The sequence below is a fragment of the Bos mutus genome, chromosome 14 (genome assembly GCF_027580195.1).
Source record: "Bos mutus isolate GX-2022 chromosome 14, NWIPB_WYAK_1.1, whole genome shotgun sequence".
Classification (NCBI taxonomy): domain Eukaryota; kingdom Metazoa; phylum Chordata; class Mammalia; order Artiodactyla; family Bovidae; genus Bos; species Bos mutus.
The window spans coordinates 18,615,804-18,687,892 of NC_091630.1; the positions used below are offsets into that span (position 1 = coordinate 18,615,804).

The 72,089-nt window shown below is 40.6% G+C and overlaps 1 protein-coding gene across 3 annotated transcripts; it reads right to left on the reverse strand.

Annotated features, from left to right (window-relative positions):
- Positions 1-1,028: 1,028 nt before the first annotated feature.
- On the reverse strand, positions 1,029-35,815 carry YWHAZ (tyrosine 3-monooxygenase/tryptophan 5-monooxygenase activation protein zeta). Of its 3 annotated transcripts, none has more exons than XM_005887010.3 (6): positions 35,590-35,815; positions 32,323-32,627; positions 8,529-8,652; positions 7,625-7,788; positions 7,448-7,543; positions 1,029-3,192 (listed from the first exon to the last, which is right to left on the reverse strand). In XM_005887010.3, the coding sequence occupies exons 2-6, from the start codon at positions 32,614-32,616 to the stop codon at positions 3,133-3,135; spliced, it is 738 nt and encodes a 245-aa protein (XP_005887072.1). In that variant the 5' UTR covers positions 32,617-32,627; positions 35,590-35,815; the 3' UTR covers positions 1,029-3,132. The 3 variants fall into 3 exon arrangements, with proteins under 3 accessions (XP_005887072.1, XP_070239158.1, XP_070239159.1); XM_070383057.1 differs by lacking the exon at positions 35,590-35,815 and adding an exon at positions 35,083-35,230; XM_070383058.1 differs by lacking the exon at positions 35,590-35,815 and adding an exon at positions 34,888-35,004.
- Positions 35,816-72,089: the final 36,274 nt, after the last annotated feature.

Here is a 72,089-nt window from a genome sequence, read left to right on the forward strand (position 1 = left end):
AAGACTTTCAAACATCTCACCATCAATCAATAAAGTCAAGTCACTCAGTCGTGTCCAACTCTTTGTGACCCCATGGACTGTAGCCTACCAGTCTTCTCAGTCCATGCAATTCTCCAGGAACAGTACTGGAGCAGGCTGCCATTCTCCAGAGGATCTTCCCAACCCAGGGACGGAACCCGGGTCTCCCACATTGCAGGCAGACGCTTTACCATCTGAGCCACCAGGGAAGCCCAATAAAGTTAAGACCTGACACAAATAAATCTTTGGCTGCAGATTACAAACTGGCTTTAACTAGTTTTAAAAATATGCTCTGGGCCATGGCAAGATTGTTGACTATTTTTAGAGAAGACAAGAAAACTCCTATAGTTACTAAGTCCCTTGACATTACCTTTTAATCCTCTTTGACCCCCACCCCAACTGGAAAAGCTAGGACCACAGGCCAAAGTGGCAGCAAAATTCAGACTTCAACTGATCACACTGCTACCCACTCACGAGGCACAGCTCTCAAGTGGATATATACATTTAACAACTCCAATACTACACATACACCAAATACAAAAAACGTTGAGGTCTCCAAATTCCTGGGAATGTTGACAGAAACAGACATGAAGCCTGAATTGGGGGCAATTTAAGAAATGTTATAAAAATTTATTATTCGGATCTCAAGGCAAAAAAAAAAAATCTCAGGTTGAAATCTTCATCTACTGGGCACTACTATGCAAAAACATTAACAGCTAATATTAATGACATTTTATCACAATTTCAGAATCAAACTAGCTTAGCAGATGACTGAGGCACATAAGTAGGCAAATGAGACAAGCTTTAGATTTTATTTATAATTTACGTGAATAAGATCCATCTCCTCAGTCTAGCTTCATTCCCTGTAGCTATAAAAAGATTTCATGTCCTTGGCCTGGCGGTCAGCAGAAATTAACAGAAAAAGAAAAGAGCTGTGAGTGAAGATGCATTATTGAGTTGTCCCAAATGCATAAGAGATCTCTTACTCCTTGAAAGAAAGACCCCAAGGCCTCCATTGCACTTTTATTTGAATGTAAGATTTGGGATAGTTGTCCCAGAGGGCTAATTCCCAATTTAATCTGAGGTCATAATAAAACAAACAACAAAACAGTATTTGGGATTTCAGTTTCTCACCCTTATCATCAAGACTCACTGCCTCCCATCATCAGTATTTATTGAGCATTTACAGTGTACTAGGCACAATAGAACATACAGAAAACATTGTCCCTGCTCTTGAGGAGCTTACATTCTAGAAGAAAAAAAAAAAAAATACACCTCTTTTAAAATGGTTATTTTTGTTTGGTGTTTTCTGCAAGGTACTGAGGAAATAGTTGGTAGGGTGAGCTTTGGGTATTACTTAGCCCCATCATTATTTAAAGAGAGGAAGGGGAAGGAATTTAAAGGCAAAGACAATGACAGACCATTCAGGATAGGGTAGGGTGTATAGGGAGATAACACAATCTCATCAACTCAGGAGAGATTAGCTGCAGTGAATAGGAAGAGGGAAATAGTCTGTGGGATGCAAGCAAAGGAAGCAGGGTGTCCTTAGACATTGAGTGGAGCCAGAAAGATCATGCGGCCTTTTCCCCAAGTACATGGCCACCAAGTAGGAATGGTTGGTGACAAGACAGAGGCTAAAAAAGGTAATCCTGTGCACCTGACAAATAGAAAGAAGAAAGGATCAAAATTGAAGACAGGCTAAAGAATACCAAGAAATTCTTAAAAACAAAAGTGATTTGGAAGCACAAAACTTACAGTTAATGCTACCCAATGTCATGATGGGCCAAGAACACTGTGGCTTCCTAAGTTAGAAAATGCCATATACCAAAATTTTAAATGGAATAACATTACTTTTTTCAATCAACTCCCCGTCTCTGAAAAAAATTTTCAGGGGGAGGAGGGAGTATAGGACATGGTTGGGAACAGTAGTAGTTATCTTAGTAGTATTTTACCGTTATGATAAACTTCGTATTCAAACTTGGTAAAAGCCCATTAGCTGCCAAGAGGGAATAAGGAATAAATTTCCAAAAATGTACAATTTTCTTTAGAGAAGTTTCAGAACCAAAAGACTAATTTACATGAAAAGCTGTAGAGAAAGTAGTTGAAAAGTCCATTCATAAAACTTTTATTCCACTTACATGAACTTAATACACGTGTTCTTAACAATTATGCTTGGATTGTTCATGAAAATCTCATAAGACATTAAACAAAGCTAGCCATCATCTCAAGTTATTTCCCTGTTAACTATTTTTTACAGCACATGCATGTTAGGCAAGTATCAAAAAAAAAAAATCACAAAAGCAAAAAAAAAAAAAAAAAACTAAAAAAAGTTAAATACATGGGTTTTTGTTTTACTGCTGTGCTTGATATACATGAAGTAATGAATATCAAGCAATTCATTTTTACTGCATCTTTACTTGTACATTTGTTCTTAGGTTGCCTAAAACATTTAAATACAAATAAAATGAGTGTAGCAAAAATAATGAAAGCAAACAGCAGGTAACTTTACAAATAATGGAATGTGAACCGTTTCTGCCCTTATCCAGAGTAAATTGGGTCACAACTAAAGGAACACTTCTATAGCTGCAGTCAACAGTGTGCACACTGAGTCTGAGTATTCCACAGATAACACATGGTTTAACATGCAATATCCATGGGATATCCATTTCTACTACAGCTTTGTAAATGCTCCAAACCTAAAAAGTACCCACAACTACACCTGTGATTGGAACCAATTATCCCTTTTATTCCCCACCAGGACATACCAATATGCAGGCAGTTTTCTTTGCTTAGACATGGAAGCAGTTTTAACACTGGCCCTTGTGAAGCCACAATGTACCAAAAGTACTATGCCAAACATTTATAACTTGTATAAAAATTCCACATCCCCATATTGGCCACCTCAAGATGAAAACAGATAACTCCCTAAATGTTAACTGGCTCTACTCCCCTAATATTAAACATAAAAACCACATGGGAAATATAGAAATTCAAATAGAAGTAACATAAACCTGTCATAAATCGTAAACAAAAAACTATTTGTGGGACAGCATGGATGACAAATGGTCTACTGTGTAAATTTTAGAATGAGGCAGACAAAAGTTGGAAGGCAGGTTAATTTTCCCCTCCTTCTCCTGCTTCAGCTTCGTCTCCTTGGGTATCCGATGTCCACAACTAGTTAAAAAAGAAAGAAAGAATTTTTAGTATATTTCAGCTTGAAAATTTTTTATCATATACTCCAAGGTACCAGAATGTAAGCACAATTATTGGAAGGCTTAAAAAATAGCAGCACTGAAAATAGCCTTAAGATATAAAACACCTCCAGGAAACTATCCAATACCCTGTGATTAAACCATAATAGAAAGTAATAAGAAAAAAATGTGTATATGTGTAATTGAATCACTTTGCTATACAGTAGAAATTAATACATTGTAAATGAACTATACTTTAATAAATTTTAAAAAACACCTGAATATAACACATTTATTTCCTACCTAATCATTCTTCCAGCACAGTAAATACATACCAGAGTTGTCTTTAAATAACAAAATCAGATTAAGGAAATGCTTGGCTATTCATAGAAGGTAAAGAAAAAGTAGATGAAATCATAGAAATGCCAATTCTAAACATCAATAGCTATCAGATTATAGACTGTCTTCAAAGGCTGCAGTGTGTAAGTTCAGTGCAACTAAACCATAACCCTCAACTCGGCCCATGCTCAAGGAGCTCAGGCTGACTTGACTACGTCCCCCTCGTAGCTTTAGACTTCCACTCTAAAGAGAGTCCCACACTCTATGACATTCAAGAGTCAGGAGCAAGTCTGGACTAAAATACAATTTAACTTTACTAACATTTTGTTTAGGAAAACATACCTTTTGTGAATCTGTCTGATTCAAAATATATAGTTAAACACAAAACAGTATGGTCAGAACCAAATCTTACAAGAGGTAAAAACTGAACTGTCTCAAACTGGTAGGACTATGAAGCCTATTGATTTTTAGATTATTACAGCTTTTCATCAGGTTAAAAAGATGATTTTTAAAATTATCTCAGCTGCTTCAAATATCAACAGTTTTTCTAAGTCTTACCACCCTACAATGATTTTTAGAGGTAATTATAGAACGACTACTTCAAGATGACCTTGAAATTCTATACTGCTTCATACTGGAAAACAAAGCAAGGGGAACCTTAATGTTTTTCTGTCCCCCAAATTACCCATTAGTTTTATTAATCAAATATATTTCTGGCCTGGAAAGGAGACTCTTTGAACAATCATACAGTTAGCTGAATGATCTCTAGAAGTCTGTACTGCTTTTATTAAACTGGGAGTCTTGTAAGACAAAATTATCCTTCAACATTATCTTTCCACTTCTAACTTTCAAGGATCCTTGTATTTTTCACAGAAACATGAAAAATTAGATAAAAGGTGTTTCTCTTCCCAGGGTTATGTGTTGACAGTATTTGTCAACTGGATTCAGACTCAAATACTAGTTTCAACAAATATGTCTTTGCTTGACATGTGAGTGAGTGGACAATCAACCCTATAATGGTAACAGGCGATACGACCAGGGCTCAGAGAAGGCACATAATAGTGACTAAGTCAGAATCTGAACCTTGGGTTTTCTTCTTACTCAGCTGTTGTATGCTCTTCAAGCTATACCAATATCAAAATTCAGCTGCAAGTATATATTTCAGATCAGGCCTTCTCAAAAAGTGCTGACAATACAATTCACTAGTGATTGGGTCTCAAATTCTACCAAATTCTACCTTTTAGAAGTACCTCATCATTTCAAACCAGAAAAATATGAAAAATTAGCTAACAAACTGCAGTACTTCTTTCATTTAATGTACATAAAATTATTCGCTCTTTAAAATGGACTATAGCATACCCTCTTGAAAATAATAACCTTCCAAGTGTATAGGAAGCCCTAAAGTATACTTTCTAAAATAACTTTCAGTGTTTAATAACAACTATACAATATTGTTCAAAAAACTGCTGAGAACATTCAACACTAGAATATATAAATTGGTTCAGAAAATTCGCAATGGACTAGATAAAATAAAGCTGATGATGTATATAATGATGTACAGTCCCCAAAAGAAAAGGACCTAAAGCTAATAAAAAACCAGTAGCACTAAACTATAATCTTCACTCCTAGCTCTTTATCTGGCACATGACAGATCCTTAACACTTTTCACTCAAGCCTCATAACTTCAAATTTAGTATCTATGTGAAGAAACATGAAAACCCATGGGCCCAAAGAGACACATCAACTAACTGCAATATGTAGACTATTTGGATCTCAATGCAAGTAAAAAAAACTATTGGGGGGGAGGAGACAATATACAACAAAGACAATACAAAAAAAACAAGTGATAACTGAATGCAAGAAATTTACTATTAAGGAATTAACTGTGTACTTTCTCAGTGTGATATTGGCATTGTGGTTTTAATGTTTTTCAGTCTAGAGCAGCAGGCCTCAACCTTTGGCACCAAGGATCAATTTAGTAGAAGACAATTTTTCCATGGACCAGGGGCAAGAGATGTTTTGGGGAAGATTTAAATGTATTACATTTATTGTGCTCCTATGAGAATCTAGACAGCATATTAAAAACCAGAGACATTACTTTGTCAACAAAGGTTCATCTAGTCAAGGCTATGGTTTATCCAGTAGTCATGTATGGATGTGAGAGTTGGACTATAAAGAAAGCTGAGTGCAGAAGAATGATGCTTTTGAACTGTGGTGTTGGAGAAGACTCTTGAGAGTCCCTTGGACTGCAAGAGATCCAACCAGGCCATCCTAAAGGAAGTCAGTCCTGGGTGTTCATTGGAAGGACTGATGTTGAAGCTGAAGATCCAATACTTTGGTCACATGATGCAAAGAACTGACTCATTTGAAAAGACCCTAATGCTGGGAAAGATTGAAGGTGGGAGAAGGGGACGACAGAGGATAAGATGGTTGGATGGCATCACCAACCTCATGGACATGGGTTTGGGTAAACTCCAGGAGTTGGTGACGGACAGGTAGGCCTGGCGTGCTGCGGTTCATGGGGTGGCAAAGAGTCGGACATGACTGAGTGACTGAACTGAACTGAATGAGAATCTAAGTCACTGCTGATCTGACAGTAAGTGGAGCTCAGGCTGTAGAAACAGATGAAGCTTCACTCACTTGCCCACACCACTCACCTCCTGCTGTGCAGCCCAGTTCTTAACAGGCCACGGACCAGTACCAGTCTATGGACCAGGGGTTGGGGACCTTGGTCTACAGTATACCAAAAAGGGTTATCATGACCTGCCACAGTAAGTCATTTTTTTTTCCCTAAGAGACTAGACAAAACAGATGTCAGTCTATGCAGAGTATCTGAAATTGTATCTGAAATTTTATAACTAAAGTTATTAATGCCCTACCCCTAGCTACATAAATACTGTTGCTGTTTAGTTGCTAAGTCATGTCCAACTCTTTTATACTCCCATTGACTGCAGCCCGCCAGGCTCCTCTGTCCATGTTATTTCCCATGCAAGAATAATGGAGTGGGTTGCTATTTCCTTCTCCAGGAATCGAACCTGTATGTCTCCTGCACTGGCAGGTGGATTCTTTACCTCTGATCCACACCAGAGAAGCCCTACATGAATACAGAGGCAACTTTAGGGTCATCATTTTTAATGGACTTCAAAGATAACTTAAGCACACTTTTGAAACTAAAAGCAAAATTCTCCTGTGACTAAAAATGGAAGGAACAGAATTATTTGCATTGAAATGAAAAATAAAATGGCCTTATAGCTGAAAGTCCAAAACCATGAATTACAAAATTATTTTAAAAACCTGAATTTTAATAAATATGTAACTAGTAAAGGGCACATTTTTAGTCCTTGGTCTAATATTTCAGCTTCTGTTAGATGGTTTTCTTCAGTTTTTAAAGCAGATAGGATCTTACATTAAAAACAACAAAAAAAAAAGGACTAGAAATATTCCTGTCGTAGTCTATAAAACATATATAAGCACACTTCAGAGATATTAAGAGTTCAATTTTATATCACCACAGTAAAGCAGAAATCAAAATGAGTCACATAAATTTGTTTCCAGTACATATAAAAGTTATATTGACACCATACTACAGTCTATTAAGCATGTATTATGTGTTTAAAAAATCCAATGTACATACCTTCTTAAAAAATACTTTATTGCTAAAAAAAAGTTCATCATCAATTGAGCCTTTAGCCACTGAAATCTTTTTGGAAGGTCTGAATCACTGAAAATTACCAAAATGTGACCCAGAGACATGAGATGAGCAGAGAACCCTGCTCAACAGAGTTTCAACAAGCCTTCAATTTGTAAAAACCACAATATCTGGAAGTACAATAAAACAGAAATGCACCTATAATCTCTTCATTATTAATTAACCATTCACAGTGCTGTTAGGTACTTACTGTCAAGTTATCTCTCAGTAACTGCATTATTAGCGTGCTGTCTTTGTATGACTCTTCACTTAATGTATCAAGTTCAGCAATGGCTTCATCAAATGCCTGTGACCAAAAAAAAACACATTTCAGTGCTCAAATAATGACAACTACTGAATTTCCACATAACAGGTAAAAAATACATACTGTCTTTGCAAGAGAGCAGGCTTTCTCAGGGGAGTTCAGAATCTCATAATAGAACACAGAGAAGTTAAGGGCCAGACCCAGTCTGATAGGATGTGTTGGTTGCATTTCCTTTTTGCTGATTTCAAAAGCTTCTTGGTATGCTTGCTGTGACTGATCCACAATCCCTGGATAATAAAAGGCACCAAAATGTATCAATGAAAAGTACTTTGTTTTCATCCCTCAAACCAAATCTTTACTCATCCAGTAATAAATTCTGAAATACTAAGCTGCTGCAACTTAAAACTGGCTCCTAAATTTTAAAAAATAAGCTTCTCCTAGAAACCTACTCTAGTCACTGATCAACGTCAAGACAAAATAACTCTGTAACCATCTCAGTATAATTTTTAATTAGTCTGTACTGCTCTACAGTTATGCTGTAATTACTATGTCTTAAAATTGTGAGGAAACATTCCTATACATAAAATTGACTTGTGAGCAATCATACATTTTACGAAAGCAATTACTAGGCAGTAGGTATACAGCTGACCCTTGAACAACACGGGGCTCAGGGATGGATACCAACTGTTCACGCAGCTGAAAATCTGAGTATAATTTTATAGCTGGCCCATCACGTCCAACCTTGTACAATGTAGTACTATAATATTTACAGAAAAAAAATCCCTGTGTAAATGGATCTGTGCAGCTCAATCTGTGTTCTTCAAGAGTCAAGTGTACAGTCTCAGGAAAAAGGAAAAAAAGAAGGGAAGGGACAGGGACTGGGGGAAGAGAGAGAAACAGAGAGGAAAGGGGAGAAAGAGCAAGGAACAGTGAGCAGAGTCCATTTGCTGCTCTTCAAACAACAGAAGAGACCACCTCTGGCCTCTGTTACTTTGTAACATCCAGCAGACAGGCTGAGGCAGTGTACCTTTCTTGTCATCACCAGCTGCAACCTCAGCCAAGTAGCGGTAGTAGTCTCCTTTCATTTTCAAATAGAAGACTTTGCTCTCTGCTTGTGAAGCGTTGGGGATCAAGAACTTTTCCAAAAGAGACTTGGGGAGAAAAGAAACAGTCATAATAAGACTAAAATAAAATTGAAAGAATATGCATTTCCAAAACACACACTACAACTTAAGTGATAAAATTTTAATACCCAGTCATTGCCAATAATACTACTTTTGAAAGTAGAAGGGTCATAAATTTGTGACAGCAATACTTAAAATTTGAAATTAGTGTTCAGCTTACTATTTAAGGCTAATTTGAATACTGGCCTTTCCCTCATAGTGCTTATTACTTTACATGCTGATAAAGACTGAATGTTTCAGTGAATGTGAAAGCATGAAAGTTGGTAAGACTTTATTATTATGTTATTATGTTTTATTAATACATATTTAACAAACTGGCAAACTTTTCAGTTTCAAGGTAGTCATGACACTAAAATGGAAAGAAGACAGAAATTAACCTTTTGAGACTATGAAGCTATATGACTTAAGCAGAAACTGTTAATATAATAGACACTACCAGACTCCATGACAGAGGAAGCAGAACAGAACTTCATTTATAAGATTACAATTAAAGTAATACCTTCTAAGGTAAAAAGCTGTTCGAAGTAAAAGTTCTATTTTTCCTATCTAAATTAAGAAACTGGTAGGAGTATGAGAATTTAAGATCTGAAGAGTAAACCTTTAGTTCATTAATGTGATTCTCAGCTAATAAGAAATACATTTACCAATCACCTCAAACAAGTAAAACTTCACCCTACATAATTCTGTTCAAAACTATAACAATCTAATTAAATCCAAACATGCTAATAATTACATTCTACAAATGATTTCAGAAAAACATGACTTCACTGTATTAGGGGGATTAAGGCACAATAAACTAGTGATTTTTTTTTAAGGAGGAGAAAGATAATATTCCAGTAGTAGAATTAGGCAAAATGTTTACTATTTTTAAAAATTCTCCACTTCCTATTAAATATACTCTACAAATCAATTTTCAACTGGGCTTAGCCCCAAACAAGTCTCAATCTTTACAAGGAATAAGGGTATTTAATTCTTGGTTTCTATTATTATAGTTGCCCAGTGGTTTAGTCTATACAGCACTTCCTTATATGCCAAACAGTTTGAAAAATGCTTTAAAACAGTAACTCTAACTTTTTATGTTTATCCCATTATCATGTTCCAAACGGTGAGTGGGTGAGTAAGCTTTAATCTAGCTTCTCTCCCCTTCCTACAACTTAAAACTACATATACTCAAATGAATTGGGTAGGTTTCAAGTTGGCAGTAGGACCAGGTTGCAATGCATTACAGGAAAAGGTTGGAGGTGACAGAATTCAACCTGAAACAATGTTTCCTGTGATTATTAGTTAGCCTGAAATCAGAAGAGCACTTTGGTTAGGTAACACAATTCTTACTACAGGACACCCAAGCTGTCATCCCTCAGCTGCAGAAGTGTTCTGTCATTCATTCCTTCATTCAGTTAAGTCTTAAGGCTTCCTAGGTGGTGCTAACGGTAAAGAATGCACCTGCCGATAAATGCAGGAGACGTGGGTTTGATCCTCGGGTGGAGAAGATCCCCTGGAGTAAGGAAACAGCAACCCACTCCAGTATTCTTCCCTGGAAACTCTCAAGGATAGAGAAGCCTGGCGGACTACAGTCCATGAAGCCACAAAGAGTTCGACACAACTGAGGGTACACACACAGTGTGAAACCTCAACCAGACTAGAAATAAAGGAACCCTCTGGGTTTGGAGCACCACTGCCTTCTCTGAAGGAGGAATGCCTACGAAGACTCAGCAGAATTCAAACTTCTGCCGTTTTGTCTCTTAGACACCATCATTCTCTTTTGAGGCATGAACACTGTGAACATTAGGGCTGGTCTTTGAGGATCTGCCTCAACAGCATAAGAACATTCCATTTAATATAGTGGTTTTAAAATTAAATGCCCAGGCCTTTTCAAGTTTTATATCTTAATACAAAATGCATTCATTCAACTATGGGAGACCATATAGCATAATGGCTTTGGAGTCAGTCTAGGTTTAGACCATGGCACTCCACAGCTGGAAGGATCAATTCCACTTCTGACTGGCTAAGCTAAAGGTTATGCTATGAAGTCTAACTAAAGAAAACATGTATTGCGATTAACCAGAATTCACAAATAACTTTAAATTAAACAGCAGAAAAAAAACACACACATATATATACACACATATAAATTTAAAGAAGGCTCTGTATATTATTCAATTGTGAACTGCTCTTTAGCTCATTTATGTAAATTTAAGATTATACAAAGAATATCTCCAAATTAAAGAAGTGACAAGTAAAGGCCTAACCATGAAATCAGCTCTCTATCTAGGTATTTCTAATTCACATTTTACTGCTTCAAAAAAATTTTTTTAAACATTACTTATTCTCCAAAACTTAAATATCACTGTGTGAGGCACTGAAAACAGTGAGCAAGACAGAACAAGGATAAAATGTCAAGCAGGGAAGGCCCTATAGAAACTAAGGATTAACACAGCCTGGACGTGTCCTACTTTTCAGTGACTTTTATCTAACCCACTGTGTATCTGTAAAGATGAAGGACACAAACATGTGCAGTTAGTTAAGGGTAAATCATTTAAAATAAGTATACAAACTTAGAGAAGTTACTTAGGCAAGGTGTCAATAAATGTCCTAAGAATTTGTAACCCATCTTTTATGGGTGGTAGCTTCTCTCTCTCTAAAAACTACTGTTTTACATTAGGGTAACTCACACTGAGAATTTTTCAATTAGCAATTAAGTACCTCTTTCTCCAAGGTGAACACTGAATTTATCCATAACATCTGATTAAAACAATCACAACAAAAACTACTTTTTAAAGCTATTAACCGGATGCACTCATCTCACACGCTAATAAAGTAATGCTCAAAATTCTCCAAGCCAGAGGAACCAGAGATCAAATTGCCAACATCTGCTGGATCATCGAAAAAGCAAGAGTTCCAGAAAAACATCTATTTCTGCTTTACTGACTATGCCAAAGCCTTTGACTGTGTGGATCATAATAAACTGTGGAAAATTCTGAAAGAGATGGGAATACCAGACCATCTGACCTGCCTCTTGAGAAATCTTTATGCAGGTCAGGAAGCAACACTTAGAACTGGACATGGAACAACAGACTGGTTCCAAATAGGAAAAGAAGACGTCAAGGCTGTATATTGTCACCCTGCTTATTTAACTTACATGCAGAGTACATCATGAGAAACGCTGGGCTGGATGAAGCACAAGCCGGAATCAAGATTGCTGGGAGAAATATCAATAACCTCAGATATGCAGATGACACCACCCTTATGGCAGAAAGCAAAGAAGAACTAAAGAGCCTCTTGATGCAAGTGAAAGTAGAGAGTGAAAAAGTTGGCTTAAAGCTCAACATACAGAAAACGAAGATCATGGCATCCGGTCCCCTCACTTCATGGGAAATAGATGAGGAAACAGTGGAAACAGTGTCAGACTATTTTGGGGAGCTCCAAAATCACTGCAGATGGTGACTGCAGCCATGAAATTAAAAGACGCTTACTCCTTGGAAGGAAAGTTATGACCAACCTAGATAGCATATTCAAAAGCAGAGACATTACTTTGCCAACAAATGTTCGTCTAGTCAAGGCTATGGTTTTTCCAGTGGTCATGTATGGATGTGAGAGTTGGACTGTGAAGAAGGCTCAGCGCTGAAGAATTGATGCTTTTGAACTGTGGTGTTGGAGAAGACTCTTGAGAGTCCCTTGGACTGCAAGGAGATCCAACCAGGACATCCTAAAGGAGATCAGTCCTGAGTATTTATTGGAAGGACTGATGTTGAAGCTGAAACTCCAATACTTTGGCCACCTCATGCAAAGAACTGACTCATTTGAAAAGACCCTGATGCTGGGAGGGATTGGGGGCAGGAGGAGAAGGGGATGACAGAGGATGAGATAGTTGGATGGCATCACCAACTCCATGGACACGAGTTTGGGTAAACTCCGGGATTTGGTGATGGACAGGGAGGCCTGGCCTGCTGCAGTCCATGGGGTCACAAAGAGTCGGACTTGACTGAGCGACTGAACTGAACGGAATTGGAACCTACAAGTAACAAAAGGCAAAAGTCAGGCTGCTTACTGGCCTAATGATAGACCAAAAGGACCAAGTGTCAACACAGTGGTGAATGTTTCTGATAAAATGCTGACTACAAAAAGCTGAAAAAGCAAACTCATCACTCTGTATCCATTAAATAAACAGAGTTTTTGTGTCACTTATACCTCAGTAAAGCTGTTAAAAATAAAAGCTGAGACAGGGATGCATGACAAACTTAAAATCTTTTGATGACATAAAGGTAAAAACCATTAGGATTTAAAGAAAAAAGCAAGAAACACTGGATTAAAGATTAAATTTGGTTAAAAAGGCTAACTGTGAAAGAACAGAACGGTGGTAGACTGACTCCAGAGATGGCCTCCACCATGCTCCTGAGTCAGGGTTAACTTTGTTGATTAACTTTAACCAAACAGTGATAAAGATGACTCCTATTCCAGTTCCAGACCTAACCCATATGAGGACTAGCAGCTTCCCCTATTTCTCTCTCTGAGCCCTAAGCTAGTGTTAAAAAAACAAACAACAAACTATCCTGCTAGAGAGCAAGGTCAAGTTAGCTCCAGTCATGAGACATGTTTAGTGAAGCCACACGGGTACTTCAGACCCAGCTCAAGACAGCAATGAACGACTACAGCCAACACCATGTGAAAAACTGTCCAAGAGAATCCGGACAAGCCAGAGTCATGAAAAAGAACTAAAACCACTGTTTCAGTTTTTATTGGTTTGTTATGCAGCAATAGACAATTGAGAAAATAAAAACATCACTTCAGTAATAAATGGCATTTTAACACTTAAATTAAGCACTTTATATGGATTAATTGATCCTTCTATAACCTTACCTCTGAGGCACAAACTACAATTAGCCCCATCTCATAGAAGACAACAAACAGGGCCCAGCAGCGTACGTGCTCAAAACTACAACTAAGTTGTAAAGGTACAACTCCAACGAGGCAATATGACCTGTTCTACATTATTCTGCATTTTCTCTGCCTACTAAGAAGCAGAACATGATTCAGAGATAGTAATTAGAAATCAAAGTTAAGGATGATGTTTTAGCTCTACACCGTGTTGATGAGACCACATCTTAAAAGTATATTGTTCCTTTAAAAACAGAGACTTCACTGCCAGTCCAGTGGTTAAGACTCCACTCTTCCACTGCAGGGGACAAGGATTTGATCCTTGGTGGGGGAACTAAGATGTCAAACGCCCCACCCCAAAATATCTAGACAGGCTTTGACAAACTGGAGGGTATTCAGGAAAGCAAGCAAGAATGTTGATGAAACTAGAAACAGTCACGAAAACTGAAAAAAATATGACATGAATGGCTCCAGAAGACAAAACTAAATTTAGGCAGAGACAGATTTCTGCTCAGTATGAGAAAACTTATGAAACAAATTTGGAATAGGTCATCTCACTAGACAGCAAGTTCTACTCTTCTTACAGAAACTTTAAAGGAGCAAATGACTATTTTTCAGAGATTCATCAATCAGATGTGGTTTCATTCAACTCTGAGATATGGAAGATATAGAATTCACTGCTGCTGCTGCTGCTAAGTCACTTCAGTCGTGTCCAACTCTGTGCGACCCCACAGACAGCAGCCCACCAGGCTCCCCCGTCCCTGGGATTCTCCAGGCAAGAACACTGGGGTGGGCTGCCATTTCCTTCTTCGATGCATGAAAGTGAAAAGTGAAAGTGAAGTCGCTCAGTCGTGTCTGACCCTTAGCCTTCCAGACTCCTCCATCCATGGGATTTTCCAAGCAAGAGTACTGGAGTGGGGTGCCATTGCCTTTTAAGTTAACTAGAGGTGATTTAAGTATGTTAATTTATCAGACTGAACAAAGAGAAATCAATGTTCAATTTTCCAGATTTAAAAGCCAGAGGAAAAAAGCATGATGGAAGGGACAAGACCATGATGGGAATAAAAACAAAAGGAAAAAAAAGGAAGTTGCACTTCTTAGAAAGCAGCAGTGACAAAAATTGGAGAACAGAAAACAAAGAGGAAAGAACTAATAGCTATTTTCAAAACATACATAAACCAGAATACCCTGCACTAGGTATACAATACAACCTCCTATGTTTCATTCACGGGTAGTAGTACAATGAAGGTGATGACACCTGGGACACTGTGACAATCTGAATTTAAAAGGAGACACAGCATTATACAAGGAAAGACGCAAACAAGGTGCCACAGTTTCTACTTATAAAACGAAGGTCAGGCTGACTACTAATGTACCTTTCACTTGTAAAATTCTCCATGTAACACAGTACATTGACCTTCTAATCTAAATGTAATTTACAACAGGAAAGGAGTTTCGTGTCAAACACAAACTTTCACATCCTGCACTCACACACTGGACAGGGTACCATGTGAACACACAAGAGACCTCGCTGAAACAGAATCTGATTCAGATTCACAGTAGTTCCTCAAGCACTTAAAAAAAATCTGTTTTTGATGATAGCTACTGCCTTTTAAAGATAATCATGGTCATTTAAAAAATACCTAAAATCAATTCGCTAAATTAGAGTTAATGCATGTTCTGACTTTATGCAGTAGTCATCTCAATAACGGGATTGGAAGAATAAAACCCACACCTGAAATGTCTCTGTAAATGGTTCATAATCCAAGCTAAATACATGATGTAATTCTGGAGAGGTTGCTGAACCTTAATCTCATCAACAGACAAATTATGTAGGGTTTGAGATTTTAGAGTTAAAAGATTTTTCTTCTTTACAGCATCAAGTACAATTAACTTCTTAGGTTGTAAAAACACAAGATATATGGGGTAAAGTAACGATTTCTGCCTCCAAGTTAAACTACCCAAGGCAGAATATATAAACAATAGTTTCTAATACATGTATTGATCCAAAGAAGGTCAATGCTTTGACTTTGGGAGTGTATTAATACTAAGGAACCTCATAAACTGACAGGTTATCTAGTTCTGACTGCCCTTCTTAAGGTTCAACCTGCCACCACTACAATAAACATTTAATCCTAACTATGGTCAAGTATTTCTAATAAAAGGTTTGTGAAGTAAAAATCCACCTCTATTCTAATGATATACCTCTCTCTCTCACTGTCCTTCAATCTGACTACAGACTGAAATTAAGAGTAAAACATCAACTCTTTAGGAACAATCAAGACTAGAGAATACCCTAAAACACCAAAACTGCAGCTGACCTGGTGGTGGCAAGGCCCTAATTTCTGGGCATCCAAGCATTTCTTGGAGCAACAGTTTGGGGTAATAGAAACAATATAAACTAAAATCAGGCAAACTTACATCCCTGTCTCATCATTAATTTTGAGATCTCAGGCAAGTTAATCTCTCAGAGCCTTAATTTTCTCATCTATAAAAGAATTAAACGAAATTCAATTTTATACAATGATTTATCTTTTAATAAAAAACATACAAATTGATTACAATGAAAATCTACTTCAAAGGGCAGCTGCTGCTGCTGCTACTAAGTCACTTCAGTCATGTCCGACTCTGTACGACCCCATAGGCGGCAGCCCACCAGGCTCTGCCGTCCCTGGGATTCTCCAGTCAAGAACACTGGAGTGGGTTGCCATTTCTCTAAATGAGTATTAATATAAACAGGAAAGCACCCGTCACAGCTCCTGACAAGAGTAGGCATACTCTACTCAGATGTAAATTTAAGGCCTGAGGATCTTGACATTCAAAAATCTGCTTTAGTGTGCTCCCTGGTGACTCAGACGGTAAAGCGTCTGCTTACAACACAGGAGACCCGGGTTCAATCCCTGGGGAGGGAAGATCTCCTGGAGAAGGAAATGGCAACCCACTCCAGTATTCTTGGATGGGTTCCCATGGATGGTGGAACCTGGTAGGCTACAATCCATGGGGTCGCAAAGAGTCGGACACGACTGAGCAACTTCACTCTCAATTTTAGTACTCTACTTTGGGTTCAGTCATCAAAAATTTGTTTATCTAGTAAGAGTGGTGAAATAATGCACAAAAAACCCTTTCATTTAAAACACAGGATTAAATTATATCAATGTACAAAAGATAAAGCAAACATTTTCCATTAGTACTTATTCTTTTTACAGCAAACATGTAAAGGGCACGAGCTATGGAAACACTGCTTACTAGCTATGTCAGCTTGACAAAGTTCTGGAATTTCTCTGGGCCTCAGGTTTCTCATCTGTAAGAGATACTGGAAAATAGGTGCGACTTCATGAATCTCCCCTAACAGGACTCCCAGGGTCCACAGATCACTTTTAAAGAACTGCTGACTGACTTAAAGCAATCTGAACCATCCACCTTTCAATATACCACGCTCTGAGCGACTGAACTGAACTGAAAGGTATGTTCTCCCTCAAGCTAATTCTCAGCAATACACTAATTTCTGCCAATATCAACAATGGACTAACTACATAATGTTACACTCATAAAACACTACACTGACATTAAAAAGAAGTTGTGTGCCAATTGGAATGAAGCATAAAACATAATCAAAGTGTTGTGTGTGTGGATACAACTTACAGAACAGTTTCTATATGATCCTACTTGTATATATTCTTCAAGGACAGAACTGTTTGCACAGGCACTGTTAAGTTCCCAGGATAAAAAAAAAAGAGAGAGAGAGACTGTTAGAGATTACCTCTGAGGAACTGGGATGATGTAGGGAGAGTTTAATTTTTTAACTTTATATCCTATGCTCTACAACATCCGTTATTCAGAACAATATAAAGTAAATTTTAATTATGATTTTGCACCTTCAACTTTTCATATATCTATTCTCAACCTGCTTACAGGCTCCTTAAAGACACACGTTTTGCACATATTAGGCACTCAAACATCAAATCCCAAGGCCAAATTAACATGCTATTTTAACAGCCTCATTTAAATATAACAGAGGAAACTTAGAACAATCTTGACTATCAAAAGCTCATCATCTTCCCAAACTTCTAAATAGTTTAGGTAAAATGTGATGGAAATTACTGAAGATGATATTGAAGGTTAGATAATTAATATTTTGCTCCAAGAAGAAAAACGTTCTGTTTCTTTAAATACCTAAAGTCAATAAAGTCAAGTCACTCAGTCATGTTGGACTCTTTACAACCCCACGGACTGTAGCCTATCAGTCTCCTCAGTCCATGGCATTTTCCAGGCAAGAGTACTGGAGTGGGCTGCCATTTCCTTTTCCATTAAAGACCTAGAATTGTTCAAAAATGACAGGTGTCTGGTTGCTGTTCTAAGCACATATATTCAGAAATAGCAGCCAAAGGGCAAGCTAGGCACATCCTATATGCTTTCAGGACCCTTGGATAAGCTCTAGGTTCTATGTAATGACTCTAGAGCGGGCAACTAAGGAAGACAAAACAACAAAAATTCACCAGAGACAGGGTGGGAGAATAGTCTGAGGCAGTAAGGTGAAGTAAATCTGTTTGGAAGTCAGAACACCTAGATTTTGGTAGTAAAACTCTGCCACCAAGAGCAAATAGGAGTTTCAGATAGAAAACCATGATACACCCCCTCATTCAATCTACTGTATTTTATTAACAGCATTCTTTTCAAAACCTTCTTTCCAAATTTCATCCCAGGAAAGTTTCTCTAATGCACTGAACACTTCCCAACCCAACATTCTTCCTTTCTTTATTAAATGAGAATCAGACATTATATTGACTATAATGGGTATTCACTAATTTTTTTAAGTGTTTACTACAGCTCTGAAGAATGACCATCTGCCATGAAGCACTCATATCACTGGGCTATAGGCTATGATCTGGCTTATCAATTAGAATGAAGTGAAGTGAAGCGAAAGTTGCTCAGTCATGTCTGACTCTTTGTGACCCCATGGACTATACAGTCCATGGAATTCTCCAGGTCAGAATACTGGAGTGGGTAGTCTTTCCCTTCTCCAGGGGAGCTTCCCAACCCAGGGATTGAACCCAGGTCTCCTGCATTGCAGGACTTACCAGCTGAGCCACAAGGGAAGCCTGTAAATTAGAATACATGAAGCCAATTACTGAAAATAAATTTTGAAAGTACAAGTTATAGAGCTGGGATATCTTCCCCTTTCAAAAAAGTAATCCAATTATTATAAAATGACATTAGCACTTTGGCAAACTATATTTAGTTCTATGTGGCTCAGATGGTAAAGAATCTGCCTGCAATGCGGGAGACCCAGGTTCAATCCCTGGGTCAGGAAAATCCCCTGGAGAAGGGAATGGTAACCCACTCCAGTATTCTTGCCTGGAGAATTCCATGGACAGAGGAGCCTGGCGGGCCACAGTCCATGGGGTCACAAAGAATTCGACATGATTGAGGGACTATCAAAAGCATCTGCCTACAATTCGGGAGACCCCGTTCAATCCCTGGGTTGGGAAGATCTCCTGGAGAAGGAAATGGTAACCCACTCCAGTATTCTTGCCTGGAGAATCCCACAGACAGGGGAGCCTGGCAGGCTATATAGTCCATGGGATCCCAGAGTTGGACACAACTGAGCAACTTCACTTTCACTTTTCATTGATTAAAAAAATCATATTTATGGGGCCCATCTATCTTAAAAAATTTTTAATTGGTACTTTTATACTATAGGATATTTTCAGAAGTCTCACTGCTGTTTAAATTTGAAAATATAATGTCCTAAAAATAATGGTTTGGTAACAAGAACAGCACATGTATCCTAATATGATACACCAAGGAAGGCATAGTGTCATTCCCAGGAATTTTTCCCCAAAATGCACAATCTGAATTTACTCATGAGAAAATCACCAGATGAATCCAAACCGAGGATTAGTTTACCAAAAAAAGAAACCGGCCAGAACTCTTGAAAAAAGTGGCAAATACATAAAAAGGCAAAGACTGGAAAACTGATCCAGATTAAAGAAGAGTAAGGAGACAAGACAAACTGTGATTCTGGACTGAATTCCAGACCAGAATTAGGCAATTACGGTGGTACACTCTGTAAGTGCTATGGGTTACATAAATTTATTTTATCCATTATTTTATTAATTTATTGATTTTGATCATTAAGAGAACCAGGTAAAGGATATATGGGAACATTTGAAATTATTTCAAAATAAAAAGTCAAAATTATAACAAGCTAGAAGAGACCGTTTAATTACCGTATGGGAGAAGAGGATACTTTCCCTTTTGGTTATTTAATATTACAATTATTATACACAAGTTTTAAAGAGGAAATCTTCCTACTAGGATTCTTTTTCTGGAAGATTATCATTGAGTTCTGCTCTCCAACCTTATACCGTTTTCATGCTCATCTGGGTTTTTCAAATTTCTTTATTGGGCTGTAAAACTTGTGTTTAGGAGATAATACGAAAACTAGTGATGTATTTGTAAATAAAAATATGAGGGGTGGAGACGAGGTTCCCATTTCGTTTCAGACTATATTCCACCTAATTGGTCACACTTTAATTTCCATTAATGTAAATATACAAAAAAAAAAAAAATCACCAAGCAAATAGTAAATAGTCCCAGAATTTCAAAGCAAAATAATCAACTTCTAAGAGACATTTATGAACCACAATTTGAAAACAGCTGGGGAAGCATCTCCTTTGACTTGACCTCACTACCTATGTGTACACTGAAAAGACCAAGCCTCCACAACCCATTCCTCTCTTTTAGATTGTACTATCACAGCCCTCTTCCATGAACACAACAAAGAAAAAGAGATCAGGATATAGATATTACACATTTATACCAATCAAGCATAAAAAATGTCGATGGTTAAAAGGTGCCAAGAACTTGAAGCACAAGGCGTTCAAGTGTGATTCCTGTTATTTTCAAGTATAAAACTCTAAAAATGCAGTCTAAAACTAAAGCCATCACATTTAATGAAAATGTTCTTCTTCCCAGTTTGCAAGATGGGATTAAACCTTCACTAAAAACACACTTCTAACTTCTCTAATTATCCAACTCATCAAACAATTCAAATACATGAAATTCCAATGAAACAAAAAGTGGTCACTCTCTGCAAAATAAATGCAACTGGATCTCTCCTAGATTAACAAACACACATTCAAGTCAAGCAACTAGACATCTTGTTGTGCTTCAGCATCTTGATCTATGAAAATGAAAAAAACAGGTAGGGCAGATGCTCCTTTAAGCCTAAAATCCACTGATTCAATAAAATTCACCTCCCAATTTATTATTCAATTTAAAAACTCAGAAGCCCCACAAATGTCATTTTAAATATCCTCAATATGAAATTTATTTCAACAGCACAATGTAGAAGGTCAAAATTCTGGTATTGCACAATTCCCTTGTGCACAGAGAATTTCCCCAAACTTTTCACTTTGGGGAAAGAGAGTGAAAAGAAAGCGGCTATTTTCGTTGAGATAAAAGGCCCATCAATTTGGAAATTATTCTCTTACTCCCTCTTGTGGCTGGATTGCTTTCTTTTCAATTACAACTTCATCAGTTGCTTCCAAAAGTGCTCCACCAAAACTGCTAGAGAATTAGGTGGTGTCAAGAACTGATTTGGGGCTCCCCTGGTAGTTTAGCTGGTAAAGAATGGGCCTGCAATGCAGAATACCGAGGTTTGATCTCTGGGTCAGGAAGATTCCCCTGAAGAAGGGAATGGCTACCCACTCCAGTAATCTTGCCTGGAGAATTCCATGGATAGACCATGCAGTTGCAAAGAGTCAGATATGTTGAAGCAACTAACACAGACAGACAGACACACACACACACACACACACTCACGCACGCACACATGAACTGATTACGCTGGTATCTGTACACTTTTTGACTTTCTGTGCAATGTTGGCACAAAGTAAGATTTTAGGTGTTCTATGAATGATAAGGTCACACTGCTATGAATGGGCAGAGTTGCTTAACTTCAAGGATGGAATTATACAGGACTCTGACCAGTCACTTAACTGAATGCATTTTCCATTAGTAAGAACCGGTAAATCTGCACCAGATAAGTTTTAGCATATCAACAAGAAATTTGATAATGCCAGATTCAAAATGTACCTCCTAAAAATTAAGATGGTAAAACATACCAAAAAGAACTTACTGAGTATTGATTGGTAACTGCTAAAACGGACACTAGGGGGTTTTCCTTCTCCCCTTCCCCAGAGCCCTTTTCAGAGCTGGCATTAATGTTGACGTGGGCTGAAGTTTCTCACCAGTCAAAGCTCCATTTCCCAGTATTTCCATCACAAAGGATGTTTTATTTAAAAAAAAAAAAAACTCATTTTTTATAGTGTTTTTAAAACTTGCACATGCATGCTGTATATTATGTACAGCTCCCTAGTGGGACCAGATTTTATCAGCCACTTTTAAAATAGAAGGCTGAAGACCAGTTCTTCTGAATTTGACCAACACAGCACTTTCCCCTCTGGGTTGCTGAGATTTTTTATGAACAGAGGCTTTTTTCCCGGTTAGTATTATTTTTTAATTTTACTTTTTAACGTTTGTTGGTTTCTGCCGTAGGGCAACGTCAATCAGCCATAACCATACATATATCCCCTCCCTGGTGGGCCTCCCTCCCCTCCCCCATCCCACCCCCTAGGTCATCAGAGTGCAGGCTGGGCTCCCCGTGTTAATACAGCAACATCCCACTATCGGATAGTGTTGAGTAGAGACTTTTTATATTTATGTTTTTCTTTATAGCAACAGCTTATAAAATAGCAGGTAATCAATAAATATTAAACTTATTAACTTTCTCTTAAATTTAATATCCAATAAACAAAGCCTCAATGCAGTGATAACAAAGAAGCACAAAAGTGCTATCAGAGAAGGTAAGCAGTATTATTTGCTATTTAATATCAACACAGAGATGTATTAACTCTACATAAAATACCCTACAGGTAGATGCTATTATCATTTCCATTTTGAATATGTGGAAACAAGAGTCACAGATATGAAACACTTGCCCAAAGTCATAAAAAATGAATTAAAGAAAATTCAAACCACCAAGGTCTATGTAGACTGTGCTAGACTATGTCACCCTTTTAAAGTGAAGCAGCAGTTTACATTTTTAGAAATGCTACACAAGATTATTCTTCAAGTCTTATCCTTATGATCCAATTAAGTTTGATGATAATGCTGTCTCATCAGGTGGAAACTATCAAAGAGGAAACTGAAAGGAAAGGTCATTACAAGAGCATGATTCTTCTGATGTCATAAACATCTATTCTAAACACAACAGAAAAATACTCATCAAATTATTGACTTGAGAACTTCCCTGTTCTAAGTAAACTACAACTTACCTACATAAATCAATGTCCTCAACTGTCCATTTCCCAGAATAACATTTTGAAGGTAATGTGTTTTGAGTAGGATATTTACCAAGTGCCCCCGGGTTCAATGTAGTTCAAGTATTCCTTTGAAATTCTGGGCAACGATTTTTAATGTGTGTTTTAAGAAGCAAAAATAATTATGATCTGACAATTCACAAGTCTTGAATCAACAAGAGAAGCAGGTCTATCTCAGAAACACACTTATATTTAATCACCTGGATGAGAAACATTCAACTCACCACTGGGTTCCTTGGTAATACTGTTAATTTGAAAGAACTCCTAGATCCCCCAACTTGTTTGCAAGACAGAAGTTAACTTCCACTAAAACATTTCTAACTTCTCTAATGTTGTCCAACTCGTTAAGCCAATTCAAGTCAGTCAAATCCCTATACTACAAAAATTGGGCATTCCTGGGGCTCCTGGTTTTAAAAGAATGAACATGCATATAAGTCAACCATTCAGACAAAGTCTTAGCTTGACTTATTTAACTCTATAAATTGACATTTGGACTATCTTTATGTTCTTTCTTTGTCATCTGTTATAACCATATTTTTATTTGGAGGAGAACAGAAGAAAGCTCACAAATTCTGTTGCAAGAAACTAAGAAAAAGATTATATGGTAAACTCTTTTACTAATCTATTCCAATAAAAACAAACGTGAACGTGTCATCAACAGAACCACCCTGCTAACATGTCAACTATATTCATCCATGCTCTGCTGTCCCCAAGACCCATACTATAGCAAACGAATGTCAACAGAATAAAATTAGTGAAATCTGCCAAGATATAAAACTATTTTATAGCACACTACTACTTATGTGATATGTTAACAGAAAATGCAAAACTGTCATCAATGACAAACTGCAATTGTATAGCAATTTTTACAGATACAAGTTTTTCGTTATTACAGGGAAATGCTCACTAGAGAATAAAATGGAGAACGACCTGTTGCAAAGAAACGTACTTAGTACAATGGTAACTGATAAGAATGTGGTGGCTAAGCATGCCATTTTTCCCAAGCCAAATTCAAACTTGTGCCATCTAAATATTAAGCATATCATATTCCTGCAGTGTGTTTTACAAATTAAATACAAATGTCAATGGTCCTACTTTTAAGGGGAATAAAGGAATAGAGCCAATCCTAAACTCAAAAACAACTTAGACATCAAGATTAAAGAGTTATTTGGTGCAAAAGTAGTTGCAGCTTTGCATTGTTGGAACTTTGGTACTGAATACATTCTTAAAGTAAATGTGGTTATTTTATACATTATATTCATGTGCATTTCTTGCTTTATGTTTTTTTTTTTTTGCTAATGACATTACTTTCTATTTTAGACTACAGAAATGTTAGACAAAAAGCAAATTACAGCGATTTTTAAATTCAAGTTCAAAATGGGTGGTAAAGGAGCAGAGACAACTGACAACAATGCATTTGGCCCAGAAACTGCTAACAAAGGTACAGTGCACCGGCGGGTCAAGCAATTTTACACAGGAGGTGAGAGCCGTGAAGATGAGGAGGGTAATGGCCAGTCATTGAAGCTGATCCCCTTACAACTGCATAGGAAGTTGCTCAAGAACTCAACATCCACCATCCTACAGTCGTTCGAGATTTGAAGCAAACTGGAAAGGTGAAAAAGCTCAGTAAGTGGGTGCCTCATGAGCTGACCGAAAATCAAAAAGTTGTCGTTTTGAAGTGTTGTCTTCTCTTATTCTAAATGAATCATTTTTTCATCTGATAGTGACGTGCAACAAAAAGTAGATTTTATGACAACCAATGACAACTAGATCAGTGGCTAGACTGAGAAAAAGCTCCAAAGCACCTCCCAAAGACAAATTTGCACCAAAAAAGGTTATGGTCATTGTTTGGTGGTCTGCTGCTGGTGTGATACACTACAGCTCTCTGAATCCCAGCAAGACCATCATATCTGAGAAGTCTGCTCAGGAATCAATGAGATGCATCAAAAACTGCCACGCCTGCAGCCGGCACTGATCAATAGAATGGGCCCAATTCTTCTCCACAGTAACACCCGACCGACCCAATGTCGCACAACCAACACTTTAAAGGTTGAATAAATTGGGCTATGACTACTACGTTTTGCCTCCTCCACCATATTCACCTGAACTCTCACCAACTATCATTTCTTCAAAGCATCTTGACAACTTTTTGCAGGAGAAACATTTCCACAACCAGCAGGAGGCAGAAAAAGCTTTCCAAGAGTTCATCGAATAATGAAGCAGATTTTTAAGCTATAGGAATAAACAAAAACTTTCCTCTGTTGGCAGAAATGTGTTGGTTGTAATGGTTCCTATTTTGATTAATAAAGATGTGTTTGAACCTAGTTATAGTTATCAGGCCACAAAGATGGAAATTGGCAATGGCTTGTATCAGGGACAAGAAGACCAAACAAGAGCCAAAGGCACAGAAGGAATTCTTTTTGTTTTATAAAAAGATAAGAGAAAGAGCTATCTGTATGCAGCACAGAACTGGGAAAAGAACAGTAAAGGTAAGTTCAAGTGAATGACCACCACTAGCAATATAAAGTTTATAACTTAGCTTCTGTCCATTAAAATTAGGTCAAGTTTATTCTTACAACATCACTTTCTTGCCAATATGCATATGAGTGGGAGAGTAAAGGATAGAATTACTAGTAAAATGGGAGTGGCAAATAATCCTGGGTACTACCCACAGGAAATGTATCATACAAATGAGTATCAACATGAATGTAAAGAGTTGAGAACCAACTCTTTACAATGATGCAGCCAGCACAGCAATTAACTTGCAATTAGAAAAAGAACTCAAAGGTGAGTCCAAGATGTCATTGTTAAAAGTCTAGAAAATGTGCTAAAAATTAAGAGGTTAGAAAGAATAGGTAGTTTCAAAAGGAAGAGGAGCTCCTGACTGCAGCACACTGACATTGACAGCAGAGGTTCAGTGCTCAAGAATCTATCTTCCAATGCAGGGCAAGTTGGTTTGATACCTGGTCAGGGAACTAAATGCCCACGTGTCAACAGACAACTAAGCTCCACACTCTAAAGCCCACATACCACTGCTGGAAAGGAGCCCATGTGCCCCAACGACATATCCTGCACACTGCAACAAAGATCCTACATGACACAACTAAGACCTGAGGCAACCCAGTAAATACACACCAAAAAAGAGAAGGAAAAAAGACCTCCCTGAAGAGCAGTGTTTATACTCAATGCAAAACCGCAATAAAGAGAGATGGAAATCAGGATGAAATCACAATAGGGATTATCTCAGGAATTAAAATTCTAAGGCCTATTAGCATTTCAGTGGACTACATTAAGTTTTTCTGAGCTTAACTGACATCAGAACACCCGTAATTTTGACTTCCTCTTGCAATGCAGAAGATACCGGTTCAATCCTTGGGTTGGGAAGATCCACTTGAGGAGGAAATGGCAAACCACTCCAGTATTCTTGCCTGAGAAATCCAACAGACAAAGGAGCCTGGCGGGCTGTACAGTCCATGGGTCGCAAAACAGTCGGACACAACTGAGAGACTAGTCAACAGCAAATTGTATTTATGGGGGGGGTGGGGGGAACCCTATGTCTTTCCAAAGTTAAAGCCCCACTTCCAAAAAACCCAAAGTTAATACTTAAATGATTATAGCTATGATGGAGGGCACTGAAAATCTGCTTCTGATGTTAGTAGGGGAAACTTAGCTCTGATTTTCTTTATAAAAGCACAACTATTTTTGCGTGTCTTGGAAGAGGTAAAATCTGGCATCACTTCCTTTGGGTAAAGTTTTTGCAAGGTCATTAAGTCCCACATTCATTGATTTATAACATAATTGACCCCTTCATGCTTTAACCAGCACCCTCTCTCTCTTCCTAATCTCATCTCTTGCAAAATCACTGCAAAGGCTTTTGAATAAAGCAACTGTTTCCACCTAATGCACTGACAGAATGAACCATCACTTAATTTGCTGGATTAACCAAACCTCACTTAACAGACTGGCTTTATGCCAGGCCTTTTTCATTCCTAGGCAAACACCAATAATGCCCATGTCGTTTTATCTTTGGGCTAAATATTCACATACATTTTTCAGCTACTCTCTGAAACCCCCTTTAGTTTCTATCAGCATTTATACCATTACTGAGCCCTGTATTTGTTCCCCAAGCTACGCCATTATACTTGGATATAATTACTTAAAATGCTATGCTATTTTTGTTATCAAATTTAAGTATGAAAAGAAGCATTTCTAATGCAATTACAATGAATGTTTTGAAATGACTATTTTTAAAGGAGACACACACATGTATCACTTGGGTTATCCAAACAATTGAAAGATTAGAAAAATTCTGATTATTTTCTTTTAGCTTTTAAGTTCTTACTCTACTACGTAAACTCAAATTACATTTTATAAAGGTTGCGTTTCTTTTAGGGGTGGCTAGTAAGTTATTTTCAAACCGTAGGTCTATGCACATTCAAAGAAAAGGTCTTAGCTCCGCACTAGAAATGCGCAAATGAACACACACATTTGTTTTAACTGAAAATGTTTAGAACAAGTAGGAACACATTTGAACTACTTTTCAATTAACCAACTAACTAGGATCTTCTACTGTACCACTACTGACAGATGTTATCGTAAGATTTTTTTACTCATAAAGCTGGGCATTTAATTTTTGGCCACACCCTGCAAAACATGTGGGATCTTAGTTCCCCAACAAGGATGTGAACCTTCACCCCCTGCATTTGAAGTGCGGAGTCTTAACCATTGGACCACCAGAGAAGTCCCCAAATCGGGTGTTTTTAGAAGAAAAACTGAAAAGCAAAATTACTCTTGGTAAACTATAAAGACACTCTAGGTATCTTATTTCCCGACCTCTCTAATTCAAACGCCTCTGCTGGGGCCGAATACCATTTCTTCCTCTTTCTTGGGCAATATCAGAAGAGTCAAAGAGTTCTTAAGTGTACATGTTCTCCTCTACTTTTAAGATTTTTCTTAATTTTCTTTTTGAATTTCAATTTTCAATTCTGTAATCTATTCCTTAGTTCACTTTTAACTATCTTCACAGCTCATCTAATCACTAAACTTCTCCAAGTCATCTGTATCTCTTTCTAGAACAGGCAGGAAAGACTTCATTATTATATTAAGTATTGCTAGGCTGAAAAAGGATAGGTAACCTGTTGCTCTTGACCAAGCTGTTATTCTTCCCCTTCCCACTAAATAGTAAACACCTGTCTTTCCAATGTTTCTTTCCTTTACATTTCATACACCTCAGACTTTCCAAATATACAAACTACCTCACCAGGTACAACAGTTAACTGTTACCAAGAAAACTCTTAAAAAGACTGCTGAATTTTATTACCAAAAGACTGTCCAATGTCCTTCTTCCTGGAAGGGATTGCTGCTATCTCCTATGTCATGTAAGGTCTGTGTACTTTGAAACATACCAAAAACAGTTATTTGACAAAAACATGTAAATATACAGTCAAGAAAATGAATATAACACTGCACAATTCTTTTGAGAAGCCCTTATTCCAGTAAATGAATTGTCTAGTGATTTTCAACTTAAAACACTTATATAGCAGTTTTTAAAGCCCAAGGCACTTCCCAGCTTGCTCCTGCTTAATGGCAGTTCTATGGAGATAAAAACCAGTGCCCAGCAACAACACCTTAAAAATGTAGAGAAGCATAATAAAATGGAACTCAGACAAGTTAACTGAATCACACAACAAATATTGTTGCCAACTGTTATAAATGACAGACTCATGATTTTACTAATTCATGTCCTAATAAGGAAGCCATTCTTTAACTTATTCCAGTGGCTTTCAATTCTTAAAATGAAACCTTTGAAAACTTGCTGGCCAGTATGGGCCTCTGTCCTTGAAAGACAAAGAATTTTTAAGGTTTCTTGGATCTTTTAAACTTCATTCTTAGATTCCCAAGTTAAAGAGACCTCTATTAACTTATAGGCAGGTTTGTACTACTCTCACTGCTTTAATGCAGGAGACCCGGGTTCAATCCCTGGGTCCGGAAGATCCCCTGGAGAAGTAAATGGCAACCCACTCCAGTACTCTTGCCTGGAGAATCCTATGGAGGGAGGAGCCTGGTAGGCTACAGTCCATGGGGTCACAAAGAGTCAGACACGACTGAGCGACTTCACTTTCACTGCTTTAAAGAGAAGCCCCAAACTGAGATAAATGGGGCACTAAGAGCTCTATCTGATTTTCTCCACAGCAGTCCTATGGGGTAGGTATTATTCCCATTTAACTGAGCTCAGTTTTCTCTGATGACTAATATCTTCAGGTCACCCAGCCATTTAAAGGTAACACTAGTTACGACTCAAAACTTGCTCTTTTTAGGCCGTTATATTATTGAGTTTGAATTAGGTACAACCTAGTATGCATATGCTTATTTCATTTTACATTTCATCATCTTCAAAATAAAACTACCTAATTTTTGGCTTCTTGTGACTTTAGGCAGAAGAGGTATCAACCCCTTCCCCCACTGACACAAGAACATTTGGTCTAAGATCTGCTAGAAAAGGCTGACTGCATTAGTTCACATACTGTAATTTCAAATTTAACAACACAAAGAAGAGAACCATAATTTCGCATAAAGAGAAGTTCATGTTGTGAAGAATAAGGCCGGTGACCATGTTCTTCAGTAATGCTCTAAAACTTCTGTACAAAGTAACACAGTCCCTGCTCTTTCACTGCTTAGTAAATAGTATAAATTAAACAAACACTTGATAAGTACATGTAACTAGAATGGCAATAACCTAATAAGAGTAAAGAGCTCTTCAGAGAAACTTTGAACCATGGAGGTTAGTTCCTACTAATAGGAAGACAAAGAATATTTTTTTAGGCAGTATAGAACAATGAAGTCTGGTTCATCAATGATGCTATCAGCCAATAATATCAATTCTGAAAAGCAATTATCTGCTTATTTTTCTCAAATTAAAAGTCAAAGAAAAAACTAGAGCAATAAAAATTACAACTGGTTACGTTTTTATTATATAAGATATTGAGATATAATTGGGCACACGTTCACTAATTATCAAGCAAATCAGGTCAAATCCTTTTTTTCTCTAGGAGAAGTAACAGTTCTGCTAGACTTTATTCTTCCATTTTACTTAAAAGGAGAAAAGGAATTTTATGCAAGATGTTTCCCGAGTCAACAGGACCTGTTTGAAGAAAGATGATCGGGAAAAGAAGCCTGCCTGTAAAGAATCACAGTATCTGTAAATATCCAAGTTTCCCCAAGTTGAAACAGAAAAGGCCTTGGAAAATTAGTCGTACTGCTGACCTAGTTCCACCTCTTTTTCAAAAGAACCCAAAAGCTCATTTACTTAACAAATAATTTGAGTATCTACTATATATTAGGAGGGATGAGCCATGCAAAGATCACTAATGGAGCTTCACTTCTGAAAAGACTAAGGCTGGAAGAAAAGCTTTAGAATTCTCTGAGCCTTTTATATAGTAAAACAATTAAACTTTCATTTATCTATACTTTCAAAGTGGAAATTTCATTTATACTTTCGAACTGGAAATTTCATTTAGACTTGATGCGAAGCCAGTGTGCTATTCTGCAGGAGAACAACATAGTGATCAGCAACCAGTATCAAACTCCCTTAATAATCATTTCAGCAGGAAAAGCTATTCAGAGATTAATTCAGATATTCTCACCCACTGATCCAATGCAGTATTTTTTTTCCTTGATAAGGAAAGTAATGCTAAAACTGCTACAGTCTTTTCCTAGGAAAAGTCTCACAATGACGGGAGCTTTTATACTTTTTGTGTGGAAAACATGCAAATACCTACCTGGAATTGCAAATAAGCTGTTAGTATAGGATGAATGTTACCACATCCCCTTTTATTCCTAAAACTGACTTTTGTCTTAAGGGAAATAATAAAACTCTTAATTATTTAATCTATCAGGTATAATAACTGGGGGAAAAACATTAGAGTGAACAAAATTTAATAACACACTCAGGTTCTTACCAGTAAACAGAGCAAGGAAGGTGGGGAAAAGTCCAATAGTATTTTTTTTATTATAGGGAAACATGGTATTTTCAAATTTTAAATATTCTTATTACATTAGCAAAGCATAAGATAAGCATTTGTCATTGAGTCTCGATAAAAGCATAGAACTCCCTTCTCATTTTAGAAATGAATGATAGCTATCAATGTAAAGATTTCAAGTAAGCAATCAAAAACTACCCACAAAATAGATACCACACGAGAAGACTGTAGCCCACATAAAGATAGAAAACGTTATTCTTCTTTAAAAAGACAGTTTAAAGTAAACTATCATTTGAGAAAAACACTCTTAATTTAGGAACTGAAGCTATTCCATCAGCGTTAGACTACTGTAAAGGAATCATAATACCATTACAATTTTAACAAAAACTCCAAACCCCCATCAGAAATAATTCTATATTGCTTGTTATAGTACTTCTTCCATGAACAAGATTCAAATAGTAAGAAGTACAGCTGCATTTTCAGAGGAAATGGGATTCAGCCTCTGTATACCAGAGCCCTGTCAAACAGAGACCCATGTGTATCTAAGAGTACCCATCTGCAATGTAAGAGTAATCATTTAGTTAAACCCATTTTAAATATTAACTCCCAGTTCATTAAAAAATCAAAGTGTTAGTGTACACAGGTTGTTATATGCTAAACGGTTGCACTATCCACCAACTTATTCTTATATTTCAACTTTTCTGGCACAGAAAGTCGCCATTTGTAAGAAAATTTTAAAATTAACCAAAATGTAATGTTCAAGTCTTTTAAGCTATTTAGAGAAGCAGTGCTTCAATGGAGTAGACACTGAATTCTTAAAATGCTTCTTGACTGAACCTGGAAAATCAAGCTTTGAGTTTTTCATAATCTTTTAATGTGGTTGTCATCATTCAAAGTTGACTTCCAACACTTAAATGCAGAAAGGCAAAAACAACTGTTAAGCCAGTTTTCTGCATGGCTGACATTATATTAACATTTCAGTGGCTAACCAGGGAAGGCTACTAGGTCTACAATGTCTACTACATCTTACATAAAGCAAGATAGGTAACCAATTTCTGCATCTATATACTTTTAAGAAAATCAGTTCTAGAACTACTACAAATATTCTAACCACAACTGAAATGATAATTCGATTACTTTACCTTTTCAATTAGAACAAAATATACTACCAATCTCTCTGAGCTGACTGATAATCACCACAGAATTCATTTAATACAAATCTAACCACAATTGTTCTAACATTTTAGTAATGACACTCTGAAAGACTTGGAAATCTACAATACCCCACTTTTAAAAGGAAAAGAGAAACCAAAGAAAGAAAAAGTTGAGAGTAATGGAACTGATAATCATTACAGAAACCCTGTATTACAATGATACTAGACTGAATGGTTTCTCACCAGTACATCATTGCAGATATCTCTTAGCTCGGTCTCTATTTTCTCTCTGTATTCTCGAGCCATCTGCTGTTTTTTCTCAGCACCTTCCGTCTTTTGCTCAATACTGGAGACGACCCTCCAAGATGACCTACGGGCTCCTACAACATTTTTATAAGCAACTGAGAGAAGATTCCTCTCCTCATTGGATAATTCAGCTCCTTGCTCAGTTACAGACTTCATGCAGGCTGCCATGTCATCATATCGCTCAGCCTGCTCGGCCAGTTTGGCCTTCTGTACCAGCTCGTTTTTATCCATGACTGGATGTTCTGCAGGGGAAAAAAAGTAGCATTTAGATATTTTTTCCAGTAAAACAGACTAAAAATCACAGCCTTTGTAAACATGTTAACACTTCAAACTTAATTACCGATGGAAGATTCTCTACATGTGGAATTCAATGGAACTTCACAAAAGGATGCTCAGGGGGGGAAAAAACGTGGCATACTCAGCGTGCATAGTGTACATTTAAAGCCATTAAAATCGGTTTAGCAAAACTAAAATTACATTATCTCATCTTTGTCCACACGATCCTTAATTTCACATAAAGTTGAAGCACACTTGACTAAAAAGGCTGCCTTAAAAACCAATCCTTACGTTACTTGGTCAAAATCTCAACTCTAGTTTCAAATATCACTGGGTAATCAAAAATTAAGCAGCTTTTTTTTAGTGAAAACACCACCTATGAATACTACTACCATACTTTCAGAATCACGATTCCTGTCAGTTTAATGTAATTCATGTCCTATTACTGTTAGTATCTGCTCTTGTCAAGTGTTTAAATTTTAGCTGATAACACTCCCACCCCAAGTCCACGGATCTTTGCAACAGCTGATCACCATGCCAATTTCCTGGGAGAAATGACCGTATTGCTTATTTTAATACTGTGACTGTAAAACCACCACCAAGGATCAATAACTAACCCTAAGGCTTCATTCATCTGTACCTTGTTATATGCACATGGGCTTAAAAAAAAAAAAATCCGTGAGTCCCGGAACTTCGATTCTTACTATATGTAAGCACTAAAATGTAGATAGTAAATGCTTCCCAGTATGATCAGTGTTTCTGATGTCATTGTTCAGTTTAAATGCAGACTTAATGCGCCTTGTTTCTAGTAGTCAAAAATTAATTACATACATTATCACTCAAGCTGCCCTTATCAAGACTTCCTAATTCTTTCTCATTTTAAAGCTCTGGGCTTTTCAATCTTCCCCTTATGCTGTTCCTTAAGACATCCTTTTGAAAGATCCTAAAGCAGCACATAAAGATACTACCCCCTACAGTGGTCCCAAAGGGTACATGACTTACGATGAACAGAGGAGTCACTGTCACTCACTATGGGAACTGACTCCCTTTCTTTACCTTCCCAGGGAAATCCCACAAAACATTTCTTTGTAAAAAACCAAATCGGAACTAATCCTTTGTATTTAAACAAGTAACTAGCTAGCCTGAATAGGAAGTATACTGTTTTCAATGTCAAACCCCAAATCTATTATCGCATAACCTACCCCTTTCTTGCAATTACCAATTCTCCCCCCTAAAAATTAAAAAATGCTCTCAGGCTAATGCTACTTCTAAAGAAAATTATCTACAACCAGTACAAAGGTTCCTCTCCCAAACCCCTCGGTAACGAGGGGAAGTGGACTAGTTTTCTCAAAGAATAAGCAGTGCTCCCAGGACTCGCCGCACCCATTTAACCCTTCACCGGCGGAAGACTTCGAGGTGGGTGAAACGACAACGGGCCGTCTGTGACTTTAAAGGGCAAACCCTACCGTCGGCGCCAGCCGCAACCCCCCTCCTTGGCTCCGCCCAGGCTGGTGCCTCCGCGCGAGTCCCCGCGTCTCCCTCTTTGTCATGGCGGATCTGTGTCAAGGAGCCCAGCCTACTGCCTAGTGTTAATTCCCCCACCGGGGCCCGGGCTGGGGGTATGCGAGGAGGAGACGCGCGCTCCCGCCTGCGCTGGGAATGGGGAGCCGCCCGCCCGCCCGCCTCGGGGGCACGGACGCCGGGGCCGCCCGCCCGCAGAAGCGGAACCACGAGCGGCCGGCCGCGGACACACCCCACTGTCCCGTCGGCGTCCGTCCGCCACCGGCCGCCGCGGGTGCTCCTTTAGCCTCCGGGGGCCCGACAGCTGCAGCCGGTGGGGGAGGGGGCGAGCCACACCCAGGCGAGCCCGGCCGCCGCCGGCTGTTACGCGCGGGTTCACCCGCCCCGCCGAGCGGGGTCCCGGTCGACACGCGCGCAGGGACCCTCAGGTCTACCAGGCCCCCCCACCCCCGGGAGGACGAGCGAGCCCCGTGGTCCCCCGTCTTCCCCACCCTCATCGTTATCCCCTACCTGGGCTCCGAACACCCTCCCCCCACCTCCTCCACGCGGAGAAAGAAAGCCAGCCCCATCCCCCCCAGCCCGCCGGGAATATTCAAGTTCTCATTCCCCCTCACCCCCGCGGAACCCGGGAAATTCGGCTCGAGGTCTCGGGCGGGCCCCACCCCGGGGCCGGCTCGACCGAAGCACGGCCTTGCCCCGCTCTACCTGGCGGGCGCTTCCGGGCCGCCTTGGCTCGCAGCCCCGTGGCCAGGTCCGACCCTCCCGCCGCCGCGCCGCCGCCGCCCGGGTGCGGGAGGAGGGGTGGGTGCCGCCGCAGCGCGGGGCGCGGAGGCTGCGCCGCCGAGAGGGCGGGAGAGGCGGGGGGAGGGGACGGGGGGCGGCGGGGAGGGGGCGGCTCACCTGCGCCACTGCAATGCCCGCGGCCGCCGAGTCATTCTCTCTCGGACGGAAGCGGGCAGCGGAGCGGCGCGGAGGAGGGGGCTACGGGGGGGTGGGGCGGGCGCGAAAAAGAACGGATCGCGGCCGGCGCTGCCTCGGTCACCCTCGGGAGGCCGGCGACCGGGCGGGTCCCTGGGGGAAACCTGGCGTGCGGGCGCTCTTCCCACCCCCACCCCCCAACCCCCGGGGACCGGATCAGACCGGGCGCCCCTCCGGGCCGAGGCGTCGATCCGGAAGCAAGTAGCCGGAGGCGGCCGCGAGCCGCCCGCCAGAACCCAGCGGAAGAGAAGCCGCCGCCCGTCTCCGCCTGAGGAGACTCCGCCTCAGCCCAGCGCCGCTCCCAACCGCGGCGCGAGCGGGACTTGAGGGGATGCGGAGCAGGGACTGCTCCCGCGCTTTCGGATGCTTGGCCTAGGACAGGAAGAAGCGGCGCGAGGTGGCGGCGGCGGTGGCGGCCGAGTCCCTTACCTGTGTCCGGAGTAGGTGGCGGCGGACGGACGGGGCTCAGCAGTCTCTGGGCGGCAGCGGCGAGGCTGAGACTCTGTCCCTGGATCTCGCTGCTCACAGGCTACAGCCGCTCCGCAGACACGGGGTTTCCTCCAATCACCAGCCCCGGCAGCAGGGGCACCACACGCACGATGACGTCAAACGCTGCTATGGCAACCGTTGATTGGTGCCCACAGCTCTGGGGGCCCAGAGCAACCGCCGCTCCCCAGCGCGCGGCCGTCCTGCCCGCCCGCGCTAGAGGGCGAGCGGAGGAGCGCGCGCGTCCCCTCCGCTCCCAACTCTCCTCCCCAGCCCTCTCGGCTTCCAACTTCTATACTCCTGTCCTGAGGGTGCCCGAACAGAAAGCTCTTTTTTTCTTCTTCTGGTCACCAGTATCCCCACCGTTTCCCTCGCCTTCCCCACGGATCCCCCGCAACCCTTCTCCGGCTCGCTCCCCCAAAACCAGCCGGGAGGCAATTTTCCCCCACCCCCACTTAGGGTTCGTACGACCCTTCTGCGCCTGCGCCAGTTACTCCCTCAAGAAGGGGCGCCCGTTCGGCAACATCCGGGACCTTTCACACTCCCCCCACCCCCTCCCATCCGCCTGGCCCGCCCCGCCCTCCGTGCTTTGCGGCGGCAACTGCCCCCCGGGGCCATCCGGAGGGCTAGATTACGAGAGCGGCTCCTCGGAGCTGGCATTATGATCTGGAGTTGGGGGTGGGGGGCACGGTCAAAGGGTCGGGGAGGGGCGATGTGGCGCGCTAGCCCCCCAGCTTCCCCCAACACACACGCCGGGCGGGGCGATCGGGGCGCGCGGCCCCTCCCTATCTCCTTTCCGCTGCCGCCCCTTTACCTGCAGCCTCAGGGACTGCGCCTGGAGGCCTTTTAAGGCTCGGGATAGAGGGAGGCGTCCGGTCCCAGTACGTGGGCTGAGCCACCAGTTGGTTTTGCCAATCGGGGCTGGGGCATCAGTGCGCAGTGACAGCTGCGAGGGGACAATGGGTGGGCACCAAGTGGGAGTGAGGTGTGGCGGGCGGAGCTGGCGGGAGGTGAGGCCTGGGAAGAGGCCTTCAGCCTCTGAGAGGGAAAGACGGCGTCCTTAGGTGGAGGCTTTGAGGGGGCCCTGGAGGCCATAACATGACAGGAGGCAAAGAGGTTTGAGTGTATTTCCTCGTTTTTTGTAGGTTGAATTTTTCCTGTCCAAAATAAAGCTTTCACTTAGAGACCTCATGCTTCCGTGGTTTAAAACGTGATTACCTGTTTTCTCCTGAGAGGGGAACGTGCTGTTCCCAGGGCCCGGGTTGACCCAGCGGGCGGTGGGCCGCGGGCGGGGCGAAGAACAGGGACCGGGAGCCAGGAAGAGAGGAAAGAGAAGGGCGGAAATTGCAGGTGCCGCGTTAACGTGCCAACCTAAAACGGTAGGGCCTCCACCCAGTCAACTTCAGGAAGTTCAAAGACATGCATTCACTGTGTGAAATGTCTTTGATCCGTCTTCCTTTAGGTAAGTGTTAGAAAAGATTAGTGCCTGGATGACCTACCAAACCAATTGCAAAAGTCATTGAGAGTTTCTAGAACTCAGAACTCTTCCTGCTACCCATGTGTGAGCTCCATCTTGGCCTCGTTGACTTTTCCAACATCACTTTATTGAGCACCTACTGTGGTGGTTTGGTCGCTGAGTCGTGTCCGACTCTTGTGACCCATGAATGTAGCCTGCTAGGCTCCTCTGTCGAGGGGATTCTCCAGGCAAGAATACTGGAGTGGGTTGCCATTTCCTTCTCCAGGGGATCTTCCCGACCCGGGAATCGAACCGGGTCTCCTGCATTGTAGGCAGATTCTTTACCAACTGACCTACAAGGGAAGCCCCTGAGCACATACTAGGACCCTGCTTTAGGCACAGCTGACAAAAGAGCCTTCCAGGAGTTCAGCCTCAAGTTCCCCAGAGAATTGAATTTATCAGTAACCGTCACATAAAATGTTTGCTCACTCTTTCAGCGCCTGGTGCTTCCGAGCGCCTTGTCTGTTCTGTCTGATGGGTACAGTGCGCCACAAGACTGTTCTACAAATGACATTTGGCCTGAAGTTCCAACTGGCGGTTAGATAGTAAAATATAAACGAGAAAGAGGGTTTTCCACTGATCAGTTCAATTTCAGTGGTTTTAATTTTCCCGTCGGAACAGATTAATAGTAGAATGAATGAACAAATTGATCAGAGTTTTGTTTCTGGGATATTAAAGTCTCCTTTCTTTGACTCCCAAGCAAATTCTTTTAGAGAGTGACTCACTTAAAATGACTAATATTTCAAAAGCTTTCTTTAAAAGAAATTCTTGCCTCTAGTTTTATACCAGATTTCAGCACCAGAAAGAAGATACTAAGTTTGAAAAATCTTTCCTAAAGGGAAGTTGATGGGAGTTCCCTGGTGGCCTAATGGCTAGGATTCCAGGCTTTCACTGCCATGACCTGGGTTCTATCCGTGGGATGAAATAGATTTCTCATAAACCGCACCCCATCAAAAACGTGAGGTTGTTTAATATCTCAAGTATATATACAGATAGAATATATGCCCTTTGTTTTAGAGGAAGTTTAGGGATTTTGCTGCATTAAATAAGTTGTGGATTTACCTTAGGAAACAGCTAAATTAGATTTTTGCCTCCTGCTTTAAATAGCAAGGCTTTTTTGGTGAAAGGACAGGAACTATTAGGTTTTACAAACTCAGATCAACGTGTTCATGGAATAAAGTGTAATGAGTTTGCAGGGAAGCAAGAATAGGGAATGTCATGGAAGCCCCAAGTGACAAATACTTTGAGGAATAGGAATAACATATGCCAAGGATAATTGAAAACAAAGAAATAGAACCTATGAACTTGAACTCTAGGACGTTCACTAGAAACTTTCACTAGTAGTCTGACTTGTTTTATTTTCTTCACTGCTCAACCCTGTTGTCTCAGTCAAGTTACTTAACCTTCTGTGTCTTGATATTACTGTCAATAAAGTACTGGTGATAAAAACACAACTCATTAAATGATATTGAAGATTAAATGAAGATATATATATATATATATAGGGCTTCTCAGGTGGCACAAGTGGTAAAGAACCCGCCTGCCAGTGCAGAAGACCTGCCAGTGCAGGTTCAATCCCTGGGTTGGGAAGATCCCCTGAAGGAGGGCATGGTAACCCACTCCAGTATTCTTGCCTGGAGAATCCCTTGGACAGAGGAGCCTGGCGGGCTACAGTCTATAGGGTCACAAAGAGTTGGACACGACTGAGGTGACTTAGCACACATGCATGTGACTGAGCACTAATAGGACATATCCAAAGCCATGTTCTCCACTTGTGGCTTTGGTCTGCAAAAACCTCCTTGTTTTAACCTCTGTTCGATCTGTTCATGGACATCTATTTGCCAGTTGAAATAGGATTCCAAGGCTTTAGAGGAGGGGGACCATAGATAAAAGCAGTCTGAGTCCCTGAAGGCCTTTAAAAGTCAGCCTTGATCCTATAGGACTTTATCGAAGGATACCTTTTCTTTTTTAAGCCAGTGAAATTTAGGTTTTATCTGTTATAACAGCTCTCGTTGTAATGTCTGTAGATATCATTGGCAAATCCAAAGCATGGTAAGGGTTTTTTTTTTTTTTTTAAGAGGAAATGTGAAAGAAAAAAGGCACAGGGAGGGAAAACAAGTGAGAGTAAGGGCCTCTGCTCTTATGATATTTTATGTATTCTCAACTAATCTATTGACTCCTAGAATGACTTTAGGAAAGTTATATTTTCTCAATTCTTAGTCACTCTAATAGTCTCACTACTTTTTAATTTACTATTCACTTGATGCCATCCTTATTCTTTTGTATACTGTTTTAACCTTGTTTTTCTTAAAAAAAAAAAAAAAAAAACACATAAAACTTGTTTTTCAGTCCATACCTTTTAACTCTATCCTGACATCCCAGTCTCTAAACGGTGTTCTGTGATACTTTGGTCGCAGACTGGATTTTTTGCATGCTGATTAAAAAAATTAAAATGTAAACCAATAAGAACCCCAAGTCAACTGTGAGCTCTCATTTCATACCTTCACCAGGCCCTTAACTAGAGCCCACTGGTCAGAGATTATGCTGCTTTGGAGGGATAGAAACGCATGAGTCACACTCCCTCCTTGAAGCAACACATGGTCAAGGGACAGACCCATACACCAAATGCAATTACAGAGAAGCACAGCGAAGTAAGGGCTCATGAGTGTTTTGAGAAATCTGAGCTGTGAACACTGTCCATGGAGAAGTGAGAAAGGTTCCCTGAAAAACAAAACCTCATATTCATCCTACAAATTACTTATTTGACCATCAGCAGAGTCAGTTTTGCTTTTCTACCTCAAACGGCATTTTTAATTCCACAGTGAAATTTTAGTTGCCTTATATTTTTAATTTACTGATGATCAATAAAGACACTATCTCCCCCGCCTTCCATTAAGTACAGAGAGACATTTTCTAAAGTCTTCTTTTCCCATAGTAAAGTCTTCTTTTCCCATCTTCAGTTGTATGCTGTCTTCAGATAGCTCTCTATTTCCTTGCACTATAGAGTTTTTTTTTCAATCTTGTGTTGAGGTGGTGATTGTTTTCCTATTACATATCAACAAGAGAAATTCCTTCCAGTCTTAGAGTTGGCTGGTGAAATTTCCTCTGCTTCTCTTTGCCATCCTCTTGAAAAGATAGATAGATCTAAAGTTGTAGGAGAGTGCAGGAACACACTTACCTACCCAAATGCTGGAATCCAGCAGACATTTACATTCATCATTTGTGGAGCAGCCGCCATGACAGGATCTTCCCCTGACCCATTGTCCAGTTGTCTGCAAGGAGGGGAATTTATGTTGTCAAGAATCAGGGGCTATCTGGGGTTCGTCTTTAATCAGCTGTGATAAATGGAAAAACTGCAGTCTTGAATACTGTGGGCTGTCAGAGTGCTTCCCCACAATGCTTTATCTGCAGCTCCTTATGCCAGGGGTCTATCCATCACATTCTGTAGCCAGCCACCCCTGCCTCGCCGGTTCTCTGCAATTCTCCTGTGCCTTCTCCTGGGATCTGGAGATTCTGATTGAATAACAATGTGAAGGCTTAACTTCTTCCTACCAATTTTGCTCTTCTTTCTTGAGGATAAAGTATTCATGATAAAGTTTCTTGATTTAGTTCCCTCTGTACTGTAGTTAGTGGAAATACCTCTTGCAAATGATTGATTCTTAACTTTCAAAAACTTTTTCATGAAACTTTAATGGGAAAATGGGAAAGATTATAGCAAAGATGGTAATTTGGCACTATTTTACTATCTTAACCTTTAAGTCTCTATTGCAGTCTCCAGTATTATAGGATTTATTTTAGATTCATAACAAAATTGAGAGGAAGGTACAGAGCTTCATATAGTTCTAGCACCCACTTATGCATAGCTTCCCCTATTTTTGACATCTCCCACAGAGTGGGATATTTGTTAAAATTAATAAAATTGAGTGGTATTTTCTTAAAATACATTTATAGTCATTATCACCCAAAATTCAACATTTACCTTTAGGTTCACTCTGAGTATTGTACATTCTACAGGTTTGAACAAATGTGTGATGACATATGGGCTTCTCCACTGGCTCAACAGTAAAGAATCTGCTTGCCAATGCAAGAGACCTGGGTGCGATCCCTGGGTTGGGAATATCCCCTGGAGAAGAAAATAGCAACCCACTCCAGTCTTCTCACCTGGGAAATCCCAAGGACAGAAGAGACTGGCAGGCTACAATTCATGGGTCACAAAAGAGTCAGACATGACTTAGTAACTGAACAACAAAAGCAAATTATAACATGTATCCATCATTATAGTGTCATACAAGGTAATTTCACTGTCCTAAAAATTCTCTTGTCCACCTATTCATCTCTCCCCCTAACCCTTGGTAACCACTGATCATTTTACTGACTCCATAATTTTCTCTTTTCCAGAATGCCATATAGTTGGAATCATAAAATAGCAGCTGTTCACATTGGCTTGTTTCACTTAATAATTTGCATTTAAGATTCCTCCATGATTTGTTGTTTTGTGGTCTTTTTTTAAAGGATTAAGTAATATGCCATTGTCTGGCTGTACCACAAAACTGTGATACACCCATTCACCTACCATAGGACATCTTGGCTGGATCCAAGTTTGGGCAATTATGAGCAATGCCGCTATAAACATCCACATGCAGGTTTTTGTGTGCACGCTAGTTTTCAACTCCTTTGAGCAAACACCAAGGAGTGCCACTGCTGGATCATATGGTCAGAGTATGTTTAGTGTTATGAAAGTGAAGTGAAGTCCCTCAGTCGTGTCCGACTCTTTTCGACCCCATGGACTGTAGCCTACCAGGCTCCTCCATCCATGGGATTTTCCAGGCAAGAATACTGGAGTGGGTTGCCATTTCCTTCTCCAGGAGCTCTTCCCGACCCAGGGATTGAACCCGGGTCTCCCGCCCTATAGGCAGATACTTTACTGTCTGAGCCACCAGGGAAGTCCTGGTGGGAAACCACAAAACTGTCTTTCACAGTGACTGTATCATTTTGCATTCTCACCAGCAGTGAATGATAGTTCCTATTGCTCTACATCCTTGTCAGCATTTGATGTTGTCAATGTTCTGGATTTTGGCCATTTTAATAGGTGAGTAGTGTTATCTCATTGTTGTTTGAACTTGCATTTCACCACTGACAAATGATGTGGAGCATTTTCCATATGCTTATTTGCCATCTGTATAGCTTCTTTGATGAGGTGACTGTTGAGGTCTTTGACCAACTTTTAATCCAGTTGTCTTCTCATTGTTGAGTTTTAAGAGTTCTTTGTGTAATTTAGAAAGCAGTCTTCTGTTAGTCTGTTGCAACTATTTTCTCCCAGTCTGTGGCTTGTCTTCCCATCCTCTTGATTAATTATATTTTTAATATATTTTTATATTTTGTAAGCAAAGGTAAAAACTTTAATTTGGTGTTAAGCATTAAAATAATTTTGGAAGGTACCATCGAGATTAGTAGTGCAGAAATGAAGGTACTGGTTTATGATGCTTACCAGAAATATTTTCTGAATTCAAAAATCATTTTGTATGAGAGATCCTCATACATACAAAGCAAAATGAAAAATGGTACAAGTACTGCCATGTCTGATTATCCCTTGGAGCTTTCCATCATTTGGCAATCGTTTGAGGCAGGTGAAAGGAGCTGGGAATTCACAGTTTCCAAAGTGCATGATTTACAATTCAAAAGTAATCATAAAGTGAAGAGGTTAGAAGAAGAATCTGTCCCTTTCTGGACTGTATTTCAGCCCTGAGGACCCAGGAATAAGTGAAAGGAACATTTGGGATTCATTACGGGTTGAAAATAGAATAATGCATATATATTAGAAGACTTAAAAATCCTCTCCCTCCCCCTCTCCCCCTGCCTGCCCCTGAACCTTTAGGCATCTGGAAAAGGAATCAAAGGCAATGTGAATTTCTGGCAGTTTTCCCAGGACCTGATATAAAGTTTTTCAGGACCTAAGAGCAGAATTTCTGTATTGTAGTTTTCTTGGACTGGGGCAATCTCTCTCAACTTGAAATTATTTTTAGGAGTAGTTGACACACTTTCTTAACCATGAAATCCTAAAGACTCCCTGAAACATTTTAATATTTCAGCAATTTGACAGGAAATTTAAACCAAACCCACTCTATGGGACAGGAGATGGTTGTTTGGGTCAGTCAGATGTATGTTTTTAACATGACTAACTTCTGTACAGTTAATACCTCACTTATTTGTTAAACATTGATTTTTTAAAAAGGCTAATATAGTCAGAAGACTTCAGACTCGGTCAACTAAAAAATGAATAAGCAACAACTATAAGAACATTTAAATTGGTAAGTGACCAGTAAAAGGAAAGGACACATGTGTTGAACTGTTTCTCTAAATCACCATTGGCCAAAAGATGTAGCTAAGCAATGTATAAGATGAGGTCACCTTCCTTTTGTGACTTTCCTATCATAGCAGTGCAGCTAGCAATAGCTTATGCATGCAAGCAGCATAAATAAGTCAAAATATTCTGCTAGGCAGGGCTGTAGATATGAGAGAGTAGGGATTAGAAACAGTACGAAGGTCAAGCTTTAGAAAGAACAATTAACCCTGAGCTGCCGACAAAGACTTGATTATTTTATTAGGGTAAGTTGAGTGTCAGAGGTCAGGGAGAAGTGGGTGTTGGTCTTGACTGAGAATTGAGGGGACTACAGATGCAGGAAAAGCCCCGACGTCTATTGCAGAGAGTCAGAGAATGGAGAGTGAGTTCTAAGACAGGATTTTGTATGGTACTCTACTGTTTTTTGCTGAAACATCTCAGGGCCTTTCTGGAAGGGCAAATTAATATTATCAGGACCAGGGGATTCTGGAATATCAGTGAAACACTCAACATCATCATGGATGGTCTTCATTGTCTTTAGGAAAACAGAACCCCATCAATGGATCTGGGTTCTGGAAAGACCATGTTTATTGTTTCTTTCATTCTTGAACAGATGTTTGTTGAGTAGCTACTTAATAAATACCAGATATAACAGGTGCTGAGAATGGGAAGATGGAAACAAAAAAGACACTGCTGGACCACAGTAGAGTCACATTTTGGTGGGAAAGACAAATATATTAGCCACTCTTTGTAGGTAATTGGTAAAGACTGGTTGAATGGGGGAATAATAACTAAATAAATAAATGGATTTTTTAAAGAGAATAGCATGTTGGAGATTAGTAATATTGCTATGTATGAATAATCACCTGAATAAATGAAATTCACTGATAAACAAATTCTCTTTATTTAAACCTAGAAATAGTAGGAAGTATTTATTTTTTAAGAAAAACTGAGTAAGTTTTCTTTATGTTCATTTCTCTGTAAAGGACCCCAAGAGAGATTTGGTTGGTGACGAAGTGAGATAGGAGAGTCAAAGGAGAAGAGAAACAAGAACTGGATAATCCAGTTATGTATAAATATTGAAAATAAAATGGACATTGTCATTTTTGAAATATTTACTTTATTCAGACCCAAGACACAAGCTTAAAAGAGGCTATTAGAATTAAAATATCACCTGCAGCATGCCAGGCTTCCCTGTCCTTCACTGTCTCCTGGAGTTTGCTCAAACTCATGTCCACTGAGTCAGTGATGCCATCCAACCATCTCATCCTCTGACTGCTTCTTCTCCTTTTGCCGTCAATCTTTCTCAGCATCAGGGTCTTTTCCAAAGAGTTGGCTGTTCACATCAGGTGGTCAAAGTACTGGAGCTTCAGTTTCAGCATCAGTCCTTCCAACGAGTATTCAGGACTGATTTCCTTTAGGACGAACTGGTTGGATCTACTTGCAGTCCAAGGGACTCTCAAGAGTCTTCTCTAGTACCATAATTCGAAAGCATCAATTCTTTGGTGCTCAGCCTTCTTTATGGTCCAACTCTCACATTCACACACGACTACTGGAAAAACCATAGCTTTGAATATATGCACCTTTGTCGGCAAAGTAAGAATTTTTTTTTCTACAGGGATCACAATAAACTGTGGGAAATTCTGAAAGAGATGGGAATACCAGACCACCAGACCACCTGACCTATATGGTTAGACCACCAACCATATAGGTTTCTTGAGAAACCTATATGCAAGTCAGGAAGCAACAGTTAGAACTGGACATGAACAACAGACTGGTTCCAAATAGGAAAAGGAGTATGTCAAGGCTGTATATTGTCACCCTACTTATTTAACTTATATGCAGAGTACATCATGAGAAATGCTAGACTGGAAGAAGCACAAGCTGGAATGAAGATTGCCGGGAGAAATATCAATAACCTCAGATATGCAGATGACACCACCCTTATGGCAGAAAGTGAAGAGGAACTAAAAAGCCTCTTGATGAAAGTGAAAGTGGAGAGTGAAAAAGTTGGCTTAAAGCTCAACATTCAGAAAACTAAGATCATGGCATCCAGTCCCATCACTTCATGGGAAATAGATGGGGAAACAGTGGAAACAGTGTCAGACTTTGTTTTTCTGGGCTCCAAAATCACTGCAGATGGTGACTGCAGCCATGAAATTAAAAGACGCTTACTCCTTGGAAGGAAAGTTCTGACCAACCTAGATAGCGTATTCAAAAGCAGAGACATTACTTTGCCAACAAAGGTCCGTCTAATCAAGGCTATGGTTTTTCTTGTGGTCATGTATGGATGTGAAAGTTGGACTGTGAAGAAGGCTGAGCACCAAAGAATTGATGCTTTTGAACCGTGGTGTTGGAGAAGACTCTTGAGAGTCCCTTGGACTGCAAGGAGATCCAACCAGTCCATTCTGAAGGAGATCAGCCCTGGGATTTCTTTGGAAGGAATGATGCTAAAGCTGAAAGTCCAATACTTTGGCCACCTCATGCGAAAAGTTGACTCATTGGAAAAGACTCTGATGCTGGGAGGGATTGGGGGCAGGAGGAGAAGGGGATGACAGGATGAGATGGCTGGATGGCATCACTGACTCGATGGACGTGAGTCTGAGTGAACTCCGGGAGTTGGTGATGGACAGGGAGGCCTGGCATGCTGAGATTCATGGGGTCACAAAGAGTCAGACACGACTGAGCGACTGAACTGAACTGAACTAATAATTAGGGATGTTTTTCCCCTTGAGTTTCTTGAGAAAGTAGTTATGTTTATTAAATGACTGATGAATCAGTTAGTGAGTACTGGGTGTTTTGTATTTTCATAGAAAAATCATCATATTTTTTGTTCAGACATTTTAAGAATATAAAAGCTTGAGAACCATAGAAGAAATAAATTTAAATGTGGTCTGTGGAAGAGTTTGCAAGTTTGCTCCTATACACCTTCTTCCTTTCTTCTAGAAACATGAAAAGATTTTCTGATAGTCAACTGGGCACAATGCCCCCTGCAGTAAAAGACCACATTTCTTACTGCCCACCCAGTTAAGTGGGCCTTGGAAATAAGTGACACCTGAGAGATATAAGGGATGTTTGATGTGAGACTTCTGGAAAGTGTCCAGAAAGGGAAAGGATGCTCACTGCCAGAATGTGGACACAGTGAGGGCTGGGACAGCCTGGACCAAAGTGGAATATGAAGGAGAGTGGAGCAACCAAGCAGAAGGGGCCTGGGGTTCTCACAGCTTCCTGGAACTGCTGTACTAGTCCTAACCTGCATTTCTGTTGTTTTTGTTAATAAGATTAAGTATGTCTGTCATATGCAGTCAAATGTAATCCTAGCCAGTAGTGGTATGCTGCTGCTGCTGCTAAGTCACTTCAGTCGTGTCCAACTCTGTGCGACCCCATGGACAGCAGCCCACTAGGCTCCTCTGTCCATGGGACTCTCCAGGCAAGAATACTGGAGTGGGTTGCCATTTCCTTCCCCTCTAGTAGTGGCATAAATAGTTCTAAAATTGTTACCTATTTTGTATGCTTGTCATGGATTCTGTGACACTAGTTTGAGATTCATTTCTCTTTTTTGCCTAGCTACGGTTTTTCCAGTAGTCGTGTACAGATCATAAAGAAGGCTGAGCGCCAAAGAATTGATGCTTTTGAATTGTGGTGTTGGAGAAGACTCTTGAGATTCCCTTGGACAGCGAGGAGATCAAACCAGTCCATCCTGAGGGAAATCAGTCCTGAATATTCATTGGAAGGACTGATGCTGAAGCAGAAGCTCCAATTCTTTGGCCACCTGATGCAAAGAGCTGATTCATTGTAAAAGACCCTGATGCTGGGAAAGATTGAGGGCAGGAGGAGAAGAGGGTGACAGAGGATGAGATGATTGGATGGCATCACCAACTCAGTGGACATGAGTTTGAGCAAACTCTGGGAGATAGTGAAGGACAGGGAAGCTTGGCATGCTGCAGTCCATGAGGTTGCAAAGCCAGATACAACTTAGCGACTGAGCAGCAACAACATTGGATGTCCAGTTGCTCTAGCATCATTTTTTTCTTTTTTGGAAAGGTATCCTTCCTCCGTTGAATTGCTTGTGCACCTTTGTCAAAAAACCAGCTGGGCACATTTGTGTGGGCCTCCAATCGGGGGTTTGATCCCTGAGTTGAGAAGATCCTCTGGAGAAGGGAATGGCGACCCACTTCAGCATACTGGCCTGGAGAATCCACAGACAGGAGCCTGACAAGCTACAGTCCATGGGGTTGCAAAGAGTCGGACAGAACTGAGCTACTAACACACACACAGTTTAGTTCATTCCTTGTTATTACTGAATACTATTCCATTGTATGGATAGTCCACAGGCTCTTTATCCATTCACCCATTGTTCGACATCTGGTTGTTTTTTGCTTTTGGCTCCTATGAAGAAAGCTGCTGTGAACGCTGACAGTTTTTGTGTGGACATCTATCTGCTTTCATTTCTTTGGGGCTAATATCTAGGAGTGGGACAGAGGGCTCTTATGGTAGGTATATGTTTAATTTTATAAGAAGCTGCCAAACTGTTTTCATACACAAGCAGTGTATGAAAATCCCAGTTGTTCTGCATCCTTGCAAACAGTATTGTCAGTCTCTTTGATTACAGCGACTCTAGTGGGTGTGTAGTGCTATCTCATAGTTTTAAAATGCATTTCCCTAATGACTAATGAGGCTGGGTATATTTTCATGTTCTTACTTGCCATTTGTATATAATCTTTTCTACATGTTAATGTTTTTTTGTCTTATTAAGTACATAATTAAAAAACTCAAATAAGTATTTTGAGGGAGATTACCTTTAAAGGAATGCTGAAGTGGTCCTTCCCAGCTTCAAAGTGTATTAGGTCTTTAAGAAAACAAAATTTGTTCCTCATTTTTTTTTTTAAAGAGGGAACTACTTTCCTAATTTATTTGGTGTATATATTTGGATTCTTGTATATAATAGTAAGTTATTTAAAGAAGGATATACAATAGAATGGGCTTCCCAGGTGATGCTAGTGGTAAAGGACCTGCTGCCAATGCAGGAGATGCAAGAGACACAGGTTTGATTCTTGGCTTGGGGAGGTACCCTGGAGGAGGGCATGGCAACCCACTCCAGTATTCTTGCCTGGAGAATCACACGGACAGAAGAGCCTGGCGGGCTACCGTCCATAGTGTTGCACAGAGTTGGACACAACTGAAGTGACTGTGCACACACACGGCGTAAGCACATGCAGCAGAATAATTTAAAAATATATGGTGCTTACTGTTCATCCTTTGTTGAATTAAAGTGAAAATGACATTTTGGTGATCATATTGCTAACAGAAGGGGCTTCCCTGCTGATTCATCAGTAAAGAATCCGCCTGCAATGCAGGAGATGCAGGAAACTTGGGTTCAGTCCCTGTGTTGGGAAGATACCCTGGAGAAGAAAATGGCAATCGACTCTAGTGTTCTCGGGAATCCCATGGACAGAGGAGCCTGGTGGGCTACAGTCCACGAAGTTGCAAAAAGTTGGACACAACTGAGTGACGAGGCACACGTTGCTAACAGAATGTGAAGGACTTAAACTCTTCAAGCCTGCGTGTTAGCAAATAACTCTTCTTAGTAATTTTTCTGACCCTTTTCAAAGGTAATCATTTCTTCTAACTTTGAAAAGCTTCTCAGCGTTGCCAAGATGTGCCTCTTGGCATGCCCCTTCTGGGGATGGCAGTAAGTGCCATGATCCAGTGGGGTAGAGACACCGGAGACAGATGGAGGGTAGTGCAATCTTCCGTCTTGCTTTTTGTTTCAATCCAGTGGATTGAAAACCAGCAGTAGATTTGATGCTAGAGTCCACCAAGCACATGGGACAAGAATGACTTGGAAGTCAGCAGTTGGTTACATTGTTAAAAACAAATTAACTTTATTTATACACTTTTTGGTGGCATCCTAACTCAGAGGCAATATGGCAGAGTGAATAGGGATTAGGTTATAGGGTCACTTACACCCTCTCTGACCTGATCCTCAGTTTCTTCATCTATAAATAGAGATAATAATATCAGATATAATGTGAAAATTAGTGATATGTAAATAATGTCTGCCACTCTCCTGGGCTAATAGTAGAGGTTCAATAAATAACAACTCATTCTCATTTTTCAGTGATCCTAGTCTATAAGCTAACCACTTAAAAATCAGAAATGACTATTGTAATAAGACTTTAATTTTAGGTTGTGTTTTATTATATGTTGTTTTCATTAATTGGATAGTTACTGTGTACCAAATTGTGCACCAAGTGCTTTATATATGAATTCTCACAAAACTAATGTGAGGTAGGTTTCCTTATTCTTTTTTTTTTAAACTGGAGAAAAGTATACAAATTTTATTGAATTTTTACATATGTATAGGAGCCTTCACAAGAAAATGGAGACCTGAAGAAATGACCAGAGCAGGATGCTTTTATACCAGAAACATTTTAATAACCTGGTTTTCCTCTTGCTGTAGGTAATCCACTTGTTGTCTGATATGAAAGATGCAGCTCACCCTGGGGATAGAGGCACTGTTTTTAGACACATTGGGGAGCATTTAGCCACATGAGCAGTTCTGGAGGCTGACATCTTGGATCTTCTCCTTATTCTTATTTTATAGCAATTAAATTAAGATCCTTCAATTAAGTAAGGGGCAAAGCTTGAATTCTGACTTTGTGTCAGAATCTGACACAAAGCCAGATTCTGACACTGGTATTTTAACTCCTACAATACCCTGCATCCCATCATTATTTTTATTTGCATTCTATGCTTTCCATAATTTATACCTCATCTTGCCTTAAACCCCTCATCTATGTTTGCAGATATGATTGCAAATATTTTCATCTAAGTTGTTGGAATGGTAGCATGTATAAACTTGAACAAAATGTGATCTGTTTAGCATTTCTAAGTTTTCTCCCTGACAGGCTCTAAAATCTACAAGCTTGATTCTTCCAAGTCATTATTCCATTCAATTAAAAATAAATTCCCAAGGACTAGTATAGAGAATGAATATTGGTATTTGTTGGTATAACTCTGATTTTTAACTAACATATTGAAAATAAATAAATGAGTTTAGGTAGTACTCTTGTAACTTCTTATTTCTTCTTTTCTTTTTCATCTTTAAGCTCTTTAAAATTTTAATTTTCAAAGTATGATCTCAATTACTCTTTTAAAAATTAAAATTCCCTCCACACAACCTCTTAATGGTTGCCTTTTTCCATTTTAATCTGGCTTCTGCCTGGGAATAGATGATTCTTATTCCATGAACTGAAGGCCAAACCTGTAGGAGAGGCAAGGAATTATCAAACCGGAACCTATCTGCCTGATTCTAAGCTGTACATACACATGCCCTGTGTGTGTGTGTGTGTGGCTCAATTCCAGTTTGAAATCAGGCTTTTAAGGCTTTACATACAGGGAAGTTACAGAGACTTGGTATTAAAAATAGTATTGTAAACAGTTTTATGTATACAGAATGACTTTAAATAAGGTCTGCTTGAGATAATGTCCTGCTAATTAGATGGTGAACCGTTAGTGTCAGCTGTTTGTATCACCCACAGCAGCAGGCAGATCAGCCTGACATTCAAAATTTAGAGACATGACAGCTCCTGCTGTGGGAAAAATCACCATAGGAGGTGAGGAGCAAGTTGGATGAGCTCAAGGTTTACGAAAGTTGCCCAAACCCAAACCTAAGGGACAGTTGTTAGAGTTTCAGGGTCAAATCTCATCTTTTCACTCACTCTTTTACAAAGAAGAAATAACTGTCAGCACTGTCATTTTGCAATTCAAAGGACAGACTCTTTAAGGAAGTGACATCCCCAGATCGCCTGTGATGACAGAGTTTCTCACCAGGACACTGGGTAGCCAAGGACATGGTGCCTCTTTAGGCAACAACAGGGTGGACGTCCGCTGCCCTCTGGTCAGCTCCATGCAGCGGGAGAGAAGGAAGAAACACTCAGTGTCCTTCAGGATGAAGCCTGAGCACCTGCTTCAACCCCTCTTCAAAACTAACTATAGTTAGTTTGTCCCCATTCAACATGGGACCGTTTCACATCAAGCCATCCCCGCCCTGCATGTAACCTCCAGGGGCCATGAATCAGTCCCCTGGTGAACCCTGCATGTTGCCGCTAAGGAGCGTGGCTGGTCGCTCAGTATAGAGGGCACAGGCAACTTAGGCAGAAAATAAGTGGGCTACTTTCAGTAGAAGACTGCTGTGGGTCTGGCGAGAAGAGGTTTTATCCCAACCGATCCACGTCTGTTGATGGCCATGCTCTCTTAGGGGTTAGGATTCTCTTTAACCTCTCTCTGTAGATCTGACCAGTCACCAAGAGCTGCCATGACTTTTTGAAGAACGTCTGTCAGATTCTCCCACCCCTTCCCTCCTGAGGTGGACAGACATATGTTGCTCAGAGCCCTCTTCAAGCAATGACTCGCTGACCAGCCATGGGGTGGGTGATTGTCCAACAGCCTGCAGCTGTCAGCTCCTTCAGGACCTGCCTCAGGGCTTCAAGTCAAGGTCACAGTCCTCTTAGGGGGATCCTCAGCCAAGGACTGAGCAAGATGGCAGTGCTAGCCTAGCCGTGTCCCCTCAACTCGAGAGCCTCTAGCAGGCAGTCCCTGTGACTGAGCTCCTCGTGGGGTTGGCAGATATAGTCAAGTCTGATGGCCTTTGGACTGCTCCGCCTGCCCAATTCGGCTTTTTCCCTATTTCCTTTTATAGATTTTGACTGCTGCTAAGTCGCTTCTTTATTTTTTGGGACTCCAAAATCACTGCAGATGGTGACTGCAGCCATGAAATTAAAAGAGACTTGCTCCTTGGAAGAAAAGTTATGACAAACCTACACAGCATATTAAAAAGCAGAAACATTACTTTGCCAACAAAGGTCCGTCTAGTCAAAGCTATGGTTTTTCCAATAGTCATGTATGGATGTGAGAGTTGGACTATAAAGAAAGCTGAGTGCAGAAGATGCTTGTAAACTATGGTGTTGGAGGAGACTCTTGAGAGTTCCTTGAATTGCAAGGAGATCCAACCAGTTCATCCTGAAAGAAATCAGTCCTGAGTGTTCATTGGAAGGACTGATGCTGAAGCTGAAACTCCAATACTTTGGCCACCTGATGTGAAGAGCTGATTCATTGGAAAAGACCCTGATGCTGGGAAAGATTGAAGGCAGGAGGAGAAGGGGATGACAGAGGGTGAGATGGCTGGATGGCATCACTGATTCAATGGACATGAGTTTGAGTAAACTCTGGGAGTTGGTGATGGACAGGGAGGCCTGGCGTGCTGCCATCCATGAAATCACAAAGAGTCGGACACGACTGAATGACTGAACTAAACTGAAGTCACTTCAGTTGTTTCTATCTCTTTGCAGCCCTACCAACTGTAACCTGCCAGGCTTCTCTGTCCATTAGATTCTCCAAGCAAGAACACTGAAGTGGGTTGCCATTTCCTTTTCCAGGGGATCTTCCTGACCCAGGGATCGAACTTGCCTCTCTTCTGTCTCCTGCATTGGTAGGTGGGTTCTTTACCAGTAGTGTCACTTGGGCAGCGCCCCCTGCCCCCCGCCCAAAAGAAATTCATACTGGAATGGGTAGCCAGTCCCTTCCCCAGGGGATCTTCCCAACCCAGGGATTGTAGATCTTACCTCCCAATAAACCTTCTATACCCCCAATTCTTTCCCAGCATCTGCTTCCCAGAAAACATAACCTACAACCATGTCTCCCTTCCCTAACCCTGAGGTGTGGTAGATCTCACCATGAGACCTGCTATGGAGTTCGCAAAAGTCTCCCAAGATCCCTCACCGACCCCAGTGATGCTGCTATTTCACCCTGGGAACAGTGGAAAGTAATGTTGAATTTTTATCCAGAGAAAGAAAGTGAAGTCGCTCAGTCATGTCTGACTGTTTGTGACCCCATGGACTGTAGCCTATCAGGCTGCTCCATCCATGGGTTTTTCCAGGCAAGAATACTGGAGTGGGTTGCCATTTCCTTCTGCAGGAGATCTTCCCAACCCAGGGATTGAACCCGGGTCTCCCGCATTGTAGCCAGACGCTTTACCATCTAAGCCACCAGGGAAGTCCAGGAGATATGTAAAGGAAAACACAGAAGATGCGCTTGACACTTGAATAACCATCAAGTGAAGAAAATGGGAACAAATCACCAGGTTTGGGTTCAGTATTGGAATTTTTTCTTTCTTCTGTTCTTGTATTTATTTTTTGCAGGTTCTTTTTCAGTTTTTCAATAATAATATTCACCATGGGATCATCTTAGAATGTCTGCAGGATGCATTTAAACTCACTGATTTATGAAATTTGAATTTTTACTTCTCTTTTCTCAGAAAGTAGCTATTAAGTTAAGTAGCTATAATATGCTCGAAATAATTGTTCTTCAAGATTGTAGATGACACATAGTAATAGAGTTGCTTTTTATTTTTACTTTTATATGGCTAAAAATACTTGAAAGAACTGAAGAAACACCAAAGCATGACTTGAAAGAAGCCAAGAGGCTCTCAAATAAGGAATGAGAATCCACAACAATCCATCAAGCTTTGTTGTGCAAACAATGACAGCACAGCCAGTTTTGCACTGAGGGTGAATGAGATGTGGGGAACAAACCTTTTGCGTACGACAGTCATGTAAAGTAATGTTGAGACATTGGCGCAAGCTTGATTTATCCCACTTGGTGAAAGAAGGGAACTGGCCACCTTTTTCTTTCACTTTTTGATTGTTTTAAGTAGTTATTATTTTCACATGACTCAAAATGCAAAATGTACAACACAAAATATTTGGGCAGCCCTCCTCCTCACCCAGTCCCATCTCAGGGGAACATTTTGAGTCCTTCTTGGCCTTTGACCCACCACATCCGTTCCTTCCACAAATTTTTATTGAGCACCTACCTGATGTGAGGCACTGCGTGCAGGTATAAGGATACAGGAGAACTGACATTTTACCATGCAGAGGCAGACGACAAAGACAAACAGAATCTACAGTGTGCCTGATGGTGGCCACGGATGAAGAGTGTGGGATTTTGGTGGGTGGGAGGTGTTGTTGAAAAAGATTGGTCTTGAAGGGCTTTTTTTTTTCTGGACACACTTCTTGGCATGTGGAGCTTCCCGCACCCAGATGGAACACACGCCCTGAGCAGTGCAGAGTCTTCACCACTGGACCATGAGGGAAGTCTTTGGAAGGCCTTTCTGATAAGGAGATAGTTAAGCAGATACCTGGAGGAAGTAGGCAGGCAAGCTGCATGGTCTCTTGAGAAAGGTTCCAGGTGAGAGGGAACAGGAAATAAGTGAATCTGAGGAAGACTGGTTCTTGTACTGTACTGCTCTATTTAAGAGTAACTTCTGGACACAGTACCCAATATTTTGTAATAATCTGTAGGGAAAAGCATCTGAATATATATCTGAATCACTTTGCTGTATACTTGAAACTAATATAACATTGTAAGTCAATTATACTTCCAAAACAAAAAACAGAGAGAGAGAGAAAGAGTAACTTCTATTCCTCTTCCAAAGGGAAATTCATGACACAAATCACCTTCTCAGTATTTTATTTAAAGCCAGAGGTAGAACTTGGCTTGGTCATGGTATTGTCTTTTTTTCATACCTAGCAACAGTATGTATTAATGGGCCATTTACTTATGAGGAAGAATTGTTTCATCTATAGATGTACTTTGATTAACTAAGTTCTTATTTATTTTTTGGAAAAAAGTAGCTTATGCGTTGATTAGATTTTTATCAATCAAATATCTTAAAAATATTGTAAAATTTGGTACAGCCCTGAACCCAACCAGTATTCTGAGTACTTCTAACCTCCCTTCAATGATTACTTCAGAGCAATGGTTCCTAAATGGGGGTGATTTTGCATCCCAGGGCACATTTGACATTGTCTGGAGACATTTTTAGTTGTGACATTTGCATTGGAGGGAGGAGTTTCTACTGGGTGGAGACTAGAGATTCATTCTGCTAAAAATCTTACAGCAATGAACAAGATTGCCCCTCACACAAAATTTTTCTGGCTCTAAATAACAAGAGTGCCAAGGTTGAGAAAACTTGCTCTAAGATCATGAGCTTAAACTCAAACTTGAGAGTGGAGAGGCCCATGACACATGCATTCTGACCAGGTAATAACAGATGGCGTGAGGCCACTGATGTGTGGCCTCTCAATGATGTGTGGCTCTTAATCTAATTCACTCACTCAGTTATTCATTCATTTGTTCAACAAATACTTGCTGAGTGCTGCTATTTGTTAAATATTACCGTGTACGAATTACTTCAAAACTTAGCAGCTTTAAAGCCACAACAGTATGAGCATGTTCACAATTTCTGTGGGTCAGGAATTTGGAAGTGGTTTATCTGAGTGTCTCTGATTCAGGTCTCTCATGATATCCACCAAGATGTAGTCACCTGAAGGCTTGACTGGGACCGGAGATGCTGACTCCTAAGTTCTCTCACATGATGCAGGCTGTTGGCAGGAGACAAAGGCTTTTCCAGGCTGCTTGAGTGTCCTCACAATATGACTTCCCTCACAGCTGGTGACCCCAGAGAGCGAGGCAGATGCCACATGTTTGGCTAATCTTGGCTGTTACACATGGTCACTTCTGCAGTATTTTATTGATTGTACAGGTTGTATTGGGCTTCCCTGGTAGCTCACATGGTAAAGACTCCACCTGAAATGCAGCAGACCTGGTTTCAATCCCTGGGTTGGGAAGATCCCCTGGAGGAGGGCATGGCAACTCACTCCAGTATTCTTGCCTGGAGAATTCCATGGACAGAGGAGCCTCGCAGGTTACAGTCCATGGGGTCACAAAGAGTCGCACATAGCTGAGCAACTAATGCTTTTCACTTTCACACTTTCACAGGTTATATTGGTTGTAGTGAACTCTGAGGACTAGACAATACCTAGTCCTCACAGAGCTTTCATTCCTAGTGAGAGGAGATAGACAATAATTAAACTGATGAACAAACAGGGTAAGTGCCAGAAATGAAGCAGAGGGTGAAATAGTGAGTGACCCGTTGGGGAGGCAGAGATGCTCACATGGATGGGGCAGTCAGGCAAGGCCTTACTGGGCAAGCCTTTGGGCTTCAGGCGAAAGTCAAGCGTCCTTTGGGCTACAACCCGAATATGAGGAGGAACCGGCCAGGGAATATGTGGCAGAGTGTTCCAGGCAGAAAGAATGACAGGTACAAACTATTATTAATAGTAACTGGTGGAATCTTGATATGTACATGAAGCTGAGATGCAGAGCAACCAAAGGAACATTTTGTTTCATAACTAACAGTTGCTCTTGCTGTTTAGCCACTAATTTGAGTCCAACTCTTTGTGACCATGGACTGTAGCCTTCCAGGCTCCACTATCCATGGGATTTCCCAAGAAAGAATATTGGAGTAGGTTGCCATTTCTTTCTCCAGAGGATCTTCCCAGGAATTGAACCTGTGTCTCCTGCATTGCAGGTGGACTCTTTACCACTTAGCCACCAGGGAAACCCCAACTAACAGTTACCCCTTATTCAGTTAAGGCAGGAAGTAGTATAGAGTCCTGATGTAAGTATAAAATGGGACAAACACTTTGAAAACTTGTTCAGCAGGATTTCCTGAAAGCTGAATGTGTGTCTTTATCACCCAAGAATCCAAGAGGAATGAGTGCTTAAATCCACCCAAGACGTGTGGACACATGTAGCATCTTTATCCATAGTAATCCCAAACTGGAGACAACCCAAATGCCAACAACTGAGAATAGATACGTTGTGATATGTCACACAACTGGAGCCCTACACAGAAGTGAAAAAGAACAAATTACAACTTGCATGAATCTCACAAACATAGCATTGAGTGAAAGCAGACACTTTCACTCCACATATAGGAGGAAAGGAGTACCTCCTATAAGATTACAGGTTTAAAAGTTCTGGACTTTCCTGGTGGCTCAGTGGTTAAGACTCCATGCTCCCATTGCACGGGCACATGTTTGATTCCTGGATAGGGAAGTTCTACATGCTGTGCAGTGTGGCTAAAAAATAATACACATACACACACACACACATATATATGAAGTTCAAGGAATAGGCAAAACTAACTGATGGTGACAGAAATCAGAATAATGGCTTCGTGGTGTGGTGTGGGGTGTTTTCACTTGAGAGGGGCAAGAAGAGGCTTTCTGGAGAACTGAAAAAATATTCTATACTTCAATCTGGGTGAATTATGGTGTGTCCACCATGTGTAAAAATTCCCCAACCCAAGTAATAAGACACACACGTAATTCTTATTAAAAACAGCAATAACAAGGTTCAGTTTTACATGTGATAACATCATTTCAGATGAAACAGGCACAAAGAATCTAGATTTCCACGGTGCACCTTATGGGTCCAAAATTTCATCCAGTGCCCAACTTGGCCAAGCAGATCCCCTTTTTTTCCATAGGTCGGTCCCCTCACAGACAAAGTCATTCAAGCCCCAGACAAAGTCACTAAACCCTCAGAAACTCACCCCCAGGAAGTCCAACCAGGCCCAGTGAGTCCTGCTGGGCTTCCTGTTTCCCAGGCCTGCCTTTTTTCTCTTTTATCATGTGCTGTTTTATTCCCTTCCTCTGCCTTAGAGATAAGTTGTTTTCTTAAAAATATTAGAAAATATATTGCATTCAGGAAAGAAATGAAATGTTTTAAATTGATGACTATTATAAAATTGTGGATGAAGTTTTTCCTCTAAAAGCTTTTTTCATTGGAAATAATGGGGGTGAGAAAGGGGTGAGTGTGAAGAGGAGGGAGGAACAGGATAATGACTCAGTCACCCAGGTAACCGTAGTCTGAGAGGAGAACATCATCACGGCTCCTCGGTGGCAGGAGAGAAAAGAGTGGAGCGTGGTTGCTTTCTCTTTCCTACTAGGTTTGGGAAGGATTGTGAACAGGAGGGGAGAAGGAAACGGCAACCCACTCCAGTACTCTTGCCTGGAAAATCCCATGGACGGAGGAGCCTGGTGGGCTGCAGTCCATGGGGTCGTGACTGAGCGACCTCACTTTCACTTTTCACTTTCACGCATTGGAGAAGGAAATGGCAACCCACTCCAGTGTTCTTGCCTGGAGAATCCCAGGGACTGGGGAGCCTGGTGGGCTGCCATCTATGGGGTTGCACAGAGTCGGACACGACTGAAGCGACTTAGCAGCAGCAGCAGCAGTGAACAGGAGGGGATGTTCATTTTCATTGGCATCTAGTTTATATTGCATTCAGTGCCACTTCATGTAAAAATAAAGAGCCAGGAGAAAATTGTTTAGACCTTACCTGAAACTACATACAGACCCTTAGCAATGCAGTATCCCCAATCCTTGGCAGTATGGATGCAAGAGGGGAGCAGCTATGTTTTTTTCTCTGTGACTTTACTATAAGAATTATCTAGTCTCTCAGTTCTGTCAGGTTCTTGGCAACCCCATGGTCCACCAGGCTCCTCTGTCCATGGAATTCTCCAGGTAAGAATACTGGAGTGGGTTGCCAGTTCCTTCTTTGGGGGATCTTCCCAACCCAGGAATCGAACCCAGATCTCCCACACTGCAGGCAGATTCTTTACCATCTGAGCCACCAGGGAAGCCCTGCTATGTAACTACTTTTTCTTGTGAATTTAACAGGCAAATGACATGTTAAACACACTATATCCATGTTCTTATTGAGTACTTAGGATACCTCTACAAGGTATTATTAGAGTACCTCTATAAGGTATTATTATATATTCTGAGGAAGTGGAGCTCAGAGAGGTCAGGCAACATGCTCATGGGCACACAGCCAAGACAAGAAAGAAACTGGCCTCACCTGATTTCTTAAACCCCTCCTGCCTGCCTGACTGCTATGACCTAGGTTTCCTTTTGTTTTCTAAGGAAGCACTGAGAATGCTTCCCATTCCCTCCTTCCAAATGAAATGTAAGCATTTCTAATGCAACTCAATAAAGCAACAAGCACTTTAATAAGCTTTTTTTTTTTAATTGGCAGGGGAGAAATGTCACAATTCTTCCTCCTTTGTAACGCTCTAACCCAGCACCAGATGACCAAGCCTCTTCTGAATGTATTGATATCTTACCTGCGTCATTCCAAAAGCATCAAATTTCTCTTTGAATCTGATTTTTATGCACACAAGTGCACACACACACACACACTGACCCTTAGTTCCATGGGGATCCCTGGAATTCTGTAGCTCTTCGTCCTCTTTTCTGATATTGCAAACATCATGTTGTGCTTCATTCATTCAGCATATATGTTTGAGCCCTCTGCATAACGGGCAGTGTTGAAGAACTGGGGATTCAGCCACGCATCCCGACCCCAAATACCTCCCTCTCAAAGCCTGCATTCTAGTTGGAGGGATACTGATAATAAAATGGTAAAGCATAGCGCACATCAGATGGTGGAGAAAAATGATGCAGAGAAGAGGGCAGGGGTCATGGGAGAAGGGGTGGCACTGATGGATCTTTTGTTATTTGTTTACTCCTGTGTCTTCTCAAAAGCAGAAATCAAGCCAGTCTCGGGAGTCTTGAGCCCTCAACTTTTGCAACCCCTGACCCTGTGAGGCTCAAGATATACTTGTTGGTTGAACACGAGAGGCTAGTTTCATGGGGCTTATTTGGCACGCAAACAGTTTGCCTCTCACAGCTTTTGATGCAAGACGTATTGGTTGGACTATGAATGGCCCTTCCAAGAAGGAAGTGACTGTTTATTTTTGGGGTGGGTTCTCCGCTTTCTATGGTTTTATCAGGGCCCAGTGTACACTGGCAGTTTTGAGCAGAGCTTCAGCATAAGCCCACAGAGAACAAAAAATAGACAGACTTGGTCAGCATTGATGGTTATTCCTTTTATGGAAGGGATGAGAAACAAGAAATTAGAAGGCAAGACAGAATGCCAGAAAAGGAGACAAGAAAAAGCAATGAACAGAAACAAGGAAGAAGCAAGAGAGAAAGGTAAAAGAGAACAAATTGGTAGAAAAATCCAAAGCCATGATAAGAGAAACCCACAGGTTAACTCTGATGAGGCCCAGAGATTTGGAAGGAGGAGGGAGCCTGGGGTGGGGGAAAGGCGGGAAGCATCTGGTAGCAAATGCAAGGCAGAGAATCCCAATGTCTTTCTATTCTTGACCCATTGGAGCTCTTTCTGAAAGTCTGGTAAGAGCTTATATCTCCACCCACTACTGCATGTGTGCATGCTAAGTCGCTTCAATCGTATCTGACTCTTTGTGATCGCATAGACTGTAGCCCATCAGGCTCCTCTGTCCATCGGATTCTCCAGGCACGAATACTGGAATGGGTTGCCATGCCCTCCTCCAGGGGCATCTTCCTGACTCAGGGATCAAACCATGTCCCTTGCATCTCCTGCATTAGGAGGTGGGTTCTTTACCACCAGAGCCACCTAGGAAGCCCCCACCCAGTAGTACAACTATTCTAATTCATCTTCACCATCCTTAACATCAGATGGGTGAAGTTTGAAAAGGAGTAGCTCATGGACAAATCTTTCATGTGACAGAAGAATCAGGAAGCACGGTGAACATGGGCTTGTAGAGGGGGTTCTGGGTGGATCGTAGCAAGTCCCGTTTCATGCATGTTAGGGGTAGAAAACCAGCAGTTAACTAATGTGAAGTTTTATTAGGTCTATAAGGAGAGCTTTGCTCATTCTACTTAAAAATACTCTCCAAAATAATCAAAAGCTAGAATGAGGTCTCTTTTAAAGACCATTTCATGATAATTTGAATATATTTCATGTCTGTCTTAAAGGGTTGAGGATTCTTGTCTATTTCTACATGGTGACACCAACTACACGTGGTCTTTAATGACTCGTTATCCTCGGGAGAGGCAGGGGAGAAGAGATGTCCAGTGACTGGAACTCAGGTGGTCCAGAGGAAGCAGTTGGCAGCCAGGGACCTGAAATGAGGGTCGGGGCACTGGTAAGGGTTCCATGTCACCCACCGCAAAATGTCAAGGGCTCCTCCTCATGGCAGTACTGCGTCCTCTCCTTTGATGGTATGTGAACCCTAGACACTTGAAGAAGCTCCTCACATTTCCAGAACCTTCACCATCTTAGAGGATGGGGATTAGGGCTGTCTACTACGAATTTTTTTCCAGTAAATCCATGATTTTTCTGCCTTTGCCTTTTCACAAAAGCTCTAGAAGTAAATGGAGGCATGAAGTGGCGAGGAGCTTACTCTGGGTCTCACCGCTAATAACGCTGGGGTCAGACTGTGAACCTAGCTCTGCCTTTTCTGTCGGTGTGCTTCTGACCACACCTGGCTGCTCTGTGGTGTTCACAGGAGGGCAACTGCAGAGCACTGAGCGGGTGAAGAGTGAGGCCATCACAGGGAGGCAATTGTGATTGTTTGTTCCTTTTTTTTTTTTTTAAGACCTCCTCTCCAAATTAAAAAAAGGAAATGTTTTGTATTGGCATATTTTAAAAATAATAAATAAATTTAAGATGAAACATTCATAAAGCTTTTCAGCTGTATCTTCAACAAAATAAACATTTTAAACGAGATTAAAAGACCTTTACAATGAGTAATACCCTACATTTTGGTTTATCTCTTCCATGTGTACTTGATCTAGAACTCCCACCGCTGCCGCTGCTTTGTTTTTAAAGCATCATTGCAAGAGAGCATCTAATCATTAGCCTCAAAAAATCTGACATGGGAAGCTATCAAATAAAAAACATTCCTGGTTTCATTGCTGACCCAGGGAGTGGGGGAGGTGTAATGACCAGATCAATCTATATTTTTTGAAACACTTACAGTCTACAGCTGAAAATGCATCCTGGCAGGAAGTGCTTTAATTATTAAGATCAGCATAGTGGTTTGTCCAGCAAGCACACTCAGAGAAAGCTCTCAGAGTCGGACCATGATGGGAATGGGAATTTGCTTAAGTAGCAATCAGTGGAGTGTTCTTTCAAAATATTTACAGATGAATAGATAGAGGGGTCACGGCTTATATGAGACCAACACCCTAAGGAGGTTTGGGTTAGCTTGTTTCATGGGGAGTAGAAGAACAAACAAGAGAGTTCACAGGTATCAGTTATCAATGTGGGAGGCCCCACAAAAAGCAGGGAGAAGTGACTCTGGTTTGCTGACTGTGCAGGAAGCAGGGATGCCGTGGGGCAGAGTGGGAAGGGGAGGGAGTTGTAGATTACAATGGGATACTCTTCCGTGGCCCAAACTTGCTTCCTCATGACATCATTGAGTTGGGTGCTTTCCAGAGCTCCAGGAGATCCAAGAAAGGGATAAGCAATATAAAAAGCTATTCATAAGAAAGTTGCTGCCTTCAAAAGAGAAACATGCATGGGATAAAACAGTGTCAATGAAAACCCTAGGAAATTGATAGAAAAGGTGTGGTTCTGTCTTTAGCGTTTTCTAAAAAATAAAGAGGCTACTGAAGAAAACAGGAATGAGTGATCAGTTTTTAGTTTTAGATCCTTAGCTTTAAGGATCACTGTACCTGATGAGGATGTTGCCTAGAAGTAACCATGAAGACTTTAAAGTCAGTTTCATGCCAAAACCCAGAGATGGAACCCAGAGACAGAAGGAGGAGAGCACGGGGCTGGGGCCTCAAATGTTTAAGAGCTTCACCTTTATCTTCAGATGGAGTTAAACCTACGGTCACAGACATGCCTGACGGGATCAAAACACAATGATCTTCATACAACTTTGACTTGGTTCCCACGACATGCCACACCAGTATGAATTAATTGTTAATGATTAATTAACAATTAATAATCGTTAAAGATTAAATGTTAATGAATTCTGTAATTAGCTAGCCTTATTTTATTGCATTATTTTATATTATTATTATTCATTATATTATTATCATTTATTGGATTGCATTTATGTGTTGTGCAAGTTTCAACTTGTTAAAACTAAGTATTTTAAAAAAACACCCCAAATTTTACCCTGGTCTCAATTGTATCCTTTAAAAGAGAAATCAATGAGACCTGAAGCTTCAAAGAATGGAAGTACCTCCAATCTTGTCTCAAGCCAAGTGCCCCTTTGCCAGCTGCCCTTCAGGCAATCACCTTGACTAATGCAATTTTTTCAAGAAAGACTTCAAGTTCATTTCCACCTGGGAGGATGGGAAGAAGCAAATCAAAATGCTTAGTAAGAAGCAAGAAGTAGTCAGAAGGCTGCGAAGTTCTGGGATAAGAAGGGGTGAGGATCCAACACGATGCTCCTGAGTTTGTTGGAATTATTAATACAAAGCACACTTGGCCACTGGTGTTGAGGATATAGTTTTCAATGGAGTAGAACAAAAAAAGATTTTCAGGTGCTTTGTCCAGATATTTGGTTTGAAATTCTGCAAACTACATCCCTCCTTGGGATGAGGGTCCTTTGTGCAGCTCCACCACTAACACTGCTCATGTCTACCCTCTAAAACACAAGCAGGAATCTGTGTCAGTAGATACTAATATTTAAGAGGAAGAACACTACAATTTGGCCATTGGAAAAGTAAAGATATGTGTCCCAGGAGAAATCCTCTGAGATGATTAAAATGAAGCATACATATAAAGACTCTTCCTGGAATAGTTTAGAAAAAAGAGGGATATGAGAAAGTTACTTGTGTGGGGCAAAAAATGTGTTCAGCAAGGCTTTTTCCTCCTTTTTTTGCCTTTTTCTGAAAATAGGTGGGTGATTCTTGTTGTTAATAGACACACAAGTTTTTTTATACTGCTGATGGTTTATCCTTAACTTGGCTCCATTCCTCATAAACTGGCAAACCCTAAAAGATGTTATCAGCAGCTTAGAACTCCATGTGTGTGTGTTAAAAAGTACAAACAATTTAGAACAAAAATCAATCAGCACATTTATAATTAACAGTGATTCATTTTAAAGGGAAAACATATCAAGCACAACAATTTTATGGCAAAACTAAATTGCACCTGTTATCTTTACTATTCTTAAATAGGTTAATTTTGACTTACAGTGTATTAAAATTAAGCATTACTCAATTTAAAAATTTCTCTATCCCCCTCTATGTTAAAGGACTGCTAAAAGTAGATGCAGAAAGAGGAAAATATCATTATTAATGTATATACATGGAATCTAGAAAAGTTATAGTTAGTCACTCAGTCGTATCTGACTCTTTGCAACTCCAAGGGGAATAGCCCACCAGGCTCTTCTGTCCATGGAATTCTCCAGGCAAGAGTACTGGAGTGGGGTGCCATCGCCTTCTCCATATATACACTACTATATATATACACTACTATGTATAAAATAGATAACTAATGAGAAGCTACTGTACAGCATAGGGAACTCTGCCCTATGCTTGGTGGTGACCTAAATGGGAAGGAAATCCAAAAAAGAGGGGATATATGTGAAGGAAAGTTACACGGCTCAAAATAGCTTGGAGTTAAAACTCCCCTCTGGGTCCTCCCCACCATTCTATACAAAACAAAAACCTCTCATCCGAAGGAAAAAATGGACATTAAGGTTGATTATGCCCAGCTCCCAGCCAGTCCCAGCCTGTGGCTCATCTCCAGAATTCCTTGCCCCAGCCATTTAAGAGATAACTAATCCCAATAACCCTGGAGAGGAACAGGCCCCCTTAAGATAGTAGCTTTCCACATATACGCCTCTTCTCTTGGGTTAGTGCAGCAGCTCACTAATCTGACTGCTGCCCCTTCTCGCCTCATTAAAGATGATCTGTTCCTGTAAAGTGCCGGTCTCATTCTTTCTCCGAACCTCACTTTTTCTAATTCCCTTACCCTACAATATGTATCGGAGAAGGCAATGGCACCCCACTCCAGTACTCTTGCCTAGAAAATCCCATGGATGAAGGAGCCTGGTGGGCTGCAGTCCATGCGGTCGCGAAGAGTCGGACACAACTGAGCGACCTCACTTTCACTTTTCACTTTCATGCATTGGAGAAGGAAATGGCAACCCACTCCAGTGTTCTTGCCTGGAGAATCCCAGGAACCGGGGAGCCTGGTGGGCTGCTGTCTATGGGGTGGCACAGAGTCGGACACGACTGAAGTGACTTAGCAGCAGCAGCAACAATATGTATACATATAGCTGATTCACTTTGCTGTCTAGCAGAAACTAACACAACATTGTAAAACAACTACATTCCAATAAATTTTTTTTTTTAAGTAGATGGACTCCCCTTCTCATGAATATCACTCCTCACCATGCCTTTGGTTCTTTACAATCTTATAAGAACTTGGAACCCTCAGGCAGTGGGGACAAGCAGGTGTCTAGATCTCCCCTTTAAGTCTGGGCCTCCACAGGATCCCCAGGGCTGTCTGGTTTGTCTCTCAAAGTGGCCACATCCTGGAGGGATGCTAAGTCAATATGCACTGACCACTGTGTCCAAACGCGTCATTCTTAAGGTTCTCTGGAAGTGTAATTGTTATTTATTAAGTGCCCACAATGGATCACTGAATTTCAGAGCTGGAAGGGATTTTAAAGGTGACCTGGTCCAACCCCTTCATTTTATAAATAAGGAAATTAAGATCCAGAGAGAAGGGCCCTGCCCAAGGTCAGACACCGGGTACGTGACAGAGCCAGCCCAAGATCTTTCTTTCCACTGCAGCTGCTTTATCCCTCATCAGACCTGATCCCTGCTAGATAGAAATGTATCATTTAATTATACCAAATTTTTGTAGCTTAAGATGTTTACATAATCAGAATGATGGAGTTGAGATCTACTTTTAGATTTAGGGAGAAACTGATAAGACAGAGATAAAGAGAAAAACAAATGCCCTTAATATCTATGTTTTCAAAATTGACTTAACTTTACGTTAGGCTCCTTTGTTCCAAAATAGACGTTAAGAAGCTTTAAAAGGGACACATAATATAACAAGATAAAACAAGTAAGAACAGTACTATAAAAACAAGTAAGAAAAAGGACAAGGAAAATAAAGGTAGTGAAGGAAGTTGGGAACTAGAGTGCGATCGGTGTACAAAACACAGGTCTTAAACCCTAGGTGTTTGCCCCAGGGAGGCCACAGCTCTGCTGCTAAGCCTCCCAGCAAGAAGCAGAAACTGTTACAAGAGTTACAGTTCCCAGATAAAAAACAAACCAACCTCAGGAAAAACACAGCTTTCTCTACTAATGAGGCCAGAGAGAAGGTTCTCCCACATGTCCTCACATACCCTGAAGTCCACAAGGATAAACTGGAATTGGAATCACAGGCTTTTTTAAGGCCTTGGGGATCAGCCAGTTCAACTCCCTCCCCAGGCCCTGGAATAGAGACTTCTCAAGGTCACACCCTGGCACTGGGTCTCCTGCATTTGGAGAAGGAGGAAAGAATTCAGGCAACCTCTTCCCTTCCACAGCAGACCTCTGGAGAAGGTTGGGATGTATCTTGATTAAACACAGATGCCCTTTTACCTGGCCAACAAGTCATCTTCCTCCTCTTCAAGTGTCCAGATGTCAGAGGGCTGCAGCTCCCCAGGTTGTCCAGTCCCCTCTCCCCTGCCATTGTCTGGAAGACGCCCCAAGGGAGACAGGGAAAACTCTGGGGCCAACTTCTAAAAAGACTGTTTGTCCTGACTGCCTGGCAGGATTGGTTTAAAAATGCAGCAATTATTTCCCTGGATAAAAGGCAGGAGACCATTTAGAGCTTTGAATACACAACATGTGCTAGAAGGGGGTTGAATTATTTGGGGGGAGGGGGGAAGGGGGGAGGGAAGGTGAACTAGCATTTCCCCCTTTAGGGCAAACAAAAGGGAACATCTGGATTCTCTTTGTCGGGAAAAAGGTTGAGAATAAAGCTGTAGTATTTTCATAGGTTTTTAGTAGAGGTGAAAGGAAATGTGTTACAAAAAGGGATTTGTATTTTTTTTATTTCTCAGTTTTTTTTCTAGCCTATGAAGGAAATTGCTGCAGAGAATAATAAAAGTGGAACTTGGAGGTTCAAAAATGTTTAGGAGGATATCCCACCACACAGGGGAGAGGGAATACAGGTGCAGAGAAAGAAACTGTTTCAGTTTCAGATTTTCCCCTTTAATCTTGATTACCAAAGTATCATATGATCATTGTGGAAATTTTTAAAGGAATAGAGGATAAAATCCCCTTTAGGTTGATCCTTCTTAAGGTTCTGATAAATTTCTTCCAGTTTTGTTTTTTATGTGTGATTTTATACACAAATATGATTCAGTTAGAGAATTAACTACTTTAAAGTGTTTTCCTGGCAGTCCAGTGGTTAAGATGCCATGCTGCCAACACAGGTGATGTGGATTTGATCCCCGGTCGGGAAACTAAGATCCCACGTGCCATGCAGTGCAGCCAAAAGATAAAAAAATTTTTTTTAAAAATAAGAAAATCAATTTGAAAATAAATTTCAAGTTACAAGATAGTTCTTGAATTTGCTTCCTGTCCTTGTTCTAGTCTAAACCTGGAGGGTTGGATTTCGCCTGCAGGGAGTCTGTAAAGTTTGACTGTAAGGTAAGAAGATGCTGATTTAGCAAATCTCACAGAAATTAACCATCTAAATGAGCAAATCCCCCTCAAGGCAATTTGGGAGACAGTAACATAACAGCACCACACATTTATTTTAATGCTGCCAACTTAGCTCACAATGTTTCTGGAATTCCTCCTATGGAATTAGACACCTTCTGTGTCTATGGTACTTTCTTTTGAACCTTATCAGATTGATGAGTTCTTCCACTTTGAGAGTGGGTTTGATATTTAAAAACTTCCAAAGTTATCAGGTCTGATGAATAAGGTGCATGATTACTCAAGTAGCAATGTTGTTTTGGGTTAGTTAGGAATACACTGAGTCCAAACTGCAATGAATTTATTTTCTCATGCAGTAACAAGGTTTGAGTGGAAAGGAAATTTACCCTCTCTTGAGTCTCAATGAATTACACAGCGTGAAGGGGAAAATTGTCTCTGTAGGACTAATTCAAATTGGGTTTCCTGACTTGTAATTACACTTTTGGTAGCCAAAAGCTATTTGTTTTACAAGCTCCAAGATAATTCTATTCTCAGTTTCTAGCAAAGCAAAAAACATTCCATATTCAAATATGAGATAGTCACCGAGGCAAATTGTTCTTAACCAATTAATTAGCTAAAACTACGCTTGCTATTACCATTATCTCGAGATGTGGAAAACTTCATGCTTTAATTATCTTCTTACTAATTTATCATGTTCCCTCTATTCATTTCACCCTGAACATTCCTTCCCTAGTTTCTGCATCAAATCTGGAAGTACGAAAGAGAAAATTAGATGGCCCTGTTTTTCAGTACAGATTGTTAATATTTCTGAAGTTTGCATACAGAGTCATGTGTAGCTTTCTGAATTCTCAAGCTCTTGCATAAAATTTTAAGTATAAAGTATAACTCTACTCAGTGTTCTTTTTATCGTGTGTCTTGTATTTGACAGCAAAAGATTGCAAGCTTTTTTATAATTCAAGGATTTTAGAAAATATCTTTAAGAAGAACCAACAGTATTTCCCATTATATTTTTTCCTACAAATTCTTGTTTCTTTGTGAAAAATTGAGATATGTAAATATTGAAACTGGGGAAAAATAGATACATATAGTTTAAAAAGCTATTTACTGTCTTCTTGATATTTACTAGTTTTCTTAGTCCTTGAAGACTGGTCCCCTCTCTTTCACTGAAAAATGTTTTTCCCCTTCTGGGTTGGACAATTCTGTAAAAGGAAAGATAAAATATACTTAAAAAATACTATCTGTTGTCTGTGTGTATATTATCCTGCCATTTGGCTTAAAAAAAAAGATGTGGGTTTATATATGCATACATATTACTTGTATGTGCTTAGATATTTCTAGACATATAGAAAAGACTAAGGTGTAGGTTTATAAATGTGTACATATTACTCGTATGTGCATAGACTATTTCTGGACATATAAAAAAAGACCTTGTTTGTCTCTGGAAGACAAATTGGGTGGCAGCGGGTGAGGAAGGAAGGAAGGAAGTTTGCCCACCTATCTTTTTTGAATTTTTGAGTTTTTGTACCATGTAGAATGAAGTTACTCATTAAGGGAAAAACAAAAAACCAATCACAAAAAGCAAAAACAAACAAACCAGACAACTTAAAAAAGAAGAGAAAAATCAAGGGGAAAAAAATACTTCCTACTGGCTCTGAGTCTGGAATTTGTCATGAAGATCAAATGAAAATGACTCCCTTTCTTGCTAATGCCATCTCCATTCTTCTTTCATTCTGACCTTTTTAGCTTCTATTGATCCAGTAAGGACCCACAGGTAGCAAAGACGTTAAGTGTCCTCCAGCTGCCCCTAAACTCTGCAGGATCGTAAGTAGACACATGGGTGTCCTTCCTGGAACACAGATGGAGGCCGCCTCCTCAGGTTTCTGCCCCACAGCCTTAGCTTGCGCATTTGGCAAGTAAATACCTTTTAATCAGTGTGTACAAAACCGTGTTGTTCTTGAAGCACTTTAGGAATGTTCCTGTTCTTTGCTGTTCATTAAGTACCCATGTTTCTCACCTCTGAGCCTTCTGGCACGTGGCTCTCTCTTTGCCTAGCTAACTCTTACCAACACTTAAGACCTCATTTCGTGTGTGTATGTGTGTGTGTGTGTGTGCGCACGCACATGCCCTCAAACGCCTCATAGCTCAGTCGGTAAAGAATCTCCCTGCAATGCAGGAGACCCGGCTTCAATTCCTGGGTTGGGAAGATCCCCTGGAGAAGGAAATGGCAACCCACTTCAGTATTCAGTATTCTTGGCTAGAGAATCCTATGGATGGAGGAGCCTGGTGGGCCACAGTCCATGGGGTGCAAGCGTCTTAGCAGCTAAACCACAACCACCACAGTTTGAAGTTCTTTTTTTTTTTTTTTCCAAAATTGGAGTATAATTGCTTTACAACGTTTCTGCTGCACAATGAAGTGAATCAGCTGTACCTGTACATGTATCTCTTCCCTCTTGGACCTTCCTCCCTCCCCTCCCCTCCCCCACCCCACGCATCTAGGTCAACGCAGAGCACCAGCTGAGCTCCCTGTGTTCTAGAGCAGGTTCCCACTAGCTATCTGTCGTACAGATGGTGGTGGATACACGTCAGTCCCAACCTCCCAATTCATGCAGGCCCTGCCTTCCCCGCTGACCCCTCGTCCCGTGTCCATGTGTCCACTCTCTATGTCTGCGTTCTATTCCCGCCCTGGAACTAGGTTCATTTGGACCATTTTTCTAGATCCACACATTTGTTAATATACGATGTTTTTCTCTTTCTGACTTACTTCATTCTGTTTCTTGAGCTGACACTTTAGGGCTGAAAATTATTACTGCCTCCTCCCTGAGTAGGAGGAGATGCTTAGGCCTCCCTGCTTTGCATTTCCTCTGTCCTCCACACCCCCACAGCCTAATTTAAGGCTCCCTGTTTTTGCTTCTCAGTGTTTGGCACAACAGTTATTTCTAGAATAAACAGATGAATAAATAAACGAATGAAAATTGTGCACACTTACCCCCCTTTACTTTCTAGCTGGAAGTGATGGTATTGCATCAGGGGATCTCCATCCCTCCAGGGTTTCTGGGGGAAATTCCCAGGGCTCGGCAATATAGGCCATATATGCTTGACTGTCAAAATTGAGTGCCCATGAAGGTTGAAACAAATGTTGTCATTTTCATGCCACATGATGGGTAAACATTATCTAACTTGAGTTTAAGGAGAAAACCTATATATATTTATATTTGTACAGTCCATGGGGTTGCAAAGACTTGGACAGGACTGAGCGACTTCACTTTCACTTTTCACTTGCATTCATTGGAGAAGGAAATGCCAACCCACTCCAGTGTTCTTGCCTGGAGAATCCCAGGGATGGAGGAGCCTGGTGGGCTGCCGTCTATGGGGTCGCACAGAGTTGGACAGGACTGAAGTGACTAGCAGCAGCAGCATATATATATACTCATTTATATATATATATAAATCATTTCAAATCCAGCCTCTTAGAACTTTTATTTTCTTGTTTAGTACCACAGATCTCTGTCTTTCTTGCTTCTTTTTTCAACCATTTGTTTATAAATGACTATAATATGGGCAGAGACTTTAGGTCAGAGTTATCTTTTAAGGGCTAAACCATAAAATTATTATTCTGTGGAAAGTATAGTTATAAAATATGCATATGCTATAAAGCTGGAAAGATTAATGACAAAAATGGTCCCAAAAGTTTTTGAAACATTGAAAAAAGTCAAACTTGAAAAACATGAAGTTTAATAGGATTAAATTAAAGCTCTGTATCTAGGTTTAAAAAAATCAGTTGCACAAGGAGAGGGTGGGGGAGAGCAGGCTTAGATAGAAGCTGTTCACACAGAGAAAGTCAGTTATAACTGACTCAAATGTTCAGCCAAATGATGTGAAAGTGTTACTTTCTAATTCAATGCATTTAGATTGAGATTGAAGGCAGGAGGAGAAGGGTGTGACAGAGGATGAGATGGTTGGATGGCATCACCAGCTCAATGGACATGAGCCTGAGCAAACTCCGGGGGACAGTGAAACCTGGCTTACTGTAGTCCATGGGGTCGGAAAGAGTTCGACATAGCTTAGCGAACAACAGATTTCCTTAAGATAAAGACATTAAATTCTGGTCTCAGTAAGTAAAAGCCCTTTTTGCTTACTGCAGTCAGCCTGCAGCATCAAGGTACTACCTTCTAGGAATATTTATAGGCTGGAATGCATCCGAAATAGTAA

Coding starts and splice junctions, on each gene's coding strand:
- YWHAZ (XM_005887010.3), bottom strand. CDS start 32,616: ATGGATAAAAACGAGCTGGTACAGAAGGCCAAACTGGCCGAGCAGGCT. Junction 8,653..32,322: donor ATATCTGCAATGATGTACTG/GTGAGAAACCAT, acceptor TTTCTCCCCAAG/TCTCTTTTGGAAAAGTTCTT. Junction 7,789..8,528: donor AGCTGGTGATGACAAGAAAG/GTACACTGCCTC, acceptor TTTATTATCCAG/GGATTGTGGATCAGTCACAG.